The sequence below is a fragment of the Cryptomeria japonica genome, chromosome 2, assembly GCF_030272615.1.
Source record: "Cryptomeria japonica chromosome 2, Sugi_1.0, whole genome shotgun sequence".
In the NCBI taxonomy this organism is placed as follows: domain Eukaryota; kingdom Viridiplantae; phylum Streptophyta; class Pinopsida; order Cupressales; family Cupressaceae; genus Cryptomeria; species Cryptomeria japonica.
In genome coordinates, this window is record NC_081406.1 from 18,611,253 (window position 1) to 18,683,341 (window position 72,089).

Sequence of the window (72,089 nt, forward strand, 5' to 3'; positions counted from 1 at the left end):
TTAGTTCAAAAAGAGCTTCATTTTGTTGTTGTCCTAGTGTGAGAAATAGTATTTCAGCCTTCAAGAAAGAAAATTTTCACACCTGGTGACTCTAAGTCTTTGGTTTCAATAGTTCCATTCTGACTAGTTGATGCAGAAGCATCCCTGATTCTTGGCAATCTTGCATCAACCAAAAAAATATTTCCTTTCTATTTTGCTTTCTGTTTTGCAGTTTCAACATTTCATTATGCATTTTCTGGCATTGGCTCACTAGATCTTGAGGAGTTGGATTTTTTCTTGAGGACTTGATCATCTACCTTATTCCCAAACTGCGGAGAATTTGGATAATTTTCTGGCAAGTTATCTCTACCAGTTTCCGAAACAGTTTTCTGGTACCAGTTGCCTAAACCTAATTGCATTTGTAATCTACCTAAATCTACCAGATCCCTTCCATAGCTTGCAGAGCCCTGAGATTTGGTTCCGATGTTCCTTGGCATGTGACCGACCTTCCCTTTGATTTACACTTCATCCTTTGGATTTTTCGGAGGAATTTCTTTGGCGGAGGCCGACCTTGTTGTTTTTACACGTTAGGTCTTGTTCTTCGACATTTGATCTTTTTTGGGGGCAATCAGATCCCCTTGGATCGTATAAATAATTTTAATTGAGCATTAGAATAGAAAGAAATGAAGAAATAGAACATATAAGATAGATCTAAAGATTTGAGGTCCCGATTGTGACCTGTTATGTAATTAAGCATGTTTTAGCAGGCCAATGAGCCAGTTTCTCTAACCTGGCTGTTACCAGTTGATTGTAATCAGTTTTCAGGATATAATACATCCTTTTCTGCATTGCCTCCACCATATCCTTGTGTTTCCATTCTATTTACTCTTGCTAACTGGTTCGGATTGATCTCTTTGAGATCCCTCCTAACCAGTGACTGCACCACTAGCATATGAGGAAAATTTAAACCAGACAAAGTGCAATTCTTGTTGAGCATTCTCAGATACCACCACCAAGAAGGAATGGTAAGGTAGTAAAGAAAGTAACAAATCGATCAAGAGGGGTTTTTCCTAATCCTCCCAAGTCACATATTATAGTTACAACTTATAGCAATCCTCTATTTTCAAGCTTTTCAGTTCAAATACCAGCAAATTATATGGTTCCTAGTAGTTCTAATCCTCTGAGAAATACTATGGCTCATAATCAACCTCCTAGGAATTATCCCTTCATCCCTTTTAATCAAGGAAGTCCCTTGAATCTAGCCCAACATGATGACATTCCAACAACGACCCTTAAGAGTTTACCTTTCTTCACTAGAGAAGATCAAACAACAACCATAAAACACATTAGAGATGTGGCCTCCTTGTGTAGAGTTCATCACATCACTAAAGAGAATGTTGCAGTGAGGCTCTTAGCAACCTCTTTAAAGGGTGAAGCCCTCCAATGGTTCAAAGGCCTGGCTATCAATTCAATTTCTACATGGGAGCAACTAGGAGATTGGTTGAACAAGTAGTTTGAAGATAAATTATATTACCTTTCATTATTGGAGCAGCTCACTATCATCAAAAGAGCTCCACATGAACATTGTTGGCAAGAGACACTGTATCGGTTGAGTTAAGTGCACAAGGATTGTTTTAGAGTTGTCATTGATGGCAAATCAAATCAGAGATCATATCTGTTATATGCAAAATTGTTCTACCGAAAGTTTTGATATTCATTTTGCTTAAGTCTGAAAGGTGGAATACAGTATGCGGCAAAGTCTGAGTACATTGAGTAGAAATCAATTTTGGTTGTATAGTTTTGGTTGTGGTGGAAGATTTAGGTGATTGGATGTTCGAGACAACTTAATTTGCAATCCTAGCCTCTGGTATTGATTCTAGTGCAAGATAGAAGATCTGGTATCTGGTATTTCATGAAGAACAGGGTTATTTTGGTGTAGCGTGTTATGTAGAATCTTTGGGATGATTTTGGTGATTTGTTTTAAGTTCGAGGTGGTCAAGCTGACACATGTGAAGGATTTTATCAATCTTCTTAGGTCCGCATATGGATTTGTAATCAAATTAAGCCGACCTATTGTCACGCGTTTCATGTTGTGTGTTATGCGGTTTTTAGGTTGACATGGAATTCATTTAATTTGATGGTGCAGATATATAAGACTGATTCATTTGAGCATTTTGGATATAGATGTGAGTGTGCGAATATTGTATGAGTGTTGGAGCACAGTTTCATGTGTGCTATCTTTGATTTAGTACTCTGGTATATGACAGAGCAACAAAAAAGAGCGGTTTGTCAGAATAGTGAAGACAGTCACCTTGTGCTTAACTCGAACTGCATTTTGGCATTTCTAGATGCTACTCATCAGTTTAGATATTCTAGTTGTCATTGTAAATAATTTGTAGGATAGTGAGTCCTCCAGGTTGTAGCCCTCTTTTGTAATTGAGTAGTGATCTCTAGGAACTGTTCCTGAATGCATGTTCATTCCCTTTCCGAGTTTCCACATAAAAATTCTGGTGTTATGGTTTTGTTCTTGTTTGCATTTAGTTTCTGCAATTTACTCTTATTCATTTGCATCTGGTGGTTTAAGAATCTGATTAAGTTGTTAATTTCACAACACTGATTCACCCCCCTCTTAGTATTCATTGATTCCAACAATTGGTATCAGAGCTTAATTCCTCTGAGGAAGCCTAACAGTTTGAGGAAGATCTGGGATATTGAATCAATGGCCTCTGGTTTATAGAGACAACTTATTGTGGCACTTGAAGACCTAGATGCAGTAAGGAAAGAAGCAAGTAGCCTGAGAAGAAATTTGAGTGATGATGAAAATTTCATTGAGTCATTAAAAGAACAAGTGAACAAATCCAAAGAAAAGAGAAAGAAGTTGATGGAAAAAATCAAGGAGAAAGAAGAGCGAAGCATTGATAATCAAGTTCTAAAAGCCAAGACAGATGAATGTGAAAACTTGCTAGAGATAATGCAATCCTAAAGAATGAAATGCAATCCATTGTGATGAAGATGACAAAAGAGATTGAAGACAGGAAGAAGAATGAATAAATGTTGACTCAGTCATTGAAGGATATATTTGATGAATGTTGCAGATTGAAACATGAAAATGACCCACTGAAGCTTGAATTGATACAGTCCAAGAGTAATGAGCAGGAACTTGAGAGACATATTATAATTCTAAGAGATCATGAACTTACTACTGCTAATGAGTACAAAGAAAAATTCAATGCTAGCTCAGCCAGGCTAGATGAGATGCTACAAAGTTAGAAGAATAAAGGTGATATGGAAGGACTTGGATTTGAGAAAGGAGAAAACTCTAGATTTGGTCAAAGAAATCATTAGAATAACAATAAATCTACAGTAAGATAGCCTAATTCTTATAAATTTACTGATAAATGTTTTGTTTGCAATAAATTTGGTCACATGGCAAGTCAATGTAGAAATAGAGCTAATCAGAATAATTCATCATTCTCTGGACAATGTTTCAATTGCAATAAATATGGTCAAAAGTCAGTTGAATGCAGAAGTATGGTAAATAGGAGAAATTTAAGATGCTATGGTTGTGGAAGATTTGAAAATATTGCTAACCAATGCAGATCTAGAGGAAATCAAGGTAATTTCAGGCCTAATCATAGAAACAACATTATTTGTTATGCTTGCAATAAATCTAGTCATATTGCAAAATATTGTAGAAGCAAGAATATGAGCAAGAATGCTCTAGCAGATAAGAACAAAGCAGATGAAAAGGGAAAAGTGAAGGTTGAAGAGATCAAAGAGAAGCACAAGACGATGTGGGTAAAGAAAGATGATTCAAATATAGAGAATGGGTCCACACCTGATTCCGGTGTTGGATCTTCATCCGGTAACTAAGGCATTTGGCCTTAGGGGGAATATTTTCATGCAGATCCTTAAAACCCCATTCCTGAGATCTATAACCAGTTGCAAAAGGTTTCAAATAATCTTGAGAGATATCTGGAAGATTTCATGTTAATTTGATGCTCTAGCACAATATTCATGAGATTCAAGGTATCTGGGAGAACTTTAGGATTGAGTATTTATTGCACCTTAAAGTTAGGTATTCGAAGGATAAAAAGGCATTTTAACTTTCATTTCTCACATTGCGATTGAAGTGAAAGAGCAGAAAAGTGTGGCAAAGAATATTGTGCAGCTAAACCTAAGCTTGTGAGGATTCGGCGAAGATTTCTTGCATCCGGTTGAAAAGGTATTTTCTGAGTTCGAGGTATTTGTTCAAAACCTAGAATTTGATAATAGAATCATCTAGTTCTAGTGTGGCAACTCCACTGGTTGTCAAGATAACTAATAGGGAAAGGCCAAAATTCAAAAAACATCCATACAAATCGATGAAAGATGATCTAAATGGAGCATTTTCATCTGTTTCGTATGGGGTTTTGCACGTTGAAGATATTAGGGCATACATCCATGACAATGTCGAGGACCTTGGGAACGCTAAAATGATATATGTACACCAATCACATGATAGATGGTATGGGAAACCTTAAACCCGATTTCAAATCTCTTGAGGATAAGGGTTTCATTCAATTTGTGAACTTTCCAGTTTTCAACAAACTTGAATGGGTTAGGTATATTTTGAGAAGGGTTCATGATGAATTTATATAGCTTGATAAACCATACAAGATCACAAAGAATACAATCTAAGTGGTGACATGTGTGAATGCAACCAGTGAAGTTCCTAGTCTTAAAAATATAAAGAAAACGATAGTGACAGAGGTACCAGTTCCCAACAAGATAGTAGATTGATGACAATCAGTGACATTGTTGAGTATGATGTCAGATTTACCTTCATGGTGACAGGGTAGAAGGTATATCAATCTAGCAGAGAAAAATCAGTCTCTGATATGATAATTTATGCAGCCTATCAAATTGTTAAGGAGAATAAATTGTATGACCTGCCTGGAGTACTTCTGAGTGAGCTAATGAGAAATCTGAAGAAGATAAAGTAGGATAAGAAGCATGTCTTTAAGTTTGGTACTTTGATTATCTGTTTATCCTTCTACTTCATGAAAGAGATCCCCGATATAGGCAAAATTCAATGGGCATATGATAAACTAGTGATGGTATAGATCAAGGAAGCCTTACAAGGATTAGGAGATGCTCAAACACAGAAAGCTATCCTATGGGGTTACTTCAAATCCTTCCAAGGCATGATGCAGAGTAACGAAAGGATCTCCAAGGAGATTGTAGAGAAATATGAGGACACCATATGCTTCATAGTGGAAATTAACCAATACCAAATGGAAGTCGTTGAACCAAGAACAGTGTAGATCATGCCCATGGGGTATAAAGTTGATAAAAATACTCTTGATATGTATGGTCAACACCTTTTGAGTAAGTCAGTAGATAAAAAGGAAGAAATATTTGGGATGTATAAGGAGAAAATTTTAAGTTGACACTCCCAATTCACTAAACCCGAAATGCAGAAGAGAGTGAGGAAAGAAGTAGAGTAGCTTGCTGAAGATATGGGCATTACAAAGGAAGCAATTTGCAGAGCCCAACAGTATAACATCTTGAAAGAGGAGGACATTGTCCAACCCAAGAAGACCAAACCGGCCTCTACTCCTCCTAAGCCAAGGAAAACCAAGTTAGCAACTTAGCACCTTCCTCCAGTGCTCAAAATCCTACCCCTCCACTAAAGCCTCAAACCAAATCATCCGGTGGAGTAGAGAAGAGAAAGAAAGGGAAACCAAAGAGAGTCTATGTGGCAGCCACTGTTGAAGAAGAGACAAAATATGATGAAGCAGTGAGGGAAGTTAAGAAGACTGCTACCTCTATTAGGGTAGTCAAGAAGCCACCACTCGTGAAGGTTAGCCAAGCAAAAAGCCAAGAGTTGGAGCTGAGCAATCTAGAAGACCTTGACTTAGAAAGAAGCCCAAGTTTGAGCTTGATGAAGAGTTGAAATTTGGGAAAATTGAAGGTAAATACACTATTGTGCCATCCATGCCATTAAGTCAGATAGTTGATGCAGTAGTAAAGGAAGGGAATTTGAAGCTTATATCGGAATATTATCAAAATTGTGATGAGAATGATCAAAGAGAAATAGAAGAATCCATTGTAGAGTACATGAATTCATATAGCAAAGCCCTCATAGAATTATCATAAATGATTTCGAAGGGATTATATGAAATTTTGGATGCTAGAAGGAATAAGACTAGTCTAGAAGATGAGAGAATTAAAGAATATGTATTAGTTAATTTGTGGTCTGTAATTTTCAAGAGTGAAGTAGATAGACTTCTTAACCTTGCAAAGAGTATATTTAGAAGTAAAACCAGAGTTAAACAAGATCATGTTTGGAAAATTTGCTGAAGTAGCCAAGGAAATAGAAGTAATTTTGAAACAAGTTTTGGAAGAGCATAAGTGTAGCGTCCTAAAATTATGACACTTGCAATTTTGACTGTATTTGGGTCTTCACGATGGTGGTGCAACTTTGAACCTGAATGGAGACCCCAAAACCTATTTGCGACATCAAAAACTGCATATTTCTACACCTTGGCCTGATCCTCCTTGCACCCTGCTATCCTGGGAGGTGGGACCATGGTGCCCAGCACCCTGGTCCTTCAGGACCATGGCGCCTAGCACCCTGGTCCCCCAGGACCATGGCGCCCAGCGCCCTGGTCCCTGGCCCTATTTTGGGCCCGGTCTCTCGTTGGGCATCGGGTCTTTAAGTTTGCAATTCGGAAAATAATGTTCCTATGTCGGCCTAAGGTCGAAAAAATCAATCTCCTAACCCTAATTGACAAGTATATAAACTACATTTCTCCTCCCAGAAAAGTGGTAGTAGCAAGAGGCGAAAGCGATATTCAAACATTCAAACATTCAAGCATTCAAGCATTCCTTCAAGCAATTGAGCATTCTAAGTCTCCATTCAAGGCTAGGTGTTGCATTCAAGACAAGGATTCAACCATTGAAGAGGAGATCACCTACAACATACAACATACAACATCATTACACCTTCGCATGTAAGAATACAAACATTCTTACAACAAGGTATCAGTACTTGTTTACATTACAAACATTTACATTTACAGCATTCTCATTTCTTGGTTAATTCCAAAACCGGGGTTTGACTTGAAGGAAAACCCCTAATCCCTAACCCCCCAATTGTCCTCTCTTTTCTGTGTGTAGGTTGCAGGTACGCGGCTGTAATTGAAGATCTGGAATCCTTGTGCAGAGACGAACAGATCCCCCTTCGTTTCGCAGATTTTTCGGAGGACCGTGTGCACTCCGGGCGCCATCGTCTCATCAACTTTCGCTCAAATTTGTAGAACAACATCATCTTGACATTTTACTACTAATTTCAAGTCCGCAGCTTCATCCCGTATCCCTATCTCCATCTACAAATGAATCTTTCCTACTTCACATGTACTCCTAGTTCAATCCTTCTATCTACATTCTTTACAAAAGAGGGTATCCTTGATGTCTCAACCCTTGAAACTCATTTAGAATTTAGTCTTGCATTGTGTGGGATTGGATCTTGTGGGTTTCAACCCCTCTTTTGAATGTAAAGTCTCTCCTAAGTGAGAACCGTCAACCCTAGTGACCTCCTTTCTCTCTCCTTGGAGTGGGGGAACACCTAGGGTTCGATTTTCCACTTTACATTTTGGTGAACCCAACGTGAAACATCCTAATTCTGATTATTCATGGTTAGATCTGAAAAATTTTCTTCCTTAATTACATTTCCATGTTTGATCTTTTTGCAAATTTTAGAGGTTAATTGCATAAAAAAACCCTAAATTTTCTTTTTAGTAATTGAGTTTGTGAAATGTTTAATTGTTAATGCTTGTTTCAGATCTACCCTTTTATTGCAAATTGTCAATTCATGTTTGTGCTCTAATTCTGAAAATTAAGTGGTTAAGTGTTAAAACCCTAATTTTTAAAACCCTCTTGATTTAGCCTTTGATTGATGATTTCACTGATCAAAACACCTCCAAATCGGCTGTAACTTTGGATTCCGCAACAAAATCATAATATCTCTCATCCCTGAAAATTTTGAAAAAAGTTGCGAGGACTGTGTGCACCCCAAGCGCCATCATCCCCAACATTTTTTCTGAAATTTCGGGAGCTAGATCTTACTGTATTTTTCTGCTAAAATCCAGAATCTTGGTTGACTTCATCAATTCTAACACTTTCAAAATTAAAGTCAAAGTTGGTCTAGTGATTGCTTGGATTAAGGCTTTTAATCATTCAAAAAAATTTGAAATTGAAATTCATATCAAAATTGTGTTTCTTACTGTCCTAAATCTGAAAAGTGTGTTGGCATTCATTCGAAATTTCAGTGCTGTATTCAAATTTTTGCAGTTTATGACTTTTGAAATTAAATGTTTAATTGCAACAACTTTGATTTCTGCTTTCAAAATTGAATTTTGCGTGAAATTGAGTCAACTTTTAAATTTCAAAGCTTGCATTGCTTTTAGTATTCCCTCTAAAATCATAAAATTCAAAATTTCAGTTTCCCTCTCTTTTTCAAAATTCAAATTTTGCATTTTTCAACAATCTTGGTAGGGTTCAATTTTGAGATTGCAACTTTAATTTGGCCTATCTATAGATCTTAAAATCACTCAATTTTTTCAAATTAGCTTTAAAATCATCATAATTTTCATCCCTGAAAATTTTGAAAAAAGTTGCGAGGACCGTGTGCACTCTGTTCGCCACGGTCCCTGACATTTTTTCTGAAATTCCGGGAGATTGTCCTGATTGTATTTAACAGCTTAAATCTAGGAGATTGGCTGATTTCATTGAAATTTGCCACCTCTAAATTCAAAATCTTCTCTCTCTCTCTAGTGCATGAGTTTTACAACAATAAGCCTTACTTACACTATTCCCGTTAGATGAAGCCTTAGAATTAAGTCTTTCCAAGGTTTAATTACTGAGGAGATGGAACCTAATTTGAATGGCCTTTTTAACGAGGACATGGGTAATTCCCCTAATCCTCTTAATGATGAAGAAGCTCCCCATAAGGTTTCTGTAGAACAACTTTCGAAACTGGATAACCAATTTGATGATTTTCAGCAATGGATGTCTCAAGAATACCCCGATAGTCAAGCTCTTCACTTAATTGAGGGTCTAAAACGTATGGTTCAAAGTGATAAGAATGGAGTTGATATTTTGCGTAGTATTGCACACATTGTGGATTCGAATGTGATGCCTATGAAAAGTTGTGCCGAAACTTTAGGTTATACACAACCTCCTACTCAAGTCAATCATTCTATTCCTTTGACAACTTCTATTGCTAGTATACCTACTTTTACATCAAACATAAGGACTACTTCAATACAAGACATTCCACCTATGATCACCAGTCATGGGGGCAATCCTTCTTCTTCAATCCACTCTCTTCCTTCATTCAAACCGACTTCTTCATTCATTCCTTCAATGAGTGTCCCTATTACATCTCCACAAATGAACATGACTCAAGGGGGCAATTCATTTAATCATTCCATTCCTCCTTGTAGTGTTCCGTCTTTCCAATCATCTCCTATGACTAACTATCATAGTATCCCGCCACCTTACTCTCAATCAATACCTGCTTTCAATAACATAATACCTCCATCACAATCTAACACGTCTAATATGAACTCTTCGACTGAAGCGACCATTAACAATCTTGCACAAACTGTCTCTTCTTTATAGCAACAAATTGCCTCTATGAATCAATCTAAGTTTAGTGTGCCCACATTTGATGTTGCAAGCCCACTTTCTCTTGACATTGTTCGAGCTATCCCCCCTAAGCATGTTGAAATCCCGCAGTTGGAGCTTTACAATGGTAAAGGTGATCCTCTAACACATGTTAAGACCTTTCAAACAATATGTACTGATTTCGCTCATGACCAAAGGTTGCTTGCAAAACTGTTTACTAGAACATTAAGAGATAAGGCTCTACAATGGTATTGCTCGTTGCCTTCCTATTCTATTACTTCTTTCCAACAACTTGCAAATGCTTTTATTCAACAATTTTAAAACAATATAAGTCCTAAAGTTACTTTGATTGATTTAATGCATTGTAAACAAGGTGTTAAAGAAAAAGTGACTGATTTCATTGGTAGATATAAGCATTTATGTGCTCAAATTTCTTTTCCAGTACCTGACAATGATATTCAAAGAATCTTTATTTCTAATTTACAAAAAAGATATTAGAGAAAAACTTTTGTTTTCTGAGTTTACTTCTTTCCAACAGTTGTGTGCAACTCTTCACAATTATCAACTGACTGTGAGTCAAATGGAACAAGCAAATCCTATGGCTCTGAGTGATAAGGGTGATAGTAGTCAACAACCATTTGGGAAGTTTAAACCGAACAGAGAGTTCATTAAATTCAATGAAAACATCATCAACAACAATGTGAATGTAGCATCAGGTGTGCCTCCTATTTCTAAGTTTTTCAAGAAAGAAAGAAAGTTTACTCCTTTGAACGAATCATTGCATAGTATTATGAATAAGTTATTGGAACAAAATGTGCTTACTCTCCCTCCTATAAGGCAAATAGATCCTGCAAAGATTAATTCACCCTATTTTGATAACAAATCTTTTTGTCAATTTCATCGTCAACCTGGGCATGATACTGAAAAATGTTTTGCTTTAAAGGGCAAAATTCAAGATTTGATTGATAATAATACTATCTCTATTTCAAGTGTGAATGATAAAGGCAACACATCTGTAGCTCCTCCTAACCAAAATCTTAAGATTTTTACTGATCCATTACCTTCTCATACCTCTAATGTGATTGAGACTAATGATTCCTCTTTCTCACCTGATAGTCTTGTGTCTATGACTCCGAATGTGATTAACTTTGTAGAGCAACAGAAAATCCCTAAAGAACCTTCCATCACATTTGATTCCAGTGAAACTATCAGGGCACCTGATGGTCCTCTATATATAGTTGCAAAAGTCAAGAATACACCTTGTCGTGGAGTGCTTATTGATCCTTCTTGCATGGTTAATGTCATTACTGAAGAATTTCCCCGTGGAGTGCTTATTGATCCTTCTTGCATGGTTAATGTCATTACTGAAGAATTTCTTTTTACTTTGCAATTGAATCAAGTGATCTATGACAAAACAAATGTGGTTGTGAAATTATTTGATGCATTTTCTTCTCCTGCAATTGGTTCTATTACATTACCTATTGAGGTCCATAACAAAGCCCTTGATGTGAGCTTTGCTATTATTCCATCGTCCGAACAATTTCGTGTGAAGCTAGGCTATCCTTAGCTATCTTCCATGAAAGCTATTGCTTCTCCTATTCACAAGTGTTTGAAATTTCCCCATAATGGTGAAGTTGTTACTGTCAATCATAGTCTCTTTAAACCAGCTGAAAGAACTTCTAGCGTTCCTATTGATTATTTTTGGCCTAAACAATTCCAATCTCTTCCACCGCGAAGTGATCATCTTTTCAAATCTTATCAAAAGTGGAAAAAAGATATGATCCTATCTCTAAGTGAACCTAGAACACCCAAACTTGATATTCCTATCGTTCTTGAGAAGGAAGTTCCTCCTTTGAAAGATAAAACTAATGTCTTTCCTCAAGAAGATTCCCAACCCATCCCTATGGATGTGACTATGTCTATGTTTAATAAACTTTCTAAAGGTAGACCTATACCTCCTTGTCATGATGGACTTGGTCTCCTTCCCAAACAAGATATTCCTCCTTTATATGGAGCAGTTCCTCCTCCTTCCTCTTATACAGAGAAGAGACCTTCTTCTTCTCCTATTGTCCAACCTAAGAGACCACAACCTAAACACCCAAGTGATAAGGATGAGAACATTCCTCCTCCTCAATCTTCTCAACTTCCTACTAAGACTAGATGAAATCGTTTTGCGCGTGAACGCCGATGAAAGCGTCATCTTAGAGCTCGTGCATCTGCTTCTCAAATTTTGCAATCCCCAAAAACACCTTCAGCTAGTATTATTCCATTTTCTCCTCAGCCGAAAATTGAGCCAAAATCTCCTAAACATAAGATGCATGATGGTCTTGATCCTGTGCAAGTTAAAGATCCTATTTTTATAAATCTTGATGATGATATAGATGAAAATGTTATTCATGATGAAAATGTTACTTCTCTTTCTTCTGATAGTGAATATGAATATGTTGATGTCGATAACCATTTATCTAACGAATTTTCTAAAGCACTTATCCTAGTTCCTAGACAAGAACAACGTGGCTTGGAACATGAACATAGCCCTTGTTTGGATCTTGTGATAGCTCCATCTGCTGTGTTGGATGTTCCTCCTCTAGCATGTTTCCTGCCTTCCCGAAATATTGATTAGCAAGATCGGGGGGTGGATGACGTGCTAGACTAGTTCATTAGCATAGAAGACTCTCTCCTCCTCTCTTGATCTCTTTTGTTACTTCTTCTATGTGTTATTCACATTCTTCTATTTGTTGTCCTTAGTGTTGTCTACTTGAGGACGATGCAAAGCATTGAGATCTCTTTTGGTCTCTCTCATGTTGACTCAAAAGACACATGTGTTCCCTTCTTCTAGGTGACCTTCCTTGATTGGGGAATGAAGAACAATTATGCATACATACATATGATATACATGAATTATCATACATCATACTGACCCCAAGGAAAGTGAAGTCACCTCGTGATTTGTGTTTTGTGTCTATTATCCTTGGGTTTATCTCACACTTGGGGGCTAAATCCTTGTGATAACGTGCTCCTTTCCCTTCTCATTTCTTATATGTATCACTACCTTAAAGCAATCACCCCCAATGAGGCGTGTGCGATCGCTTTAATGTAGGGGGGCATACACCCCATTCATATCTCTTCAAGATACTTGAAAATTTCTTGGCAAATTTAGCTTTGCCTTGAAAATTTTTGGTATTTTTCTTACATGACTCATAGTGAGGGAACCTTACTACTGACAATCATGGTTCTCCCTCGTAATCTTCCCTTTTACTTTATCAATCAAAGTCATAAGATCCTTAGTCCACTGGGGGCTTGGTGTATCTTGCCTCCTTGACGTGGTGAAAGTCTTTCAATGTTGTTTCCTTGTACTTTACCGGAAGTATGGCCGTATGCTTATACTCCCGCTAAAGTGGGGGCTAAATGTAGCGTCCTAAAATTGTGACACTTGCAATTTCAACTGCATTTGGGTCTTCACGATGGCGGCGCAACGTTGAACCTGAATGGAGACCCCGAAACCTATTTGCGACATCAAAAACTACATATTTTTGCACCTTGGCCTGATCCTCCTTGCACCCTGCTGTCCCGGGAGGTGGGACCATGGCGCCCAGCGCCCTGGTCCCTAGCCCTATTTTGGGCCCGGTCTCTCGTTGGGCATTGGGTCTTTAAGTTTGCAATTCAGAAAATAATGTTCCTATGTCAGCCTAAGGTCGGAAAAATCAGTCTCCTAACCCTAATTGACAAGTATATAAACTACATTTCTCCTCCCAGAAAAGTGGTAGTAGCAAGAGGCGGAAGCGATATTCAAACATTCAAACATTCAAGCATTCAAGCATTCCTTCAAGCAATTGAGCATTCTAAGTCTCCATTCAAGGCTAGGTGTTGCATTCAAGACAAGGATTCAACCATTGAAGAGGAGATCACCTACAACATACAACATACAACATCATTACACCTTCGCATGTAAGAATACAAACATTCTTACAACAAGGTATCAGTACTTGTTTACATTACAAACATTTACATTTACAACATTCTCATTTCTTGGTTAATTCCAAAACCGGGGTTTGACCTAAAGGCAAACCCCTAATCCCTAACCCCCCAATCATCCTCTCTTTTCTATGTGTAGGTTGCAGGTACGCAGCTGTAATTGAAGATCTGGAATCCTTGTGCAGAGATGAACAGATCCCCCTTCGTTTTGCGGATTTTTCGAAGGACCGTGTGCACTCCGGGCGCCATCGTCCCGTCAATTTTCGCTCAAATTTGCAGAACAACATCGTCTTGACATTTTACTACTAATTTCAGGTCTGCAGCTTCATCCCGTATGCCTATCTTCGTCTACAAACGAATCTTTCCTACTTCACATGTACTCCTAGTTCAATCCTTCTATCTACATTCTTTACAAAAGAGGGTATCCTTGATGTCTCAACCCTTGAAACTCATTGAGAATTCAGTCTTGCATTGTGTGGGATTGGATCTTGTGGGTTTCAACCCCTCTTTTGAATGTAAAGTCTCTCCTAAGTGAGAACCGTCAACCCTAGTGACCTCCTTTCTCTCTCCTTGGAGTGGGGGAACACCTAGGGTTCGATTTTCCACTTTACAATAAGTATGAGATAAATCCGGTGAAAGTTGACACCCATCTGAAAGTACATACACACCTGAAGACTATGTTTCGGATGAGAAGTAAAATGTACAAACTGTAGTTGGAGATGATTCTGTTGATAATTACAAGGTTACAAACTCTGATGGAGCTTAACAAAATCCCCTGGTAACAAATGTTGAATCATAGAAGGTAGTTGAGGAGGTTGGTAACAAGAAGGGTGAAGAGGCAGAGAAGGAGAAGGGTGGAGATAAGATTGAATAGGTTCTAGCAACAAGAGACACTATGGACAAGGGAAAGCAAATTATCAGTGATACAGATCTCACCAAAGGGTCTATAGATCTTAATTCTCTATCTCTTGTCCAAGCACTCAAGCTTGCAGCACTTGCACAGGCCAAAGTGAGTGAAGACTTATTAAAGTATCACTCTGAAGATAAAGAGCTCATGTCTATGGCTACAAGTGTGCTTGAGAAAATTTTGCCATCTTTCAAGAAAGATACTGTAGACTCACCCTCCGGTAAGCTGAGGATCATGCTTAAATTTGTGGATTCTCATTTTGTATCTTTAGAGAAATTTGTCAAAGGAAAAGTTCTAAGCCATTTAATGCCATGCAGTTAAGAATAATTTTGAAGATGGTTGAAGGTAATAGGGTTAAATTGACTGCTAGTTTGAAGGCCATTCAAGAAGCACTAGATGAAGGTGGTAAGATTTACAAGTCATGTATTCTTTTGCCTAAGTTCACAATTGAGATTGATAAGAAGATTAAGGAATGCAAAGGGCAATTAGTCAGTATTTCTCAATCCTTTGCCCCCTAATTAGTTTTTGCTAGTAATCTTGAAGCTCAAGTGATGGCTCTACTTAACAAAATCAAGAGCCTTAATCGGGAAAAAGACATTGTTCGTGGTAGAGTGGGAGAACTCAAGAACTTAATTACTCCCCAGTTGGATACCTTGTTGAGAAGTCAGCAGGATGCTATTAATGCTCTGAATAAGAGTGGTCCATCTTATTTTAGAGGAGTTGAGATACATTCCTAGTTATTTAATGCTCTTATCAACATTTTAGAGAACCTTAAGAAAGGTTGGGATGATCACCTACAATCCTTGAAGACCATTTTTGCCAACATCTTTAAATTTATGTAAGTTATTGAGTATACCCTTGTACATAAATTTTGGTGGATCGCTACCTTTGCCATTGATGTCAAAGGGAGAGAGAGAGGAATGAAAAATGATGTATATTCTCATGGGGAGCTTGTTGAGCTGTTGAGTAGTTACATTTTTACAATGTATGTCAATTTTGATCTTACAGTGTCATTTTTCATCAAGTGTTGCCATCAATGCCAAAGGGGAAGATTGTTGGCAAGAGACACTATAGTGGTTGAGTTAAGTGCATGAGTATTGTTTCAGGGCTATCATTGATGGAAAATCAAATCAGAGATCACATCCGGTATATGCATAATTGTTCTATCGGAAGTTTTGATATTCATTTTGCTTAAATCTGGAAGGTGAAATACAGTATGCGACAAAGTATGAGTACATTGAGAAGAAATAAATTTTGGTTTTATAGTTTTGGTTGTGGTGGAAGATTTAGGTGATTTGATGTTCGAGACAACTTAATTCGCAATCCTAGCCTCCGGTATTGAATCTCGTGCAAGATAAAAGATTTGGTATCTGGTATTTTAGGAAGAACAAGGTTATTTTGATGTAGCGTATTATGCAGAATCTTTGGGATGATTTCGGTGATTGGTTTTGAGTTCAAGGTGGTTGAGCCAACATGTGTGAAGTATTTTATCAATTTTCTTAGGGCCACATATGGATTTGTAATCGGATTGAGCCAACCTATTATCACACATTTCATATTGTGTTATGCGGTTTTTAGGCTAACATGGAATTGATTTAATCTGATGGTATAGATATATAAGACTGGTTCATTTGAGCATTTTGGATATAGATGTGAGTGTGAAAACATTGTATGAGAGTTGGAGCACAATTCCACATGTGCTATCTTTGATTTAGTGCTCTGGTATATGATAGAGCAACAAAATAGAGTAGTTTGTCAGAACAGTGAAGACAATCACTTTGTGCTTAATCAAAACTGCATTTTAGCATTTGTAGATCCTACTCATCATTTTAGATATTCTTGTTGTCATTGTAAATCATTTGTAGGACAATGATTCCTCTGGGGTTGTAGCCCTCTTTTGTAATTGAGCAGTGAGCTCTAGGCAGTGTGCCTGAATGCATGCACATTCCCCTCTGGTAATATTATTATACTCCTGATAACAGGTATTATAATATTGTGGGTCTCAATCCCACTGTGGTTTTCCCCTTTCCAAGTTTCCACGTAAAATTTCTAGTGTTATGGTTTTGTGCTTGTTTGCATTTAGTTTCTTCTCTTTACTCTTATTCATTTACATCTGGTGGTTTAATAATATGATTAAGAAAGTTGTTAATTGCACAACACTGATTCACCCCCCCCTCTCAGTGTTCATTGATTCCAACAAACATATGATGGACTTCAATTTCTACTTTCAAAAGACTTGGAATAGGATTCTAGCCTCGGTAAGGCCCTCAAATGACTATGATTTTTTGTAGTATCCCAAAGCTTTGAATAGTTATATCTCGGCCATGATACAATCCATGGGTGTAAATTAACTACCAGCACCATTTGATGTTTCTATTTTTAGAGTCATTGGACTCAATCTCCTAGGATCACCTACAAAACCAAGACCAACCTTCTACACGAGGAACAAAGATGATGAAATGCTGAAATATGTTGCAATAATAGAATAATGATATTATCATACTCCAATGGATACAATATGGATCAACACTCCTTTGCACTAACTGAGCTGATATGTGCTCATTTGAATTAACTTATAGGAAAATATGAGCATATAATTCCAAGAGGAACATTAACTCCCAAATACCCAAAATAGGAGGAAGTTTTACCTACTTGGTAAATGCCAAATGCATGGTTATGAAAACTCATGTAAAGACAAACAAATGGTTATGGGGAGGTGGCTAATAAATCCAAAAGAGGGCATGTCATTCAACTACCCAAATGAGGGTGTGAATGACATATGTGATTGTAGGATTATGCCATGTGTTCTCATACTAATAATCCTAATATAACCTAAGTATATTTAATAATGTGTTGAAAAAATAAATATAAAAAACCAACACTAACACACCTTCTTAAGCATAGCTTAGGTGGGTGAAAACACACAAAGATGGGTCCTGGATACTAGGCCATGTTACGTACCCATGTAGAAAACAATCTCAATCAAACAGAGAAAAGGAGAAACCCAACGAGACAAAACTCCCCCCCAAAAGGGAAGAAGAGAGACCGTGTAGTTCCCCAATGTAGAATCTCCTGAATTTTTGGTTATAACTCGACACAAGAAATCGTAGATGGTCCATTCCTCCCCTTAGGAAGAAATAAAACCAAGGAAGAATGTAGGACATCATCCCATTCCTGAGAAAAATATGTGGGAAGAATGATGAAGATGTAAGATGTCTCTGAACTCTGCTCAGCTATCCCCATGTTGGTGTTGAAAGTTGTCACCATCAAGTCAAGTGTTCTAGGCCACACTGCATAAGATGACAATCCAAAACCTAGTGGAGATGGATGCAGAAAAAAATCCAGAAACAAAGGTATCTCCTCCGAAGACAAAGCTACCTCCTCCAAATGTTGGTCACGAGTATCAAAACTTATACCAAACTGTGATGAATGATCATGTGGAGAATGAACAAGAGGATCCAAAGGTTCCTCCACAATAACTGAAAAAGAATCAACTTCATCAAAGAGAAGATGAATGTCATAAATTTAGTGTCTCCCAAGTCTAAAATATGAGACTCCACGAATAAACCTACAATGTCTATCAAGTAGTCATCCCATGTAGTTGTATCTGGAAGACGATGTATATTCTGCTGTAGCAAATCATAAGTATCCATGGATGTAGCAACACAAGTATCCTCAAAAGCAATAGTAGATGGATGAGAAGGAATGCAAGGTTCAAGAACTGGATTTGATGTCAGAATACTTCTAGATTCAAGTAACCAAAGTTCTCCTCAAAATCAAGATTCATACTAGGAGTGTGATCAACAACCAAAGGATCAAAACCATCATCAGGTGCAAAGTTTAAAAAGCTATATAACCGAGATGCATGATCAACTATCCTAGTAGCAATTATCTCTCTACTTTCCAAGTCTCAAATGATAACTCAATCAGGTGTATTTATTTTTCTTACACATTTTATTTAAGGCTTTTTAGGTTATTAGGAGTGGTTAATATGAGGACACAACAAAATACATGAGCTACATGTGTCACTCTCACCCACACATGGGTAGTTGGGTTATACACCCTCTTTTTGGCTTGTTGTGCCACCTCTCATAACTACTAGTTTTCTATTTGTTAAGTGGGTTATGTGGTTGTTAGGATTTTCACCCTTTTTTGTTTTATGTGCCAGCTTTAACAACTCCTTTCATGTCTTCATGTAAGGAGGTTATGCCACATGTTTTTGGCATTTTACTAAGTAGGTAAAACCTCCTGCTTTTTATTGGGAATATGATTTAATGCACCCCTTGGATGTATATACTATTATTTTTCTATATAATTAGCACTCTACTCTCATAATCACTAGTTATGTGTAGCTCAATGAGAGTATTGTGATTCTAAATTCTCTTTCTTTGTTTTATTTTTCTCCCATTTCAAATTTATTTTCATTTAACTATTTTGATCTTTGATCATCTATTTCTTGGAGTTGTATGTTCAAGCTACGATTGACATCAAATCTTGTCTCAATTTTCACTTCTCGAAGAATCTAACACTACTAATGATTTGTTTTCATTTTAATATAGTTTATGTTAGTAGATAAAAATAATAATAATATCATTGCTATGTTAAAACACAAAAATCATAGAAAGTGGCCTTGATTTTTACTCTTTTGAGTTGAATACATGTAACTAGTATGGTTAAGAAAAGTACTAGGTGGTTTGCATTTACTTCAAAATGAAGTTTTACTATTATATAGTGCTACTAAAAATGAATAGCTAACAAAGAATTTGATCTATATGCACAAATAAACATATGTAGGGATTCATTAACATTAAATCAAGTAATTGATGCAAAATTATGTAACTCAACTTATTTTGCTAGAATGTTCAAGGTCGAAATGTTTAACATTTTTACCAAAGTATTAAATAAAACAAATTATTAAAACCCAAAATAAATTATCAATTAAAATACCTACTAAAGTATAAGACATAACATAGCATGTATGATCCATATATTACAAAATTATGGAGGACTATAAATTCTCATATAATCAAATCCATAAATTAACTGATTCAAATAAACATATGCAAAGATTCATCAACATTATACCAAAAAGTTAATTTAGTAATTCAACACTATGGGCTTCTTCCAATAGTGTGTTGGTTAAGTGGTGGTGTTGTTGTTGTTGTGACCACCAAGGTTCAAACCCCCACTAGACTATTGTGATTGCAAGACTTGTGTCTTTGTCATTGATGACATTAAAATTTTTATCTGACACTTATTTATAAAATTAATAAAAATAAATTATCTCTTGGCCCCGCTGATGTATGGGGCAAAAAAATGGTCTTTGGCTGCTTGAGGAAGTTTTTTGATGAATATGTACTTTAATATTTTAATCTAATAGAGAAGGCCTATTCATCAAAAAAATTATCTATAAAACTACTAATAGACCATAATATATAAAATGACAAATAAGCTTTATATTATAAGAAATTATAAATCACCCTTTAATTTCTTAAGTCGTCAAATTTTTTAGCTATAGAAATCAAATTTATAAAAATATTAAAAATACACAAACTTTCTATTACTATAGCACGCTAGACTCCATTTACGACATACCATCCCTCCCATCACAATCTAGCACCACCCACCACAACCCATCATTTCGCACATATGTTTTCCATCATTACTTATTATTTGTATCCTATCAATATAAATACAATTCCTTCATATGAGTTCAATTCAATTAATCTGATCTTCTTGTTTCGAATCGATATAATGATAGCATCTCTTGATTTCAGCATGCTCTCAGGTTATTCCATTTCAGACTGAATCGCTCCGTGCAAAAATAGATTACCCGAATCCGTTTTGTACGTGCACTCCAAGCTCTCTGAAACGCTCTCCAAACATTCGTTGTGGGTGTTAAATTACCCGTTTATTTTGTGGCTGTTAACCATTTTAGTTCGTGTTGCTTCTTTTGAACTGTGATAAACAACTGTTGTAAGGCAAGAAGAGTGTGCAATACTAAAAATAAGTATTCACAGAGAGTTCAGGCAGAGGACTTTAACAGATGGTATATTCACACACAGTTTTCTGAAATGCTTATTACACATTTGGGAATGAGTCAGATTACATGATTTTGTGGGTGTTAACCATTTTACTCAACTTATAATCTTTGGTGCTTCTAATGGACTGTGATAAACAGCTATTGTAAGGCGAGATCAGTGTGCAATACTAAAAATAAGTATTCACAGAGAGTTCAGGAACAGGCTTCTGGCAGATGATATATTCACAGAGTTCTTGTGTGTCTCTATAATAAGTACTGTTTGAATTGGTCTCTTGGCAATTTCAATGCGAGCCATACAATAGTGGATGAAAGCTGCGTATATCATCACGCAGCTTTCATCCAGAAGATTTTTTCAATTTTCTAAGTCCGATTTTAGGAGATCTTTATGTGTCATAGTGTCTGATTTTAGGAGATCTTTATGTGTCATAGTGTGAGTTTTAGCTGCTATTTTTGAAGGATGCGATCTGTTATTATTAGTGTTCAATTCAATGGTTTAAACCACACATTAAGTTTATATTTCTAAACTTAAAAGTGTTAAAAATTCAGTGTTTACTGACAATCTCTAAGCTTAATATGTTGCTGTGTGATATTTAAGAATGACTATGCCCAATATGAATGATTTTATGATTGTAAAATCTATACAATAATAATCTTTATGACAGTTTTGTAATACGTCAAATTTCATCCATTAAAAACTGTAAAATGGTCTGCAATTAGTCAAGTTCAGAATTAATTCACACTAGTTGCACAACCTTATTAAATTTCAGCTGGTTTAAGGATTTTTATAATTTTTCTTAAATTTATTTTTACAATTGATTATATTGAAAGCTAATTTTTAATTTATTTTAAGATTTAATGAAAATAATTATGAAAATCCTTAAACCATATTTAATTCACACTAGTTGCACAATCTTAATTTTTTTTTGAAAATTTTGTAAGCTTTTTTATTTATTTTAAGATATATTTTAACAGTTCTACATCATAGTTTGTTTTCAATAATTACACATGTAAATACCATTGTAGAAATCTAGAAGATTCTACAAGAAGCTTACAAAGGCAATGATCATGTCTTAGTGGTCAAAATGAACAATTTGAAAAGAGAATTTCATAATTTCAAAATACAAAAACCTTATAGTGTGAGTGATGCATTTGTAAGAGTCAATAATGTGCTCAATACAATGACTACTCATGGAGAATTTGTTAGGATAAGAGGTGTTATTAATCTTGCACTCTTAAATCTTATTTATTTCTTTGCACCCACATATTTGGGACATCCCACTTGAAGTGACACATGCCACCTATAGTTTTTATTTCGTGAAGTATAAGATTTGGTGCCATCTTGATGTCACTTGAACTATAATATTTCATAAAGTGACACTTGATGTCATTTGATGCATTGTTATGTATATTTAGCTCTCATCTTCAAGGGTTCCTTGGTAGGGGACTATAGTTGACATTGTCATATAAGACTTTTTTAGCATAAAATTTGATTTAAGTTGGGTTTTGAGCCTTTTCTGAGAAAGCAAAGTCCAATAAATCCTACTCTGGCTCCTAAACTACAAGAGCTTGTGAAACTTAGAGAGAATGGGATAATAAATCCTATAAGGCATTCATATTGGGTTTAAAATATATTAGATTATATGTGGACTTTGGGAGTTCATCAACATGTATTCTCAAAAGGACAAGTACCCTTTTCAAAAAATGGAAGCAATATTGTAAAATATTATAGGGTGTGAACTATTATTAATGATGGATGGATTCTCAAGTTATAACCACGTCAAGGTAAATGCTTCTAAGTAGCCACCCATGGGGTATATATGTATATGTACAAATAACTTTTGATTTGAAATATGCATGAGCTACATTTCAATAAGCAATGGGCATAGCTTTTACAAACTTGATCAACATCATTATGGTTGTTTATTAAGGTGACTTAATAGCATCTTCAAAGAAGGTTGAAGATCACTATGATCATCTATGAAAGATATTTTAGAGGTGCCTAGACTATGGTATATCTCTCAACCTAAGTAAATGTATGTTTGGGGCTACTTTGGCCAAATTGTTAGGGCATATGATCAAATTCATTAAATTTTCAGGCATGCATTTGATTTCAATATTTTTCTAGATTAGACCATATAGAGTTTGTGTTCCCAACATTTTTGGATCAAACTATATGATCCATTAGGCCATATGATGTTTAGAGATGGAATCAAATTGTAAAAGGCAATACAAAAATCTTAAAGATGGGACAAGTAATAGTATGAGAAGGTGAGTTAATATAAATTTTTCAAGGTATAAAATAGCCAATCATATATGCACCTATTTTGGCCTCATTAATCAGAAAATTGCCTAAAGGGAATGGTGAATAATCAAAGGATGTCTCTTAATCTTCATGCTTTAATATACATTCTGATTGAAGGGTCTCATGTGGTTAAATAGGCATGGTGTCCCCCTGAGATGCATAAATGAAGAAAAATCCAATAAGGTATTATCTAAGATGCACAATGGTCAATGTGAAGTTCATTTCATAGAAAATAACTACTCACCAAAATTGCAGAGTTAGTTGTCAGTGGCCATCCTTGTTTTATAATGTGCATAGGATGGAAAATAAAATGATACTAGCTAGCATTTTGTAGGTAAATTAAAAGAATTCAATACCATTGATACCTTTTTAATAGTTGTATCACCCTTCAAGAAATGGGGTATAAGTTCCATTTGTGAAATCAAAGAGAAGTTTAGTGGAGATTTCAAGTAGATCCTTATAGCCATAAATTATTTCACAAAGTGGGTTGAATCAATCCCAACTAGGTGAGTTACATATAAAATTGTGAATGATTTCACTTTAGACCATATAATAGCATAGTTTAGTGTTCCATAGAGGATTATAGTTGACAATATAATGTGTTTCAAGTCAACTAAATTTAATAACCTTTATTTTAAAAATAGTTTCATACTCATCCCCTTACAATCTCCATAAGGGAATGGACAAAGTTAGTCCACCACCAATAATTTAATGAAGATAATCAAAAGATTGTGAGGTCAAAATAAAAAGTTGTGCAACTTAAAATGTAGATTAATTGTGTGGGTTGGTTGAGTGGCACTAAAGAGGGCTATAGGTAGTTTATTTTTTGAATTGGTGCAAGGAATTGATGCAGGGCTATCAATAAATAACTTGATCACTATTTATAAGTTTGTGCAAGAAAATAATGAGTTTGTCATGTTGTAACTAGAACAATACACCAACTCCTTGAGATCGATGAGAGCAAGAGAAGGGTCTAAATAGTTAATAGGAAGAAGAAAACATGGAAAGTTAAAAATAATCACCTTTCATTTACAACAATATAGAGAAGTGAAGTGAAGAAATTTCTTAACAATTGAATTGGACATTGTACAAACTATTATTGTGCATTTGAAGATTATAATCATCATAAAAACAAAAATATAAAATAGGCCTACATTACATGAATTAAAAATATACAAAAGAAAAAAATAGAGATAAAACAATATATGATAACCTCATCTTCCATTCATAGCCATCTAGAGGAGTAAAGTGAAGAATTGTATTAAGTATTGAATTGGACATTCTACTAGCCATTAATGTGCCTTTGAAGATTATAATAGTTACAAAGAATCAAAATAAAATAGGCCTATAGTAGATGAATAATAAATATAGAGAAGCTAAAAAATGAAGATGAAGCAATGTATGATAACCTCACCTTCCATTTACAACCATATAGAAGAATGAAGTGAAGAAATACCATCCCCAAAACAAAAATTAATGATACAGAACTAAAAAAATGTTGGTTCATTGCCTTAGGTTTAAAAACTTCACCTCAAAATGTAGACCCATTCCTTTTACACCAACGTATGGAAATCCATTGGAAGCCATGGTTGAGGGAAAAAATAAGTGAACCAATTCTAGTGCCAAGCCAAACAATATTTTAGGAAGAAGAGGCTTTGGAGTGAAATGGCAATGGATGAGTAATGATGTATATTGTAGCATTGAAGGCACTATCATTTCAAGACCTAGCACCTTCCCAAACTTTGAAATGTGGAAGGGTGTAAATTAGGGCAATGGGCTGGTAGTGGAGTGTAATGTGACATGAGATAAATGTTACCATATTAGAATTCCATATGTCTATCTAGTTTCTAATCCATGGCATGTATGGAAAACATGTACTTGGACAATTGTGAATTGCCACTAGTGATGCTTGTGATTCACCTTTGATCGACATTTGAAATGGTAAAAAAATTTAGAGTATCATCTTCTCATCCTCCTCCACATGATCACTAATTTGAATACTTTGAAGAAGAATTTTTTAAATTTTGCTAGGTAACGATTTCTGTATCATGAGTTGTGGATGAATGGCTCGTGATAGATCACAACGACATTATCGGACAATAGTTGTATATCCTTGTTAGCCGTGTGTGGCGAAGAACGATTTGGAAAGAAGAAGAATATAATTTTAATGTTCACAAAGTTAAAGATAGTAAATGAGATAGTCAATCTAATCAAAACCAATTTCTACATATCAATTTTTTACCTATACAAATTGATGATGAGCTCTCTCAACTTCTCAATATACTCTTGTTGAATAAATTATACCCTAAACTAACAATTAAGATACTAATAAACTTATCTATATCACAAACTTATCCGGTGTCTTTGGAGAAGAAAAATGGCCACATTGATATTTTCACTCTATAAATACTAGGCACTGCTGTTCTCAACGCAACGGACTTGGTGAGTAGAGAGGCAGCATGGACGCTTTGTTGGTTCTGTTCCTTATTGTGGGGTTGGCTCTGAAGGGAGGAGGAGTTGATAATAATGTTGCTAATTCGCAGGCTCTTCCGTTTCCGTGCAATGGAGGAATGAACTCTTTTGGTTTCTGTAACATGCGATTGAGTATAGAAAAGAGAGTGATGGACCTTGTTGGGCGTCTGACCTTGGACGAGAAAGTGTCACAGCTGGGCACCGGAGCAGGCGCCATTCCAAGGCTTGGCATTCCGGCCTACCAGTGGGGGTCCGAAGCATTGCATGGAGTTGGCCCAGGCACTCGTTTTAAGCCTCCCGTTCCATCTGCCACCAGTTTCCCCACTGTCATTCTTTCTGCCGCTTCCTTCAATGTATCCCTCTGGGAAGCCATTGGCCAGGCTTGTCTCTCTTTCTTTCTTTCCTTCTTCCCATTTATTATTGCATTCACGTTGTATGGAACTCAGTAGTGTGATGTTTTCATGCATGGAACTCAGTAGTGTGATGTTTTCATGCATTGAATTCACGCCGTATGTAACTCAGTAGTGTGATGTATGGCACTGAAAGGAGAACGGTTTTGTTGCAGGCTGTCTCAACGGAAGCACGCGCCATGTATAATGTGGGATTAGCCGGTCTGACCTACTGGAGCCCTAACGTGAACATATTTCGTGACCCCAGATGGGGAAGAGGCCATGAGACCCCTGGCGAAGACCCTTTCTTAACCAGTGCTTACGCTTCGAGCTATGTAAAAGGGTTGCAGCAAGCCGACCCTTCGGACCCCAACAGACTCAAGGTGGCTGCTTGCTGTAAGCATTACACTGCCTATGACTTGGACAACTGGAATGGAATCCAGCGCTTCACCTTCGACGCCCTGGTCTCTCAACAAGATCTGGCTGATACATACAATCCTCCCTTCAAAAGTTGCGTCTTGGATGGCAATGTTGCCAGTGTGATGTGCTCTTACAACAAAATAAATGGCGTCCCCTCGTGCGCAGATTCAAACCTGCTCAAAGGCACTGTCAGAGGCCAATGGAATTTAAAGGGGTATAAAACCTTGAAATCTTTAGCTTTTTCTGCGTTTCCGTTAAATCGATCACTTTTGAGAGAGTTGAGATTTAGGGATTCATGTTAATCAAATACATTAGTTTTTTATAATTTATGAAATTATCTGGATTTTATTGTGTGTTAGTTTTTACATTAATGTTTTGTATCATCTTATGTGATCACCGCGATTGCATTCATTCATCTTGACAATAGATCCTGGGAAAGGTGATGAAAAACATTAATGCAAAAAATAACATACAGTTAATCGGATTGATTATTTTTGAGACAGTTTAGGTTTAGGGATTTTTTCTTGTTTTCAGGTATATAGTCTCCGACTGTGATTCGGTCGATGTATTATACAATACACAACACTACACAGCCACTCCTGAGGATGCAGTCTGCGACGTCCTAAAAGCTGGTAACCAACCATTCTCGTCATGCAAAACTGAAATTTCGGGCTACTCAAATGATTGTTTAATTTACATCTTCTTTTCTGCACTTGTGGGGATATGAATGCAGGGTTGGATCTAGACTGTGGAGGATTCCTCGGGCAGCACACAAAATCAGCTGTGATGGCAGGAAAGGTGAACGAGTCTTACATTGATCAAGCTCTGATGAACAACTTCAGAACGTTGATGAGGCTTGGCTGGTTTGATGGGAATCCCGCCAAACAGCAATTTGGCAACCTGGGACCAAGTGATGTTTGTACAGACGAGCATCGAGAATTGGCTACGGAGGCTGCCAGGCAAGGAATAGTGCTGCTCAAGAATGACAAGGGCACTTTACCTTTTGCTGCAGATAAAATCTCTTCTTTAGCTGTCGTTGGGCCCAATGCAGATGCCACTGAAACCATGATTGGCAACTATGCAGGTACCTGCTCACATCTAGCGGCTGTTTGTATTATGTTTTTATCAATTCTAGATGGTATTTTTTTTATTATATTTTTTAATCCGAATTCTAGATATTATGTTTTTCAATCTTAATTTTGTATGAATTATTGAGATATGATTTTATATCCATCCATTTTTTTATATACATCTTATTGTTGGTCATTGTTTACAGGAGTTCCTTGTAGATATACATCGCCCCTTGAAGGGCTTACAGAATATGTTCCACCCCTTTATGCCCCAGGCTGTGCAAATGTGTTATGTGCTAAAAGTGATTTAGTGGATGAAGCAGTTCAACAAGCAAGGCGAGCAGATGCAACAGTTTTAGTAATAGGCGGGAACCTGTCATTAGAAGCCGAGGGACTTGACAGACAAAGTTTGTTATTGCCTGGATACCAAGAGGAGCTAGTGTCCCAAGTTGCCAAAGCATCAAAGGGACCTGTAGTGCTCGTCATCATGTCAGGGGGACCTTTTGATATAACCTTTGCAAAGCACGATGAAAATATTAAGGGCATTCTCTGGGTAGGCTATCCAGGAGAGGCTGGAGGCACAGCTATCGCTGATATACTTTTTGGGAAGCACAATCCAAGTTTGTATAAATTAGCCCCTTCATTTGTTTTTCAATTACATTCTATATGGACCCTAATCTTGTGAGCATGCAAGGTTGGCAACTAATGCATATGTCTTTCGTATTGGTTTGTCTTAGGTGGGAAACTGCCAGTGACATGGTATCCTCAAGAATTTGTTGACAAGGTCCCCATGACTAACATGAACATGAGGCCAGATCCGTCCACTGGATATCCTGGAAGAACTCATAGATTCTACACTGGTGAAACTGTTTATGATTTTGGTGAAGGTCTGAGTTACATACAATTCAACACCACACTGGATAAGGGACCTAAGCTGGTGATTGTTCCAATCATGAATGATACCAAGCATCCATGTACTGCTTCTTCGTGTGATACCATCCCAGTAAGACACACTACCTGTGATGATTTGTCAATGGATATTCACGTTGATGTACAAAACACTGGTTCTAAAGATGGAAGCCACGTAGTATTCCTATTTTCTACACCCCCATCCAAGCATCAAAGTGATGGTGCTCCAAAGAGGCAGTTGGTAGGATTCAAAAAGGTCCATGTTAATGCAGGAGGCAAGGAAAGAGTGTTGTTTAACGTTGATGTATGCAAGTACCTTAGTATTGTAGATAAAACTGGCAATAGCCATATACCCCTTGGTTCACATTTACTTCATATAGGGGATCTGCAACACTTTGTATCGTTGCAAGTAGGAACTTAATTTCTTGGCATGGGAGTCATGCTACTCTCTCTATAACAACCACCCTAAAACAGCTCGGTTTCTTTATAAATATTAGTTGTTCTCAGAGAGAAACTAATAATTGAATGCATTGGTGCAAAAATGTCTCTTGTGAGGTTTTGATATTAATAGAATGATATATCTTTTCAGACTTTTCCATTGCTGAACATTCATAGGAGGGGAACGGTACGATAAAATAGAAGACTAAGAAACTAAGGAAATGAAGGAAACAGGGGAGTAGCAAAATAAAGACAAACAGATTTATATCCAACAAAATGAAGTATTACATTGATTGACAGAGCTTCTGCTCTTACATTTAGACTTTCTTCAGACAAACACCTTACATCCATCAGCCCTGTGGAGCTGGACTCTCAGAAGAGAGAATAGAACAAATACACACCATACAATATATAGAAGACTAAAGACAGATACATAAGTAAAATATTATTTATTGAGCTACCACAATCTGAATGAATCTGCAGATGGGACAGTAGCTAGGTTGTAGAAGATAATGCGAGTCTGCTGATATGACAGAGAGCATGCTGATGCAGGGATAGAAAATCCATTCGAATCCAAGGAAAATCTGCTTTGAGTGCTTTCATTTAATGATGCAGATTATTAACTGCAGATCTAGACAATCATACGGAGGATATGACATGATAAGTTCGGTGGAAGTAGTTGGGTTTATATCTACAACACTCCCCCTTAATCACAACTACCAATTTTCATAATTCCAATTTTCTTCTTCACTTTTTTCACTGATGCTTTTTTGGCATCTAAAACTTTCATATTCTAGAGATCAAACCTAGGAAATCCCATGATCCTATTGGGATGCTCTAACCATGAGCTCTGGCCCTCTTGGTAACCAGTCCATCGTAGGTTCAGGTGTGTTTCACTTTTACTATCAACACCTCTCGTAGAGTCACACTGTGGGTGCTCGAGGATCTCAATTCTAATGGGCTCTGTTGGCCTCAGACATGTTTAGACAAATTGCTGCTGCTGCATTCAACAATATTACTTTTTCATCAATTGACAACTTCACTTACATTTTCACATTTTCACAGCTTAAAACATTTGATATCCTCCTCTCAACTTTTGATTGCTCTCATCAACTCTTCTTTCTTTGACAACTTGAGCAACTTGAATGGATTCCATTGAATTTTTTTCAACAACCTCGTTTGGCAGCGTCATAATTTTTACCTTCACCTTCGCACAGGCAATTCTTCTTTGGTTGTGATCTCCCACGATCTCTGACTCTCCTTTGTAGCTGAGCTTCAACGATTGCATCAAACTCCACGATCTTGTAACTGCAGCGATCCAACATACAACATGTAGATCGAGTTTCACCAACAAACTCATACGCTCAGCAGTCAACACATCTAATAGCTGAGAGTTTAGACAGCTCCCCCACTCCTATTTGCAGTGACTATCTCTGGTACACTTGACATCCAAGATCTTCACCATTGGCTCTGATACCACTTGAAGGAAACAGGGGAGAGCAAAATAAAGACAAACAGATTTATATCCAACAAAATGAAGTATTACATTGATTGACAGAGCTTCTGCTCTTACATTTAGACTTTCTTCAGACAAACACCTTACATTCATCAGCCCTGTGAAGCTGTACTCTCAGAAGAGAGTATAGAACAAATACACACCATACAATATATAGAAGACTAAAGACAGATACATACGTAAAATATTATTTATTGAGCTACCACAATCTGAATGAATCTGCAAATGGGACATTAGCTAGGTTGTAGAAGATAATGCGAGTCTGCTGATATGACAGAGAGCATGCTGATGCAGGGATAGAAAATCTATTAGAAAATCCATTCGAATCCAAGGAAAATCTGCTTTGAGTGCTTTCATTTAATGATGCAGATTAACTGCAAATCTAGACAATCATACGGAGGATATGACATGATAAGTTAGGTGGAAGTAGTTGGGATTATATCTCCAACAGGAAATGGAGAGTGGGAAAGAGACCGCTAGGATTTTTGGAGGTGGGGAGCTTGCAGGAGATGCAGAGCAAGGCAACGGGGATGGAGATGGGTGTAGTGAAGATGATGGCTCTCAACTTCTCAATATAGCCCTTGCTGAATAAATTATACCTGAACTACCAATTAAGATATTAATAAACTTATCTATCTCACGAACTAACAATTAAGTTATTAATAAACTTATCCTGCTATCTTTTTTGAAAAGAAAAATAACCACATGGATATCTCCACTTTATAAATACAACGCAACGGATTTGGTGAGTAGAGAGGCAGCATGGACATTTTGTTGGTTCTGTTCCTTATTGTGGGGTTGGCCCTGAACGGAGGAGGAGTTGATAATAGTTTTGTTAATTTGCAGGCTCCTCCGTTTTCGTGCAATGGGGAATGAACTCTTTTGATTTCTGTAACATGCGATTGAGTGGAGAAGAGAGAGTGATGGACCTTGTTGGGTATCTGACCTTGGACGAGAAAGTGTCACAGTTGGGCACAATGTCCCGTGCGAATGCTTTGCTGTGGGCTATGGCCCCTGCTCTCTGTGGTGTTCAGTTTGGGACCGCTCTGCTCCGTTTTGTTGTCCATTTGGTGGGGGGTTTCTCTGCTATAATGAGTGATGTTCGCTGGGGTTTTGGCTCTCTTCAGCGTGAGTATTTTTCCTCTCACGATGGATTGGACAGTTTAATGAAAGTGATCTCAGCATTAAAAAAAACATGAAATATCCACCAAGGCGCTATCAAATGGAGTGTCGACCTAATAAGAAGAGCATGACCTACAATAGCTTTTCTGGCTTCAACAAAACATAAATCACGTGGTTGCAAGACTATATCAATGCATTGAGATTGGAAAGATGAATGCCGATTAGATCCACACTCAAATCATCTGGTCAAAAGATACATTGTAAGCCTTGTTAGAAACATCTCCACAACCAATGTTGATCAGAATTGTTGATGACCACTGCTATGTGAGGAAGCAAAGGTGTGTGGAAACGCTTCCTACGCTAATCTTGAGAGGACGGTTATGCAACTTTCAACTTAAATATTACTAAGATATCAAGAAATGCACAATAGAGCATAAACAAAATAGCAATGAACATATAACACAGTGATTACCATGGGGAAACCCTTCTGGGAGAAAAACCCCACCCTCCAAAACTCGCACAATGTATTATCAAATCAAGTTGATTACAATACACTTGCAATGCAAGTTCTTACAGAAGCGCATCACCACAACTCGAACTCAGAGAGACTCCTTCTAGCATCCAGTCTTGCAAAAAACTCAATTATCAAACTCCTCCCCAAGCCCTCCTTTTATAGTGATTTTACAACCTGGAAACCACTTGTGGTTTTACAAAACCATGGGCTTAACCACCATGCCACATGGTGCCCATTTTTGACATTTACATTTCCAAAATGAAAAAAACAACCAGGTTAAAATAGTAATCCCGTCCATAATTTTGTCCCCTAGCTTAGACCCTCTTAAAAGTCACAAAATGAGTCATTAAGGCTCTAAAAATGGTCCACCTATATTCTACTATGGACAAGACTCATTTTTAACAACTCACTAACCATTTTCCAATGCATAAACATGTGGAAAACTACCTCAAACAAATTCTGGAATTTTCCAAAAAAAGACTGCAAGGTTGAGACACATGTTTCTCAACATTCTCCCACTTGTCGAACACCTTGCAAGAGTCAGGGGATCCAAAATATCATGGACTTAATTGCTAGGGGCCGAGAGGCCCATAGACTCTGAACACCATCTGAATTTCTCTGTGCTCACGGGCTTAGTTAATGCATCAGCAACATTCACCAAAGTTTCTACCTTTTTCAGCTTCACCTTGCCATCCTCAATCATATCTCTCACAAAATGATATTGTACATCAATGTGCTTGGTCCTGGCATGAAAAGTAGGGTTCTTTGCTAAGCAGATTGCACTTTGACTGTCACTATAAATTGTCACTGCACCCTGTTTAAACTCTATATCTGAACATAATCTCTTAAGCCAAATGGCTTCTTTGCAGGCATGAGTAGCTGCCATATACTCTGCCTCTGTAGTGGACAAAGCGACCATAGCCTGTTGCTTGCTCATCCAACTAATTGCACCACCAAATAATGTAAACACATATGCACTGGTGGATCTTCTTCTATCAACATCACCGGCCCAGTCTGAATCCACATAGCCTCGAATATCTAAGGAATGCCCATTTCCTGTTCCATGAAAACATATTGAGTACTCTGAAGTACCCCTCAAGTATTTGAAAACTCTTTTTACTGCATCCCAATGTGCTCTTCCTGGATTAGACATATAACGAGAAAGAACTCCCACTGCTTGGGCAATGTCTAGTCTTGTACAGACCATAGCATACATCAAACTTCCAACAGCACTCTGATATGGTACTCGACTCATCTTTTCCATCTCCAATGGGGATGTAGGACACTGTGAACTAGAAAGCTTTGTTCCCCATTGTAATAGGAACACTCAATGGTCTTGAATCCTGCATATTGAATCTTTTCAAAATAGTACCAACATACTTGCTCTGGCCTAGCCAAAACTTTATGTTTTGTCTATCTCTTACAATCTCCATTCCCAGAATGTGCCTAGCTGCACCAAAATCTTTCATTTCAAACTTTATCGAGAGCTGAGATTTTAACTCTGCAATCAAACCTTTTACTTTGCCAATAAACAACATGTCATTGACATACAAGGCAATGACCAAGAAACAATCACCATCAGATTTAAAATATATACAGTGATCAAATTTAGATCGCACAAATCCCAAACTCAACACATGTATCAAACTTCTGGTACCACATCCTAGGACTCTGTTTTAAACCATACAAGGATTTCTTCAACTTACAGACCAAATGACTTTTACCTTTCATCACATAGTGCTCTGGCTGTGTCATGTAAATTTCTTCCTCCAAATCTCCATAAAGGAAAGTTGTTTTCACATCCATTTGCTCGATCTCTAGATCATAGGCTGCTGCAATAGAAAGTAAAAATCTAATGGATGTCATTTTGGCTACTGGAGAAAAAATCTCACCATAATCTACTCCCTCAACCCGAGAGTAACCTTTTGCAACCAAACGTGCTTTATACTTCTCAATGCTTCCATCTGAACCCATCTTCTTCTTGAACACCCATTTACAACCAACAGGCTTTCGTCCTTCAGGCAATGGTACAAGGTCCCATGTTTCATTCCTCTTAAGAGCTACCATTTCTTCATCCATGGCTATTTTCCAGGACTCTTAATCATTCATACCAAGAGCCTCTTCTACAGATCTTGGTTCATCAATGTTAGCATTCAATGCAAATATGCATCTCCAATCATTAGGAGAATACCCATACCTTTCAAGTGGTTTCCTTTATCTAGTAGACCTTCAAGCAAGATCTGGTTTAGGTTCAGCTTCAGGTACCTCTTCTTCCTCTGATGATTCAGAACTCATAGAGCTCTCCTCAACTTCTTGTCTTTCTAAGGGCCTCAATTCAACTTTCTCCGGTGTAGCAGGTAGTTGAATCACATCTTTCTTTTGTTCTGTTTGTTCTGGCTGCACTGTAATAGAAGAAGGCTTAGTTTCTTTAAAAATAACACTTCTTGAATAAAATACCTTTTGTTCAATAGGATTCCAAAGCTTGTATCCTTTTACACCATAATTGTATCCGATGAAAATACATTTAACAGCTTTGTTGTCCAATTTTGTCCACTTCTCCTTTGACACATGAGCATATGCTTCGCAACCGAACACTCTCAGATGTCTAAGTGAAGGCTTGTGGCCCAACCACGCTTCCATTGGCGTCTTATCAACAAGAGCTGATGTAGGAGACCTGTTTATCAGGTAGCAGGCAGTGGCTACAGCTTCAGCCCAAAACTTTTGTTCTAGTCCAGCTCCACTCAGCATACTCCTAGCCTTCTTCATCAAGGTCTTGTTCATTCTTTCTGCAACTCCATTCTGTTGTGGAGAATACGGAGTTGTCTTCTCTCTTTTAATACCACAATCTTTACAAAATGTGTCAAAATCATTGGAGCAAAATTCACCATCATTATCAGTTCTCAAACATTTTATTTTCTTTCCAGTCTGCAACTCAACCATTGCTTTAAATTCTTTGAAATGACTGAAAACTTCAGTTTTACTCCTAAGAAAATAAACTCATGTTCTTCTACTGAAATCATCAATGAAAGAAACATAATAAACTGATCTACCAATAGAAGGAACATCAACTGGACCAAATACATCCGAATGGATTAGATCCAAAATACATGAAGACTTATGAGAACTCGAGTAAAACTGAATGCGGTTTTGTTTACCATAGATACAATGCTCACAAAAATCAAATTCAAGATTGCAATCATTCAACCCATCAACAAGGTTCTTATTTTTCAAGGTCCGTAGACCCTTCTCACCTATGTGGCCAAGTTTCTGGTGCCATAACATGGTCTTCTCTGCAGGCAACTTTGATTCGGTAGACAGAGCACCCTTGGGTACCCAAAAACCACGACCATCTGTTGAAAGAGAAACCCTCTCCTTTTCCAACTAAGTAGTCTTTTTCACAATCTTATCAGAAGTACTATTGCACTCAACTGTGCATGCATCAAGCTGGTACAGTGTACCCAATCTGCTTCCTCTTGCTATCACCATAGCACCTCTTACCATTTTCACACCTGCTTCAGAAAACTGTACATGCACACCCGCATCTATTAGCTTGCTAATAGATAACAAATTCCTTGCTAGTGCCGGGATATGCAAGACACCATCAAATCTTCTAATTCTACCATCAGAAAATTTCACACGAATACTTCCACGACCAACAATATCAAGTACTGAGTTATCACCCAAATACACCTTACCACCATCAAAATTTTCATACTTACTAAACCAGTTTTTATTAGGAGTCATGTGGAAAGATGCACCTGAGTCTATTAACCATGCATTGTCACTTGCACGAGTGGCCAAGGCTGCGATGAAAGCATCTCCATCTTCCTTCTCGGACTCAGAATCAGAATCTTGCTTCTTCTTCTTTTTCTTCTTTTCTTCTTTATAGTCCTTTTGGAAATGTCCGGGCTTTCCACAATTCCAGCAAATTACCTTGGACTTACCAGGAGATTTTGAACTCCCCTTATTCTTGGACTTAGAACGGCCATTCTTCTTTTCATTCTTGCCTCTTTCTTTTGGTCTTCCTCGAACACTCAGAGCTTCTTTGGCATTCAGAGAAACCTTCCTTCTCATCTCCTCAGAAAGTAGAGAACCAACAACATCCTCCATCTTCAAGACGACTGCAGTGCTCCCTATGGCCATCACAAGGTTGTCCCATGAGTCTGGCAATGAACATAGCAGGATTTGGCATCTTTCTTCTTCATCCATTGGCACTCCAACAGAGGTCAACTGAGTTACCAACATATTAAAGCTTTCCAGATGCTCAGAAATTCGTCCACCTTCTTCCATTCTCAAAGAATACAATTTCTTCCTTAAGAAGATCTTGTTCACAAGTGATTTCGCTTGGTAGATCTCACTTAGCTTCTTCCAAAGCTTCTTTGCAGTAGATTCTTCATGGACATTTATCAGAATAGAGTCTGCAAGACACAATCTGATGAGACCTTTAGCTTTTCTATCAGTCACATCATATTGTGCGGCTAAAGTCAGATCTGCGGGCCTATGCTTATTCTCATCAATCGCATCCCATAGATCTCAATCAATCAACAGATCTTCCATCTTTAGTTTCCACATCTCAAAGTTTGTGCTAGAAAACTTCTCTACATCAATCCTCCCTGAAATGTTTGCCATCTTTTCAATCCTGCAACACAGAAATGAAATACTCTGCACAAGCTTCCACTCAAACCTTGATTAGCTCAAAAAACCCTGTACCCAACAAATAGAACCAAAATTGGTCAGGCTCTGATACCACTTGTGAGGAAGCAAAGGTGTGTGGAAACACTTCCTACACTAATCTTGAGAGGACGGTTATGCAACTTTCAACTTAAATATTACTAAGATATCAAGAAATGCACAATAAAGCATAAACAAAATAGCAATGAACACATAACACAGTGATTACCGTGGGGAAACCCTTCTGGGAGAAAAACCCCACCCTCCAAAACTCGCACAATGTATTATCAAATCAAGCTGATTACAATACACTTGCAATGCAAGTTCTTACAGGAGCGCATCACCACAACTCAAACTCAGAGAGACTCCTTCTAGCATCCAATCTTGCAAAAAACTCAATTATCAAACTCCTCCCCAAGCCCTCCTTTTATAGTGATTTTACAACCTGGAAACCACTTGTGGTTTTACAAAACCATGGGCTTAACCACCATGCCACATGGTGCCCATTTTTGACATTTACATTTCCAAAATGAAAAAAACAACCAGGTTAAAATAGTAATCTCATCCATAATTTTGTCCCCTAGCTTAGACCCTTTTAAAAGTCACAAAATGAGTCATTAAGGTTCTAAAAATGGCCCACCTATATTCTACTATGGACAAGACTCATTTTTAACAATTCACTAACCATTTTCCAATGCATAAACATGTGGAGAACTACCTCAAACAAATTCTGGAATTTTCCAGAAAAAGACTGCAAGGTTGAGACACATGTTTCTCAACATGCTATGGATCATAAAGAATAGTTAAATGGAGCCTATGAAGAAGGCCGACATAACAAGGTGACCAAGCATCAATACAAATCGCGAGATCAAGCACTAAAAATGAAATCAACCACAAAAATGAGCCGATGAAAAAAATGTGAAACCGAGTTGCCAACCAATTAGGCCTCGCATATGAATGTTTCATTGGTCACTAAATGCGCTGATCTCAAAAAATGTAGAGGCCGACCATCATATGAATGCCAAGTGAGAAAGAGCATCGGCCAGATATGAATGATGCGTCTACGCAAAGAATATCAAACCACAATAGAGAATGATGGGTCGATTCTTAAATGCACTTGCGTCTAAGTACGAAGACAACCTGAGTTGACAATGGCGATAAAGCCAACCGGGCCGATGGATCTAAGCAAACTGTCGGTGTTGTAAATATTCTCCAAGTGCCTATTAACCAACAATAACCTCGACTGTGATCAAAACTGAGATCACAAATAGCACTGAACAAAGAAACTCGGCCTTCAATTGCATATCATAAAGGATGATGAACTCTCATATACATGGATGACTTGCAACATAAATGTATCAAACACCAAATCAAGGTTCATATGCATAATAGTTGGAGGCCTATCAAAGATCGAGCATGAATGTGCCAAATATCCAACTGATATGAGGACCTGCACTAACTAGGAGAAAACACCATGCCTCGAAACAATCAAATGCCAATGTCGAATAGTCGGCACTGTTAGGAAGCAAAGTACTGCTAATAAAAAATAAAGAGAAACAAACATGCTCCAACACTGGCAATACGAGGCCCAAGCAATAGTGGAACTGCTTGAGCTGATCCAAAACAAAATAGAAGCTGCCAAGTATGTAAAGAACCAAACTCTCATAGATAGTCGACTAACTCGGGCTATGACGATTTGTTCAATGAGTGCAAATCACACAATAAACAAAATCGACAAAATTTTCCAAATCTGATAACTTTGCTAGAGCAACAACAATTTTCCCAAAATAAGGAAGTTGTCCAAAACAATGGTAATAAATTAGCTTTAAATTTTTTTTTCACAAAAATAAAATATGACAGAAAACTTTCTGTAATCTGCTCTTCGAGAGGGGCCAAATGGTTATTCGACTAAAAAAATTTTGTTACAATTTTTTTTTACCTCGACATAAGCATATTTGTAGTCAAAATTCATCGAAATGACTTCTTAAATGCAATGTTGATGTCCAATACACTTCAAATTGCACTCAACAACAACTTCAAGCCAAAATCACAACTCCAAAGGAGTCTTCACACCTAGTGAGTTCTGATACCATGTTAGAGTATTAGGTGAGTCTACAACACCCCCAAGATCAAATAAAGGCTAAAATAACTTCCACAAGAGAATGACAAGAATTTTGCATCATAATGCAAGATGATGATATTGCTAATGGTCATATCAATATACATGATGAACCTTGCATATAACGACAAGGTGACAATGGAGGGTTAGACAAGATGTTGCCAAGTGTCTTAATCGTATGCAATGCACAACCCATCACCCACATACGGCAGAAAAGTGATAGTGTGATAAGTTTTTGAAAGGTGGAAGATCCACTTAAGGTGGATAAGTGATAACATGATAAAACCACCTAAAGTGGAGATGTTCCTAAAATGTAAAGTGATTACTAAGTAAACCTCAGTGATATGTGTAATAAGGACCTAGGTGAGGTTATTGCTAGGTACAACACCTTAATTACACCAATAGCCTTATATAGCTCTTTTTTTTCTTTTTTTCTTTTATTTTTTTTTCTGATTTTTAGAGAGATCTGAGACTATTAGGTAGCTAATATTTTCCATAAAAATCAAGTATGCTCTTCTCCTGCATTCTCGTGTGACCTAGAGAATCATAATAGTTTAAAAGAAAATAAAGTGATAACATGATAAAACCACCTAAAGTGGAGATGTTCCTAAAATGTAAAGTGATCACTAAGTAAACCTAAGTGATATGTGTAATAAGGGCCCAGGGGAGGTTTGTTGGTATTTTGGTATGGTTTTGTCATTGATGTCAACACCTACTGAATACACCTACTTTGGAGATCCAACAACATTCACCGGCAAGCAGTAATCTGTGCAATAGTTACTGGTATATGATTCACCGGCAGGATATATTGTTCACCGGTACCTGGAATGACATGGAAGACACTTGGTAATGTTGAAGACATCGTGTGGACACTTTATTTTGAAGTAATAATCATTGGTATATTCATATTTACATATTTGCTTTTACCAGCAAATAGGTTCAGGTTATCTAGGGTTACACCGACAGGTTTATCTTTTCCAGATCAACATGGCACGCTATGGAGATGATTTATTATTGTTGTAAATGCATTAAGCCGACATGTTTAATCAGTTATTGCATCAGATATTATATTATTTGTAAAATGTTTTTATTGTAATATCTTGTAGAGCCGACCTACTAAAATTGGTCTTAGGGTATGGTATAAATGTAAGATCTTATTTGTAAGATCAAGTGTGGAATGCGAAAAAAAGAATTAAGTGAAGGTATATGTGAGATCAAGTAGAGGCATATACGAAGACATCATTTGAAGGTGAAGTTAGGTTTTTGTAGAAGCATATCAGCATTACACTGGTACTGAATCCAACATATGAAGATGCTATTGTGTGCAGTACATTCTTATTGGATTTAACCATTCAACTGTAGTCAGTGTGACTCCCATTTGTGATTGAGCACTGAGCTCTAGGTTGTTGGCCTTTCTACATGTGCAGACCCCTTTTGTACACTTACTATCTGCAGTAGGATCATCTGATTGTGGGTAAGGTTTCCCACCGTAGTTTTTCCCCTTACAGGGTTTCAAGGTACAAAAATTGGTGTCATGTGTTGTGGATGACTTTATGTTTATGTTTCATGCATTAATCCTTACCGGTATAGCGATTTACTGTTAGCACTATCTACCTGTAGCGTCGTAAATTGTACGCACTTGCTAGGATGGTACAATTTCACACCTAGTTTAGCACCCGCCTTGGCGCATTTTTGCATTTTGCACTGCATTCCCCTTTAGCACTTAATTAATCAAATTAATTAGGTCTAAGGTCATATTTCATCATCTTCCAATTGGGCCCTTTCATTAAAGTGTGCCCCTTTCATTTTATTCCTCTAATACATCATTTAATCAAAAACCCTAATTAGGTCCTATTTTGAACTTGGGGGCTTGATTTCGGGGGTCAAAACATCTCGAAATCACCTGTAACTTTGGGATTCTCTCTAAAATCATCATGTCCGACGACCCTGAAAATTTGGTGAAAAGTTGTCGGGACCATGGCGCCCGGAGTGCACATGGTCTCGGACATTTTTCCCGAAATTTTAGGAGCGCAATCCAATCATGAAATAAAGCTTAACCCCAAGATATTGGCGGGAGATTCAATATCTAGGTTGGCCAAAAGTTGAAATTAAGACGTAGGGTTTCATATATAAAAGCTCTCTTTCTTCATTTGAAAGGATCGGAATTTTTTGGTTTAAGGAACCTTCTATGCAGCGAAAGAGTAGATCTTTGAAGACTTCAACAACATTCAACATCCATCCATCAAGCATTCATCAATTTCATTCATCCATTTAGGGCTTTGAAGGCATTAAAGAGCAATAAGGGATCACCGACTGAAGATTGGCTTGTACCCCTCCCTTGGGGTTGGGTATGATTTCATGTTGTTTTCATGTCTTTGCATAAGCTTCATTACATCATTTGTATTCATGCTTTAGATCACTTTGCATCTTGATTTGGAGCATTTACATTATCATTTACAAGCAATTAGGGTTTACTTTCTAGGTTGCTCTAGTTTGCTTACTTGCATTTTAGGATCTTGCACACACACAAGGTCTGCACACACACTACTTTTACAATACAACTTGGCTATTCATGGAGGTGGAAATCACCAAAGCGGGGGTTTGACTAAGGCAAAACCCTATATAGCCACCCACCATACCTTTTCAGATATAAGTGCAGGTTTCGGGATTCAGATGACGCCACAAGTTGTAGATCTGACGGAAGCGGACCGAGACAGAACTTCACACCAAATTTCAAAGCAAAAGACCAGGACAGGGGCATGGGGTGCCCTAGTCCTGCCAGGACAGGGGCGCTAGGCGCCCTGGTCCCTGGGACAGGGGCGATGGGCGCCCTGGTCCTTCTGTCAGATAGCAAGTTTCAGACAGCTTTTCAGGTTACCAAATAGCAGTTTCAGGTGCAGTTTCAGGAGTAGAATCAGGATAGTGGCGCCCGTGCCCCCGTCCCGAACATTTTCACTCAGATTTTAACTATGGGTACACATCTGCATTCTTGTCTTGTCCTTGTGTTTACAGCTTTCCATTGTTTAACTTCAATTTTTCAATTTTGTTATTAGTTCATACTTGCACTTTGAGGTTAGGAATTGAACTTGCATCATTTTATCTTTCAATTACAACAAAGGAATAGAAACCCTAATAGGTAGCCCATGGCTCTCTCTTTCACAAAAAGAAGTAGCCAATTGTGTGATACCTCTAGGCTCTTTCGTATTCCACAATGTGTGTCAAAAGGTAGGATTAGGACACGTTAGCCTAGTCTCGCTTTTTTTCCCCTACACATTTTGGTGAACCCGACGTGAATCTTATTATTGCTTTCTCTTGCATTGCATTTGTTAGATCTAGATCTAGATTTAGTGTGTTTCATTTAAGTTCATTTTCAAAAAAAAAAAAAAAAGTGTGTTTCTTTGTTTCTTTGCATGGTGTGTTTAAGTTTTATGCAACTTTTATTTCAAAATGTCGGATTTTTATTTGCAAGATGTTCATATTTATGATGATGTATGCAATTATGTCGATAATGAGTATAGCCAAGATGAATTAGATGAAGCTTTAAATGAGTTTTTGAATCCTAAAGATGTCAAACCTTCATTTTACCAAAGACTCATGAATATTGTTACTATGCCATTTCATTGTGATGAGAAAGATAAGTCGAATGATTCCTCTCAAGGGTACATTCCTATCAACTCTTCCACTGAATCTAGTAACATGGTTGTTTTCAATGATCCCCTCTATGAAGAGATGTCTCCTTTTGAATCAAAAGGTAAACCTTTTAATAGATATGATCATGCTTTGTTGGATGATGCTCTTGATGACTTTGTGGCTTTATCGAAACCTTTAAACAAGAACAGAACTTCTAAATTAGTTAACATGATAAACCTAAAAGAGCATAATAAGCCTCTCTTTGAAGTCCAAGGTGCTTATCCTTCTCCCACCTTTAAAGTTCCTAAATCACCTCTCCTTACTGTCCAAGGAAAGTATGGTCATGATTCCTTTCTTACTCCGAATAAACCTATCATCACTGTGCAAGGAAGAAAACCTATGAGTCCTTATAGTTACGCCAAGCAATTAACTAGAGAGAGTTATCATGCGGTTGCCCATACTTATCATACTAGAAATAATAGGTAGCCGAATCCTCCTCCTGTTACTCCAGTTTCTCTTCCTAATCCTCAACCAATTCTTCCGCAAGCTCCACATATTTCATAGGTCCTTGGTAAGGAATATGATCTCATAGAACAACTTAAGGCTACCCCTGCTAAGATATCCCTTTGAGATTTGATCCAAACTTCTTCTGCTCATCATGAAATGTTACAAGATGCCTTGAAAGATTTGAATGTTCCTCCACCTAATGCATCTAGTAATATAGTGTCTTTGGTTAACTCTGTGATGAATCCTAAAGCTCAAATTGTGTTTACTCAAGATGAATTGCCTACTAGTGAAATTCAACATCAATATGATCCCTTGATGATTGTGGTTATCATAAATGACACTGCTATAAGACGAACACTGGTAGATAATGGCTCTAGCCTTAATGTGTGTAGCATTAATCTATTGCATAAGATGAATGTAGATACATCCCTTATTGAGCCTGACTCTCGTCCCATTCGAGGCTTCGATAATGTGGCTAAGTCTTCATTAGGTATTATCACCTTACCTCTCACAGTGGGACCTGTTACTTTGCCTACTCCTATTCATGTTATGTCGGGAAATCTAACATACAACTTGTTATTAGGGAGACCTTGGATTCACATTATGCAAGCCGTCCCCTCGACATTGCATAGACAAGTTAAATTTATTTATAACAATAAGACATATACCTTGATAGGTGATACTAATTTTCAAGCTTGTTTGCAAACATCTACTTCCAAAGGGGGTTCTTCTAAATGATGACTCTTTACCTATGGATGAATCATCACCCTCTGATACTCAAAGTTCTTTGGATAATCCTGAAGTTCCTGAAGAAGATTCTTCTAAGCTTGAATCTACACATGAAAAGGCTTTTGATCCTGAAGAAGTTCTCGCAGAAGACGATTGGGGATCTCTTGATTTTAATCCCACCTTTGTAGGTGAGTATAGGGTTCCTCCTAGAGAGCTTAAAGTTGAAAAGAAGGAAGAAGCTAAAAATCAATCAATCTTACCTGAACCTATGAGCAATAATTTTGTGGCCGCTTCTCAAACTTCTTCTCCTCACACCTCTAATTCCGAAGGATTTGATTCTTTGTCTTATGAAAAACCACCTTCTCTTTCTAAAATGGCTGATCGTTATGGTCGTGGTTTTCATATTTTAGCTAAGCATGGGTATAATAGAAATGGTTGTGGCACTCACGAACAAGGGATAAAGGTTCCTCTAGGGAATAATCTTTATGATGAGACCTTTGGAGTTGGTTATAATCCCTACAAATGCACTAAAGCTTCTAAGAGACCATGTATTAGTGTTAATGTTATTTCTACATCTCTACCAATGAGACACCCTGAGTATATTGATGGGGATCCTTCGTGTGCCTATGCTTTGGATGTCTTTCCTACTGATGATGCTTTAGCTGAGTTTTTGGGAGCATATGACACTCTTCCTCGTTATCATCACAATAGGGGATTTCCTTATTGTTTGAACACTGAAGCTTATTTTGGAAGAGAGACTGATAGTGATGAGATTGTGGAAGAATTCCCTCAATTAAAGGATACTCCTCAACAAAGTAATCTTCTCATAAGTTACACCATTGATGTTAAGATGGATCCTTGCAATGAAGAAAAAGTTATTAAAATTGGAAAGTGTTTGGATGAAGAAGAACAAAAACAATATGCAGATTTATTGCATGAATTCCTTGAGATCTTTGCTTGGACATATTCTGACATGCCTGGTATAGATCCTAAGATTGTTACTCATAATATTATCTTAGTCCCCGATGCTAAGCCTGTAAAACAAAAGATTCAAAAAATGAATCCTAAGGTAGCTTTGCTTGTTAGGGCTGAGATTGAAAAATTATTGGAGACTGGATTTATCCGCCCTATTGATTATTCCCCGTGGATTTCAAATATTGTTGTTGTGGCTAAATCAGATAATAAAATAAGAATGTGTACTAACTTTCGGGATTTAAATAAGGCTTCTTTAAAAGATGATTTCCCTCTCCCAAACATTGACATGATAGTTGATTCTATAGCAGGACATGCTTTGTTATCCTTCATGGATGGTTTTTCAGCATACAATCAAATTTTCATTAATCCTCAAGATCAATTCAAAACTACTTTCACCAATCCTTGGGGTACGTTTTGTTGGGTGATGATGCCTTTTGGACTTAAAAATGTCGGCACCACTTATCAACGAGGGATGACCCTTATCTTTCATGATTATATGCATAAGATTTTAGAAGATTATGTTGATGATATTTTAGCCAAATCCATTCTCCGTATAGATCATATTAAGATCCTTCGTCAAATCTTTGAAAGAATTCGTAAATATCACATGCACTTGAATCCCCGAAAATGTGTTTTTGGTGTGGATAGTGGAAAACTATTAGGATTCATAGTTTCTCATCGTGGGATTGAGGTGGACACTAAGAAAATAGATGCTATTGTCAACATGCCACCTCCTAGAAATGTGTCTCAACTCAAAAGCTTACAAGGAAAGATTCAAGCTATTCGTAGGTTCGTATCTCAACTTGTGGATCGTACTTTTCCTTTTACTCAACTTCTCAAAAAGAATATCACTTTTCAATGGAACGAAGATTGTCAGCAAGCATTTGAATATTTAAAAGTATATTTGGCTAATCCTCCTATCCTTCAACCTGTCGAACCTTCTAAACCCTTTCTTCTTTATACAACTGCTTCCTCTCATGCTCTCGCAGCATTATTGGCACAACATGATAAAGATGGTAAGGAGTGTCCGGTTTATTACATAAGTCGTACCTTACTCGACTATGAGACCCGATATTCTGCGATAGAAAGACAATGCTTGGCCTTGGTGTTTGCGACTCAGAAATTGAGACATTATCTTTTAAATTCAGAAGTCCAGGTCATGGTAAAGTTTGATCCTTTGAAGCATCTTTTCTCTAAAACTGATTTATCAGGGCGCCTAGCTAAGTGGGTTATGATGTTAACTGAATTTGACCTTAAATTTGTTTCACAAAGAGCAATTAAAGGGCAAGCGTTGACCGATCACTTAGTTGAGGCCCCTTCACCTTTCTCCTTCCCTAACCCTGAGTCTTTTCTTGATGACTTCATTCTTTGTACAGAGAAAGATGAAACTTGGGAGTTGTAATTTGATGGCTCTAAGTGTCGTACGGGATCAGGGGCAGGTGTTGTTCTGATTTCTCCTACAAAGAAATCCATTCCCTTATCTTATCGTCTCAATTTCCTATGTACCAATAACATTGCTGAGTATGAGGCTCTTATAGCAGGAATAAAGGCAGCCTTGGCTTTGAATGTAAAGCACATACATATTTATGGAGATTCTCAATTGATTATAAGACAAGTAACAGGACTGTATCAAGCAAAACAAGATAAATTATCACAATATAAAGACCTTGCTATCTCTTTGTTACAAAAATTCGATTCTTATACCATGGAACCTGTTCCTTGAAAAGATAATTGACATGTGGACGCAATGGCATGTGTGGCTTCTCTTGTATCTTTAGAGGACCCTGTGGTTGATCTTAAATTTGTTATTCACAACCTTATTTCTCCAGCCATTGTAGATGATTCTAGCTTGGTGACATGTTGTGACTTTATAGACTCAGATGAATGGTATTCACATATCGTAAGATACTTGATCGATGGTACCTTTCTTGATTCTGCCAATAGGAACACTAGGGCTAGAATTCACAAGCTGTCCGCTAGATATATCATTCTTTCTAATGTTCTTTACCAAAGGGGTTATAATGGTCTTCTCCTTCGTTGTCTTAACAAATAAGAAATCTCTATTTCTCTTGAAGAGGCACATTCAGGTGCCTGTGGGGGGCATTTTGGAGGCAAATCCTTGGTTCAAAGTTTGCTTTGTATGGGATATTATTGGCAAACTATGCAGAAGGATTCTTTTTCATTTGTTAAGAAATGTCATCAATGTCAACAACACAATAATCTGATTCATGCTCCTGCCCAAGAACTTCGTTCTCATGTAGCTTCTTGGCCTTTCTCTGCATGGGGGTTGGATCTCATCGGTAAAATCTCTCCTCCTTCATCTCAAGGACACACTTTCATTATAACCGCAACAAATTACTTTACAAAGTGGGTAAAAGTTGTTCCCCTTCGCTCTACTATTGCTGAAGTAATTTGTTGATTTCTTCTAGAAAACATTATTTCTCGATTCGGGATACCTTCCACTATAATCTCAGATAATGGGACATCATTTAAGAACAAGGACGTGAAGAAATTCCTCGAGAAATATCATATCAAACATCGATTTTCTACACCATACTACCCTCAATCAAATGGTCAAGCCGAATCATCCAATAAGATAATTGAACAAATTCTTCACAAAACCGTGAATAAGCATGGTAAGGATTGGAGTACTCAGCTAATTTATGCTCTTTGGGCCTTTAGAGTTAGAGATTCCATCACTTAGAGTTTCTCTCAAAGGTATAGTAGATGATGACTCTTATAGAGAACAAAGACTTCAATAGCTTGAGATGCTTGATGAACAACGTATAAATGCTCTTGAGCATATTCAAGTGTATCACAAAACTCTACAACGAAGCTATAATGATAAGGTTATTCAACGTTCCCTCTCAGTAGGTGACTTAGTTCTCTATGAGAATCAGCGCAATGTGAATGCCTTACCTGAAGAAAAGGGAAAATTTAGTCCTAATTGGCTTGGACCGTATATTGTTATTGAAGATTATGGATCGGGTGCTTACAAAATAGCGGATGTAGACGGTACGCCTCTTAAAGAACCTATAAATTCTATACACTTGCGTAGATACTATGCTTAATTCCTCATTCCTTATCTTTCATTTCATTTATCTTCTTTTCACTTCTTCAAAATTGGATAATATGTTAGCATATCTTTGTTAGAGCAAATAGAATTAAATGATGTTTTGTTTAATCTATATTGCTTTGTTCCTAACAAGCGTGTTTCTTTACTCTATGGTTTGTCTTGAATTCATCTATGTAAATTGCAAAAGATTTACATTTTCATTATGCTGGCATATTATACAATGTCTTTATGTGTTAAGTAGAATTGTATCATGTTGTGTTTAAATTAAATCACATTACTTATATGATTCTTAGGCTTAACACATATTTCTTCTCTATCATCAATGTAGTACTTGATCAAATAATTTATTTTAATTAAGTCACACATGTATCAATTTAATCGTGGAGCATTGAAAAATCAATCACATGGAAATTAAAATTCAGAACATACATGTACATCTACCAAATGTATTAACTTTAATCAAAATATACATTGTTTTAGGCATTAAAGATAACACGTTTGAGACAAAGAGAAGCATGTATATATATATATATATATATATATATATATATATATATATATATATATATATATATATGTGGATCACGTTTTCATATACAAAAGTAGGTCACTATACATCCCAAAATGTGACCTATCCTACATCATGAGATCATCTCCTATCCCTAGGGCTAGTGGCTGGAGAGTGACGACTAGACGCTCCCTCCTGATCCGGCCGTGAAGGTGGACCCATAGGTGTATAGCATGATATAGATCGTGAATGACTCCAAGAGGAACTCCTACGATCCCTATCCATAAGGATCGCACGATACGAGGTAGCCTCAGCCTGAGCTACTGCTAGGTCACGTTGTGCCCGCTGAAGGTCCTCTGATAGAACTCTCTCTCTCTCCCTCCATATTTCCACCTGTATTCGAAATGGGGAAAACAAGTCATCATGCCGACCCGCGTTCCCTTGAGGCCTATAAGCAACCTGTGAGGAACTAGGGATCTGTGCCGTCATGGAAATATCTGTCACTGCTTGCTGGATCAAGGAACGCCACTCCTGCACATTAGCTGTAGCAGTAGAACAGGTTTTGTATTAGTACCATTCTATGTCATCAAAACATTAATCAATCAATATAAACCTACTATACCTGGATCTCCCTTGCGCCAGTAGGGATTGTGATATGGTAGCATCTGTGACTGGGAACTACTAGGCTCCCCATGCTCAAATGATCTGTGCACGATGGGTACTGGTCTCCGTATCGCCTCATGTTCCCCCTTTTGGGGAATGAGAGGGGGATCCAAGGCTATGGTATCATCTCCTGAATGGTGGGGAGTTGCATCTGACTCCTCCTCATCATCTCTATCCTCCTCCTCCTCATCATCCTTGTCCTCATCCGCATCCTCATTCTCCTCATCATCATCTCTATCTGTGTCATCCTCCTCTCCTTCCTCCTCCTCCTTGGCACTAGGCTGATCTCCTATGGGTGGATCAGGATCTCCTGCCTCCTCATGACCCTCTCCCTCCTCTGGCTCCTCCGATCTAGATCCCTGATCCTCATCTCAGTCTCCATGTCTCCATGGACCTGGATGGCCTGTCAGGTAATCTGGTGGAAAGATAGGCCCTGGGTATGTCCTCACAAACCATGAGAGATACCTGCGCTGTGCTCCAGGATCTGCGGCGTAATCAGTGACCACATCCTGATCGGACCCCTCTATATCTGTAATCTCGATATCATCTGTCGTAGGTTTCGCTACTGCTTTGGGTCTGGGAAGGACTCGTGAGTGTTGAGTATAGATGGGTACATCGGCTGGAACATACTGCTCTAGCCCAAACTGCCTCCGTACTCGGTCAAAGTAGAATGGGACTATGATATGTGAGTATCGTCCTCTCAGTAGGTGGTTCCTCTGTAAGCATGCTAGCTGCCTCTCCATTCCATCCCATCTGTGCATCCGCAGATATGGTCTCCATACTGTCACCTCAGCAGTCAATTATCGAATGTCACTCTCCAATATAGTAGATCCCCAAATCTCCACTCGCTGGTAAGTGGATAGGAAAACACCCTAGGTCGCTCGCTAGCCGCACTCATCGGATAGCCGACAGGCCTGGTGCATGTGAAGTGCTCAAATATCCACACCTACAGCAGTGTGCATGTCATCAAGCTACAACCCTGTCCAAAAACATACTCCTCGAGGTCGTGATAGAGATGTGCAAGCATACTCCGACCCCAGGCATATACTCTCCTATGTCTCTCCATAGCCCTAATGCACCATGTGAGACTCCCATGCATGTGCGTACCTCGCCCATTAGGGCAGACAACTAGTGCAATGATGGCAATCATAAGACGTCTCATGAGGGGCACCTCTACTGTAGGGTGTAAGAGCCAACTGACCATGATGCGACCTCTCATCTCACTCGACATGACTCTCCCTATGCAGTATATTTGCTCCCTCTGATGGTCCTTCGCTGACCGGTCAGTCACGTATGTCACGGTAGCTCCTTTGATAGGTAGGCGAAGTGTGCGGTACACATCCTCAAGTGTAACCGTCATCTCTCCTACTAGGAGATGGAATGTACATGTGTCAGGATCCCATCGCTCCATAAGTGCCATCAACATCGCAAGATGGAATCGAATGGCCGGCATAAGGATCGTATACCACAAACCTACTATTGATAATGTATCTCTCTTTGCCTGAGTCAGCCGAGGAATCTGATCTCGCAGACTACGAAGAATCTGCCCCGCAGTGTGCTCTCTCATGTATGGGAGACCCTGCGATACAAAAACATCAGTATAATCAGTACTCAATCATCAAAATCATCTATGCAAAAAATGAAAACTGTCGAAAATCGAAAGCTAACCCTGACACCCCTTGCCAAGTCCTGATTGGGACCATGGCGCCCTCAGAGGACCATGGCGCCCTTCAGGGACCATGGCACCTTGAGAGGACCATGGCGCCCTTCAGGGACCATGGCGCCCTAAGAGGACCATGGCACCCTTCAGGGACCATGGCGCCCTGATAGGACCATGGTGCCCTGGGTGGGACCCAGGGTCAGATTCTAGGACCCGCATTCGATCACAAAAACTCAAAGTCAACAGAAATGCAGAAAGTCAAAGTTCAGTCAACTCACCTCATCCAGTGGCTCGTCACCGATCACGGCCTGTCGCATGATCTCCATCCTCATGGGATGCTCCGGTCATCGTGAAGGCATGATGATGGCTATGTGGGCTCCGCTACAATAAACAATACTCAGAAATCAACAAAGTGACAAATGCAATAGTCACTTTCGAGGTATATACTTTCATTCCTTTACCTTTGATTTCAAAACCCTAATTTTCCTCTATCACTCATTTCATCATAACTTGAGTTTGGGAGATGCGATTTTCGAACCGTTTGTTGTGTAGGAATCGTATTTTTGTTCCCTTACTCCTTAGATGTTCCAAAACATGCTCTGATGAAGCCTTTTCAGTGAACATCTCTCACCAATAATCTCTCACACAATTTGTCGTAAGTAAACATGCTACCCTGTTTCACCTCCCTAATAAGCAAGCCGAAACAGGGGGGGCATATAGCTACTCACAAATTTCATCACTTTCCTTAGTAAGCATTAGGTGATTTTTTGATCTAACGTGTGTTTTGTAGGGTGCGGTTCCTAACTGTGTACTACAGATCCCGCTGGGGGCTTCGTTCGACGGACTTATGGATATATCCTTTTTCAAATAATGTTTACTTTCCTGTACTTTAGCTTGCATATGCACGTAGTACTCATATGAACGCTAAAGTGGGGGCTAAATGTAGCGTCGTAAATTGTACGCACTTGCTAGGATGGTACAATTTCACACCTAGTTTAGCACCCACCTTGGCACATTTTTCATTTTGCACTGCATTTCCCCTTTGGCACTTAATTAATCAAATTAATTAGGTCTAAGGTCATATTTCATCATCTTCCAGTTGGGCCCTTTCATTAAAGTGTGCCCCTTTCATTTTATTCCTCTAATACATCATTTAATCAAAAACCCTAATTAGGTCCTATTTTGAACTTGGGGGCTTGATTTCGGGGGTCAAAACATCTCGAAATCACCTGTAACTTCGGGATTCTCTCTAAAATCATCATATCCGACGGCCCTAAAAATTTGGTGAAAAGTTGTCAGGACCATGGCGCCCGGAGTGCACACGGTCCCGGACATTTTTCCTAAAATTTTAGGAGCGCAATCCAATCATAAAATAAAGCTTAACCCCAAGATATTGGCGGGAGATTCAATCTCTAGGTTGGCCAAAAGTTGAAATTAAGACCTAGGGTTTCATATATAAAAGCTCTCTTTCTTCATTTGAAAGGATTGGAATTTTTTGGTTTAAGGAACCTTCTATGCAGCGAAAGAGTAGATCTTTGAAGACTTCAACAAAATTCAACATCCATCCATCAAGCATTCATCAATTTCATTAATCCATTTAGGGCTTTGAAGGCATTGAAGAGCAATAAGGGATCACCGACTGAAGATTGGCTTGTACCCCTCCCTTGGGGTTGGGTATGATTTCATGTTGTTTTCATGTCTTTGCATAAGCTTCATTACATCATTTGTATTCATGTTTTAGACCACTTTGCATCTTGATTTGGAGCATTTACATTATCATTTACAAGCAATTAGGGTTTACTTTCTAGGTTGCTCTAGTTTGCTTACTTGCATTTTAGGATCTTGCACACACACAAGGTCTGCACACACACTACTTTTACAATACAACTTGGCTATTCGTGGAGGTGGAAATCACCAAAGCAGGGGTTTGACTAAGGCAAAACCCTATATAGCCGCCCACCATACCTTTTCAGATATAAGTGCAGGTTTCGGGATTCGGACGACGCCACAAGTTGCAGATCCGACGGAAGCAGACCGAGATAGAACTTCACACCAAATTTCAGAGCAAAAGACTAGGACAGGGGCGTGGGGTGCCCTGGTCCTGCCAGGATAGGGGTGCTAGGCACCTTGGTCCCTAGGACAGGGGCGCTGGGTACCCTAGTCCTTCTGTCAGACAGCAAGTTTCAGACAACTTTTCAGGTTACCAAACAACAGTTTCAGGTGCAGTTTCAAGAGCAGAATCAAGACAGTGGCGCCCGCGCCCCCGTCCAGAAACATTTTCACTCAGATTTTAACTCCGGGTACGCATCTGCATTCTTGTCTTGTCCTTGTGTTTACAGCTTTCCATTGTTTAACTTCAATTCTGCAATTTTTTTATTAGTTCATACTTGCACTTTGAGATTAAGAATTGAACTTGCATCATTTTATCTTTCAATTACAACAAAGGAATAGAAACCCTAATAGGTAGCCCGTGGCTCTCTCTTTCACAAAAAGAAGTAGCCAATTGTGTGATACCTCTAGGCTCTTTCGTATTCCACAATGTGTGTCAAAAGGTAGGATTAGGACACGTTAGCCTAGTCTCGCTTTTTTTCCCCTACACACTACCGACATACTTAACTGGTTTACCGGTATTAAGCATTAAGTTGGTTAATAAGTTTTTGGTTTGAATTTATTAGACAACTGATTCACCCCCCCCTCTCAGTTGTCTCCGGGACCTAACAAGGTTATCACTAGGTACAACACCTTAATTACACAAACAACCTAATATAGCTCTTTTTTTCTCTTCTGATTTTTAGAGAGATTCGAGACTATTAGATAGCTAATATTTTTCATAAAAATCGTGTATGCTCTTCTCCTGCATTCTCGTGTGACTTGAAGAATCATAATAGTTTAAAAGAAAATAAAGTGATAACATGATAAAACCACCTAAAGTGGAGATGTTCCTAAAATGTAAAGTGATCACTAAGTAAACCTAAGTGATATGTGTAATAAGGGCCCAAGGAAGGTTATCACTAGGTACGACACCTTAATTACACCAACAACCTAATATAGCTCTTTTTTTCTCTTCTGATTTTTAGAGAGATTTGAGATAATTAGATAGCTAATATTTTCCATAAAATTCAAGTATACTCTTCTCCTGCATTCTCGTGTGACATGGAGAATCATAATAGTTTATAAAAGATTATAAGCTTCTAGCTTATCTAGATTATATATACATACATAGGTTCCTATGAGATCTAGGTGATTGCAACTAATATTAGAGGCCTTTTTAGCATTTTCAATGTCCAAAAGGATTGAGAAAGTAAAATATGGCTTTTACTGGCATTTGATGTTCTAGTGATACTCCAGTGAAGATTGATGCTTACAGATTCTTAGGAGTTGTTATTGATGGCAACTCAGCCTTCTGATCTAATCCGGTATGCAGCTTTGGCTAACCAGATGTCTTGGATACAGTATTCTTGGATTAAGATTATCGGTCCCGTTTAGTATACAGTTTTGTGATCATTCTCATTTGTGGTGAAGCTTGGTTTTGGTGATCAGTGATTAGTTGGCTGAGTATATGAAGCAGATTATCATGACAATCCACCCTCCAGTGTTAATTCATATGCCTGTTTGAAGATCCAGTATCTGGTAGAGTAGTAGAGAAGAGTATTCTTCATGTTCGATGGTGTATCATGTGTCTAGATTCCTTAAGTTGATTCCGGTGATGGGAAATGTGTTTGGGGTGATATGTGAGATCTTTAGGAAGCATGTGATCTTGTATTTTGGGTCTGAAATATGGTTTGGTAATAGATCTAAGTTGACTTGTTGCTACACGTTTCACATTTTGATAATTGGTGAAGCTGACTTATGGAAGATTAATTTTTGTATGTGCGGATATATAAGACCGATTTGGATGATGCATTTGGTGTGTGATATATGGTGTGGTAGACTGTTTTGAAGTGATTGAGCACAGTTTCAGGTGCGCGTCTTGATCTTGGTTGATCTGGTAAGTAGTTGTAGAGCAGGACAGAGTAGATAAGCAGATCGATTACAGCGGATCATTTTGCACTTAATCGGAACTGATTTTTGGCATAATCAGATTCTATTTTCCAGTTCACTACTTATTGTAATTAGTTTGTAATCTCTTGTAAGGCACTGAAACTTCCTCCAAGGTTGTTGCCCTATTTTTGTAACTTGAGCAGTGAGCTCAAGGCAGTGTGCCTGAATGCAAGTGCATTCCCCTTATGTAATATTGTTTTGCTACTGGCCATAGTGGAATAATATTGTGGGTTTAAATCCCACCATGGTTTTTCCCTTTTGGGTTTCCACATTAAAATATTGGTGTTATGGTTGCATGGTTATTTGTTTTGTGTTGTTGTAATTTAATTTCTTTCTTATGCATTTGGTGGTTAAAGAATCAGAATAACAATTTTAAAATTTGCAGAACACTAATTCACCTCCCCCCTCTCAGTGTTCATTGATTCCAACAATTGGTATCATAACCTAGTTCCTCTGAGGAAGCCTAACTGCTTGAGAAAGGTCTGGGAGATTGAATCAATGGATTCTGGTTTGCAGAGACAACTTTGTGTGACACTGGAAGATCTTGATGCAACAAGAAATGAAATAAGTTCCTTAAACAGAACCTTGAATGCAACTGAAGACTTCATTAAGGATTTGAGAGAACAAGTCAACAGTTCAAGACAAGAAGAAAGAGTTGATGGACAAGTTGAAGGAGAAACATGAGCAAAGCATTGAAGACCAAAGCAAAACTGATGAATGTGAAAATCTTGCTAGAGAGAATGTTGTATTGAAGAATGAGATGCAATCCATTATGATGAAGTTGACTAAGGATATTGAAGACCAGAAGAATAATGAAGAAAGTTTGACTCAATCATTAAAAGACAGATCAGATGAATGCTACACTTACCTATGAGACTGATCAATTGAAGCTTGAGTTGATGAAACCAAGGAATGATGGACAATAACTTGAAAGATATATTGTTGCCTTGAGTGACAAACTTGCTACTGCAAATGAATACAAAGACAAATTTAATGCTAGCTCAGCAAGGCTTGATGAGATGCTGAAAAATCAGAGACATGAAAAGGACACAAGAGGACTTAGATATGAGAAAGGAGAATCCTCTAGTTCTGGACAGATCAATGCAAAGCCTAATCTTTAGAAGAGCAAGAATCCTTCGGTAAGAAGACCTAATGCTTATAAATTCAATGGTAGATGTTTTACTTGTAATAAATTTGGTCATATGGCAAATCAATGCAGAAGTAGGATAAATAATGGAATGATGAATAATGTGAACAATGGTCCTACCTTTACCGGTCAATATTTCATATGCAACAATTTTGGTCATAAGTCAAACATGTGCAAAGCAGTAATGAATAATTTTCAGAATAAGAGATATTATGCTTGTGGGATGTTTGGACATATCTCTAACCAATGCAGGATGCGATCAAATCACATGAATTTCAAACCTATACAGAGAAATGTTGTTTTCCATGCATGCAACAAGCCTTGGGTCACATTGCAAGGTATTGCAGAAGTAGGAATAATGATTTAGTATACAAAGGAAAAGCAAAAGTAGATGAAATCATAGATCAATACAAGAAAATATGGGTTAAGAAAGAAGATTCCAATGTGTAGAATGACTCCACACCTAAATCTAGTGATGGAACCTCATCTGGTAACTATGGCTTTTTGGCCTTAGGAAGAGTTTTACATGCATATTCATACAACACCCTCTTCAATGATCTATAACCAATTTTGGAGGGTTGCAGAACATTTTAATCATGTATGCAGATATTATCCAAAATATCTGATGGAGATTTGAGGCTTCGGCAAGCGATTTCATGAAAATCAAGGTAACCGGTTGAAGCATTTATTACAACACAAAATTAGGTTTTCAGAGGTTGAAAAAGGCATTTCAAAGGTTTATTTTTTACAATGCGATCAAGAGAAAAGATCAGTGCAGTGAAGAGAGGAGATTTGGCAATCTAAATCAAGCTTGTAGCGATCCGAAATCAATTTCTTGCGCCTGGTTGAATCAAGAGGTATTTATCTGTTTCGTGAAGCTATTCGTTTTCAAACCCTAGATTCAAAATGGCATCAACATCTGGAATTGCTACCCCATTGGTTGTTCAGATTAAGGATAGCGCTAGACCTATTTTCAATAAACACCCCTTCAAGTCTATCGAAGATGATCCATAAGGATCATTTTCTTTGGTACCCTATGACATTATTCACAACGACGATATCATGGCATACATCCATTGTGATCTTGAGGAGCTTGGCAATGCTGATATGTTGTCTCTGTACAACAAACATTTGGTGGACAGCTTGGGGAACCTTAAGATGGAATATCAAAATCTTCAAGACAAGGGTTTTGTGCAGTTCATATATTTCTTGTTATTGGATGAAGTAGAATGAATCCAATACATCCTCAGTCGATTCCATGATGAGTTCATGTGGCTAGATAGGCCCTATAAGTTTACTAAGCAGACAAATCAAGTTGTGACATGCTTGAGTGCGACCTGTGAAGTACCTGGTCCGAGAAAGGTATCAAATAACATTGTAATAGCCATTACCAATTTGAAGTTTGACAACAAAGAAATGACTATCAGTGACATCTTGGAGAACGATGTTAGATTTGCATCAATGGTAGTTGGTTACAAGTTCTATCAATCAAGTAGGTAGAAATTGGTCTATGAGTGTAATTTATTCAGCATATCAAATTCAGAAGGAAGATAAGAGGTATGATCTGTGCATAGTCCTTCTAAATGAACTGATAAGTAACTTGAAGAAAATTCAACTGGGCAAGAAACACACTTTCAAGTATGGGTCTCTTCTTATTTGTTTGGCATTATATTTCTTGAATGAGATCCCCGATATAAAAGGAAAGTTCCAATGGGCCTATGATAGACCGGTGGCAATGAAAATCAAGGAAGGGTTATGGGGCATATATGATGCTACAATGAGAATATATGTATTATGGGGCTATTTCAAGACCTTTCAATCTTCTATGAAAGCCCGAGAAAGAATCCCTAAGGAGATTGTAGAGAAGTATGAGAAGTTAATTTGTTTCATGGTTGATAAAGATCAATGCCATATGGAAGCGGTTGAGCCAAGGATAGTTTGGATCATGCCCATGGGGTATGAAGTTGATTCTATCACACTTGAAGAATATGCTTAACATCTATTGAGCCAGCTAGTAGATCCTAAGGAAGAAAGATTTGGTACCTTCAAGGAGAAGGACTTAAGCTTGCACAAGAAATTCACTGATGCCGAAAGAAAGAGAAAGATTAGAAAGGAAGCAAAGGCTGTTGCAAAATAGATGGGACTAACAAAGGAGGTTGTACAAAGGGTAAGAGATCATAATATACTAAGAGAAGAGGATGTAATCAAACCATAGCCCAAACGAGAAAACCCTCCTAAGCAATCCAAGGCAAAGCCTAGTAGATCTACGCATCTCTCCAAAGTAAAGAAACCGGTACCTCCACCCAAGCCCAAGCCAACAATATCAATTAGTGGAGTTGAGAAAAGGAAAAAGGAGAAGCCTTCAAGGGAGTATGTGGCAACTGAGGAGGAGACAAAGTCATATGAGGAAGTCTGGAAAGTTAAGAAGACTACTACCTATGTTCGAATAGTCAGAAAGCCATCTGGTGATGCTCCACCCTCCAAGACTCAAGGTGATCCATTCAGAAGATCTAGAGGAACTAAGAAGCATAAATCTAAGATAGATGAAGCCTTGGAGTTTGGTAAGGTTAAGATTATTCCTCCTAAGTCCTTAGAAGATATAAAGAATGAAATCATTAAGGATGGAAATTTGAATAATTTTGCTATATATTATGAGAATGCGGATGATAAGGAGCAAAAAGAAATTGAGGAAGTTGTTGTTCAATATATGAACACCTTCAGTAGAGCTCTAATTGAATTATCATCTGAGTTACCTAAAGAGTTGTATGATATTCTTGATATCCTAAGAAATACTGCCTGCCGAAAAGATGAAGAAATGTAGGAATATGTATTGGTTAATACTTGTTCAGTTATATCCAGGGATGAAGTTGGAAAAATAAAAATTCAGAGGCAAGAGGAGAACTAATAGAATTATGCTAGGTAAAATTAATGAAGTTTCAAAAGAGACAGAACAAATAATAAAATACTTTTTGTTAGAGCTGAGATATAAGGTAAATCAACCTCAAGATGCCACCCATTCGGAAGGACAAAATCTTGAAGACACTTCCATTCCGGAAGTACATGCAGAAGTCTTTGATGGTCTAGAGAAGCAGCCATCTATTGATCCGATTGAGCAAGAAACAACACAATACTCACCTTCTAAGAATCTAACAATAGATATCTCTAGTGAAGCTACTCAAGGCCCTCCTGAGACAGAAGTAATTGCAAAAATGATAGCTAAGGAGATAAGAAAAGTTGAAAAGAGTGTGTGCAGAGGAGAAGAGTGATGAGCCAATAGAGAAATCTTTGGTAACCATGACTGTAGCCAATGTCTCTGACAAAGGTAAGAAGATTGATGTTGAGGATGACTTTTCTCATGGTTCGATTGATTTAACCACTCTTTCCCCCTTTCAAGTATTGAAACTTTCCACCTAAGCTCAGATTAAGGCAAGTGAAGACCTGTTGAAATCTCAGTCTGAAGATAAAGAGATCATCTCTTTTGCAATTGAGATTTTGGAAAATCTTTTACCTAGTTTTAGTCAAGATTCCAGTGCTTCTCCCTCCGGAAAGCTTAAGAACTTGTTTAATGCTATTAACACTCATTGTGTATCATCAAAAAAGGCTACAGATGAATCTGTACAAAAAAGATTTAATGAGATGAGATTGAAAAATAAGTTGAAAGAAGTTGAGAGAGATAGAGCGAGCCTGAGATTGCAATGAAGAGTGTAGAAGAGGCATTGGATGAAGGCAGGAAATTTTTTAAATCGTGTCTTTTTTTGCCCAAGTTTACTACAAACATTGATCGACAGATAAGAGATCTTGAGGGTAAGTTAGCTAGCATCGATCATTATTTTGCACCTCAATCAGTCTTCCTGAGTACCCTTGAAGCGCAAATTTTGGAACTCACTGATAAAATAAAGGTCTTGAAGCAACACAAGGAGAAAATGGTGAGCAGAGTAGGAAAACTAAGGAGTTTGATAACTACTTGGATGGATACCTTGCTGGGAGCACAACAAGATGCAATAAGTGCCTTAGGTAAACCAGTGTCATCTGATCTACAAAGTCTTGAGGTTCATGCATTCATGTACAGTGCCCTAATAAGTGTTTTGGAGTGTGTCCTAAGAGGATGGAACCAATATTTGGAATACTTGAAGGTGACCTACTCTAACATCTTCAAGTTCAAGTAAACAATTGCATTCATTCATTCTTTTGTAAATAAGTTTTGGTGGATTCCTACCCTTTTCCATTGATGAAAAATGGACAAAGTATTTTAGGGGGAGGTCAGAGAAGAGTGTACAAAATTCAGATTTTTGGTATTTTGCAGATTTTGGGACACTTATTATTTTTCACTAGTGTTGCCATCAATGCCAAAGGGGGAGATTATTGGCATTTGATGTTTCGGTGATGCTCTGGTAAAGAATGGTGTTTCGTAATGCCTACAAATTCTTAGGATTTGTCATTGATTGAAACTCAACCTTCTGATTTGATCCGGTATGGAGTTTTGGCTAACCGGATATCTTGGATAAAGTATTCTTGGATTAAGACTATTGGTGCAGTTTAGTATACAGTTTTGTGATCATTCTCATTTCTGGTGAAGCGGGTTTTGGTTTTGGTGATCAGTGATTAGTTGGCTGGGTATATGAATTATATTATCATGACAATCCACCCTTCGGTGTTAATTCCTATTCTTATTTGAAGATCTGGTACCCAGTAGAGTAGTAGAGAAGAGCATTCTTCTTGTTTTGTGGTCTTTCATGTGTCTGGATTCTTTAAGTTGATTCCGATGATTGGAAATGTGTTTGGGGCAATATATGAGACCTACATATTTTCGGTCCGGAATATGGTTCGGTCATAGATCTAAGCCGACTTGCAGCTACACGTTTCACATTTTGATAATTGGTGAAGCCAACTTGTGGAAGATTAATTTTTGTATGTGTAGATATATAAAACCGATTTGGATGATGCATGGTGTAGTAAATTGTTTTGAAGTGATAGAGCACAGTTTCACATGCGCATCTTGATCTTGGTTGATCTGGTAAGTAGTTGCAAAGCAGGACAAAGCATATAAGAAGATCAGTTACAACGAATCATTTTGTTAGAGTATTCAGGTATTTACTTGATTAATTAAACAATATTTGTTTAATTATTTAAGTTTCCTTTATCTCTTTTACACTTAAGCTAACTTTAGGTGCATATAATTAATTATTTTAATTAATTATTATGTGCAAACCTAGGTTTTCCCTTTTAGGGTTTCTTGACCTATTAAAGGTTGAGTTCTTTCTTTTCATTGTATGAAGAAGGATCATTATTGACAATACATTTTGGAGATTATTGAGCTCTCATCTTTTGGAGCATATTTTTCCTGTGTATTCTTTCCTTTTGTGATTTGCTTCATTGCTTCTCCTTGTAACAGGTTTTTCAGCTTGCAGAGATTATTTGGGCTCATGTGGTGTTGTATTTTCTCAACTCTTTTATGGTATCAGAGCTTCAAATATGCAGCTACCTGTTCTTGTTTTGAGAATTTTTGCTTTGGAAGCAGATTTGGGGTTTCAGGAATTTTTTTATGTACCTAGGGCTTGACTTTTTTTGAGCACTTTGGGCCTAAACAGACCTCACCATCATGCTCAGAAGGCCCAAAAACCCCTATGGTCATATAAAATTTGACCTATTTTGGTTCCTGAGCCTTTGGGAGTATTTTTTCTCAGATCCAGGCCGTACAGCCCTGGCACGCAAATCAAGAAAAAAAATTCAATTTTTTTTTATTTGCCTTTTTACGACATGCAGGCTGATTTGTTGATTTTTTGAAAAAAATATATAAAAAAAAATCATCAAAAAAAAGCACAGGCGAATAGGGTTTAAAAAAAAAGTTTTTTTTGGCATTTTTTCATGGGGGGGTTCCCGCGGTACGCAGGGTACCGTGGGGCCCTTGCCATCTTTGTAGGCCCGTACAACTCCATTGCCCCCAGCCACCGGCCCTCTGGTCCCTCCGTCGATTTCCGGCCCTGCGCTGCCGACTCCCGGCTCCCGGCTCGGCCCCCTGTCGACCTCCCTGCATTCCTCGGCGGCCACCCAACAGCCCCTCCGGTGGCCCTGCTCCGCTCGTCGCTACCGCCTGCAGCCCCCGACCCCCTGCTCGCCTGCAGCCCACACTACCTTGCTTGCCACAGCTTCGCTCCTAGCCGCCACTCCTCTCCCCGACCGCCGCCTGCAGCTCCCGACCCGGCCTCCTCCACCGCTCGACCCACTTCGCCACCTGGCCACCTGGCTCCGCCCAGCCACTGGGCCCGCTCTGCCCAGCCATCGGGGTGCCACCCGACCACCACCCGACCACCACCCACTGGCCACCGGACCACCAAAGAGCCACCAGACCTCCTTTTTTGGCCTTTTTCAGGGGGGGTTTGGTTTTTTGCTCTATCTTGGGCATATGGAGTCATTTTTTTGAAAATGAATAGGCGTCAGAAAGTTGGTTCCGAGACCGACCTCATGGTATTGGTAATTTTTTCCAATTTTGCTGTTTGACTATGTTTTTTTTCTAGTTAAAGTGAGGTCTAGTTTTTGCACTCCGGGAGCCATAGAATGAGAATTCGAACTCCGTTTTTCAAAAAATTTATATTTTTGGAAAGTGTGTGCTGCGTACTTTCCAGCCATCTAAGTTTTATTTCCAGATTCTGTTCCATGCATATTTTATTCACTTTTTTTCTTTTCAACACTCTGGTGGATATCGTGGTTGTTTCAGGTCCTGGGATCTCTTCTCTGAGTAGGATGTCTTTATTTTGGTTCACGTTTCTATTTCTAGTCTTCTTATCATTGTAGCTTGTATTTATGCAAAGCACTGAGATAAAGTGCCATCATGCATTGTTTACTTGGAATCTTGCATATCTTGTGTCTTGTTGTACATGCACTATTGATCAAGTGCCATGAGGGGGTTGATGTTTGCCATCTACCTTTGTCCAGTGAGTGTTCCTTCCACAACATTCACCTCATGATGTGTGTCAAGTGAGTGTTCCTTCCATGACACCATGTACTTTTCTCAGCACCTTTGATGTTCCTGGTTCTTCGTCATGCAGTTCTTTTTGGCTGTCCTTTTCAGTGTTCCTATCCCTCTCCCACTTCCGTATTATGGGGAGGTTTATCCTGTTGGTTCTACTGCTTCCATGGTTCAATTGATCAGCTCTTCAGGCTTTGGTTTCTCATGCCATCTGTATCTTCAATTTTAGTGTTTGCCTTGTTTGCCATCTGATTCGAGTAGTGTCATTTGAGGGCACTCATGCAGATTATAGTCTTCTCTACCTGGTCATGTTCTAGTTCAGTGGAGGTTCTTCAGATTAGCAGTTATTCTTCGACAGAGTTTGCAGGTTCTTCATGCTTTAGTGGTATTCTTTTCCATCTCTTTTTGGAGTAGAGTTTTGTTCCCATGTGGTTTTCTCTATTTCTCCAGTTCATAGAGATTTCATTGTATTTGGGTACCTGATCAAGCCTTGTTGCCAGGACCCATCTTTATTTCTTTCAGTAGCTGTTCTAGGTTTTAGCTTCTCCCTAAGTCTATCTTAAGGGGGGGTGTTAAAGTATTTGGGTATTTACTTGATTAATTAAACAATATTTGTTTAATTATTTAAGTTCTCTTTATCTCTTTTACACTTAAGCTAACTTTAGGTGCATATAATTAATTATTTTAATTAATTATTATGTGCAAACCTAGGTTTTCCCTTTTAGGGTTTCTTGACCTATTAAAGGTTGAGTTCTTTCTTTTCATTGTATGAAGAAGGATTATTATTGACAATACATTTTGGAGATTATTGAGCTCTCATCTTTTGGAGCATATTTTTCTTGTGTATTCTCTCCACCTGTGATTTGCTTCATTGCTTCTCCTTGTAATAGGTTTTTCAGCTTGCAGAGATTATTTGGGCTCCTATGGTGTTGTATTTTCTCAACTCCTTTACATTTTGCACTTAACCAAAACTGATTTTTGGCATAATCATATGCTATTTTCTAGTTCACTACTTATTGTAATCAGTTTGAAATCTCTTGTAAGGCAGTGAGCCTTCTTACGGGGTTGTTGCCCTATTTTTGTAACCTGAGTAGTGAGCTCTACGCAGTGTGCCTGAATGCAAGTGCATTCCCCTTATCTAATATTGTGGGTTCAAATCCCACCATGGTTTTTCCCTTTTGGGTTTCCACATAAAAATATTGGTGTTATGGTTGCATGGTTATTTGTTTTGTGTTACTGCACTATACTTTCTTTCTTATGCATCTGGTGGTTAAAGAATTAGAATAACAAGTTTAAAATTTTCATAACATTGATTCACCCCCCCCCCCCCTCTCAGTTTTCATTGATTCCAACAATTGCCATCAAATCCTTGTTCCTTCGAGGAAGCCTAACCGCTTGAGGAAGGTCGGGAAGATTGAATCAATGGATTCCGGTTTGCAGAGACAACTTTGTGTGGCACTTGAGGATCTTGATGCAACAAGAAATGAAATAAGTTCCTTAAAGAGAAACTTGAATGCAACCAAATACTTTCATATTTGTTTCTTGGCCCTTTATTCTCTCTATGGATCTATAGAGGAAGTCTTGCATATTTGTTTCTTAGTCCTTTATTCTCTCTCTACTCTAGGGGGTATTTTTTCTCTCTTATTGGGGGCTTATTTTTGGGGGGATCTTTATGTCATGAGGGCTTCACTTAGTGAGCTTGGGTTATATCACATGCATTCATGGAATACTAAAGAATCCCCCTATTTTCAAAAAATATTGCCCTTAACTCCTTTCTTGTCAACCCCTCCCAATATATATCCCAAATTAAAGCCCCCCCCCCCCCAACCCTTATTTTCACCAGATATTGTATATATCAATTTTTTCTTTAACATTTTCCATACCCCTTTATATTTCTATCTTATGTTATGATACATAGTTGGTTGGGTTTTAAGAATAATCTAGATTTGGTAGAAGCTACCAATATTAATTGATGGGTTGCATAAAATATTTTGGGTTAAAAATTTTAAATAGCCTTAGGCAGGCTTTTGTTTTAATTTTTCAATTGACCAACTCAATTGGTAAGATCTCCTCTTAAGTTGTCTTTAAGGGTTTTATCTCATTGCGTTAACTGGCCCCATGATTAGGCTTTTGTTATTTTACCAGTTGGTATATAATTTTCTTAGTGCTCACACACATGTTTATATTTTCCTAAGTCATGCGTTAGTGCTTGTAAGTCCCCTCATATGTCCTAGTAACTTTGTATTTAAAGCATGTTCTGTAAGTCACTCTTAAGTGATGGTCTCACTTGTAAGGAAAGCACAGTGCATAAATGCCTTCCTAATGTCAATTAATAGGGAAGAATGCAGTTAATTTTTTTTACATGATGTTAAGAATCATATAGACAAAACACATAGAATCAACACAGAGACAGAACACCAAGAGTTACGTGGGAAAACCCTTTCAGGAAAAAACCCACCACCAACAGTTAAAACACTTTATTTCCAGTAAATTAATTTACAATAAATTTTTAGTCTGCAACTACAGGTATTCATTCTTAGATTCTCATGAACTAGACACTACAATCGACTCAAGCTATCAATATCACACCATAGTTATCCAATCGCTACATATATCAGATTGTCGATAGTTCATCTGAGCAACTGCACCAAATGTTTGAAGTCTAACCATCTGTGTCGGTCTGCATTCATGAGAAACACAATATCCCACATGCACTAGGAAGTCGGGTCGGTTAGTATTCATATACACCAACAAGACCATCTTCAATGTCCAAGTGTTTATCTTTCGAACTTTGGTTCGAGCGCACACCCGTAGCCAGTCTCTACTCCACTTGCTTGACCTCTAGCTTGCATCTTTGTTAGTCTGTCATGGACTTACCGCCAGAAATCTTCTTTATCGCTGGGTTGCGATGGAAAGTCTAATGAGCAATTTCCCATCGCGACCTAGCGACCACCATCAGATCTTTTGTGATCATCATCCGATCATTTGTGATCTGCTCGACCTTTAACTCACCTTAGCCACTCTCCTGTCGGGTCCCACCACTTGGTCGCCATGTTGTGAGGGATAACATTTTGGGCACCTTACAACCTTGGTACAACGACAGCCAATGATAGTCCCAAAATTTTACTCCACCATTGATCTTCCTCAGGTCTGCCATTGGATCGTCTTAATTTGCATGACCCTTATCTCACCTAGGCCCCTCACTTGTGTCACGTGTCACTTCTTGATTGGCTCCAGAGTCCCTATCCTGCCACCTTAGCACGGCCTCACTAACCACCCAGAATGAAGCTCTTCTTTGTCACTAGATCGTGATGGATATTCTATCGAGCAGATTCCCATCACGACGTAGCGACCACCATTGGATCAACCTTGATCTGCTCGACCATTATCTCACCTGAGCTACTCTCTTGTCAGGCCCCACCACTTGGTCACCAAGCCACGATGGATAACGTTTGTGCATCTCACCATAACGATATAGCGATAGTCGTTGATGCACCTCCAACCTACACAGTCTTTAACTCGCTTCTTTTTGCACGTGCTTTGTTGCCAAGCCACGGGGAGTAACTTTCGATCATCTTCCCACCATGGTATAACAACTATCATTGGATCATCTCAGACTTTCTCACCCGATAGCCGATCACAAGAAGAGGATTCTATCGGCCCATCAGCAAGAGTCACACTGACAGTTGCTCCATCGGGATAGGTTACTCTGACCAATCTGAACAAAATTCAAATGAATTCGAGGCACATTTCCAACAAACTCCCACTTGATGAGGAATTCACTAGACCAATTACCATTCTAGACGTTACTGAGAAACATGGGTATCAAGTCCCATAGAATTAGAACACCACCTAAACTTATGAGTGATCACAGGTTTTGTCAAGGCATCTACAACATTTTCCAGAGTGTTTACCTTGTTAAGAATAACTTTTCCATCTTCCACCATGTCATGAACAAAGTGATACTAAACATCAATATGCTTCTATTTGGCATGGAAAGTAGGATTCTTCGCTAGACATATAGCACTCTGATTGTCACTCCAACTTTCAATTTGCCCTGTACCAAAACCAACATCTGAACTCAACCGTCTGATCCAAATAGCTTCTTTGCACGCATGTGTAGCTTCCATGTACTATGCCTATGTAGTGGACAAAGTGACTAAAGGTTGCTGCTTGCTCATCCAACTAAATGCTCCACCATTCATGACAAAAACATATCCACTGGTGGATCTTTTGTTGTCTATGTCTCTTGCCCAATTAGAATCCACAAAACCACATACACTGAGAGTTTTCTTTGAATCATCAGAATGACCATGATAGCACAAAGCAAAATCTGAAGTTCCCTTCAGATATCTAAACACCCTCTTTACAACATCCCAATGCGGCCTTCCTAGATTCGACATAAACCTGCTAAGTACTCCCACTAGTTGGGCAATGTCTAGTCTTGTACAGACCATAGCATACATCAAGCTGCCAATAGCACTTGCATAAGGTATACTTTTCATGTCTTCTATCTCTTTTGGAGATTTCAGACTGTCAAGCACATACAACTTAGTTCCCTGCAAGATGGGAATAACCTGTGATTTACAGTCAGACATATGAAACCTGTCAAGAACATTGGTTATATACTTTCTTTGGCTGAGCCAAATTTTCCTCTTAGATCTATTCCTTTTGATCTCCATTCCCAGAATGTATTTTGTTTCTCCTAAGTCCTTCATTTCAAATTTCATAGATAACTGAGATTTTAAATCTAAGATCATACCTTTTGTATTTCCTATGTACACCATGTCATCTATATACAAAGCTATGATAAGAATCCTATCACCTTCAGTTTTGTAGTAAACACAATGATCATCTTTTGATCTCACAAATCCCAAGGACAAAACAAATGTATCATACTTTTGATACCACATTCTGGGAGACTGTTTCAAACCATACAGAGACTTCTTGAGTCTGCAAACTAGGTGTTCTTTACCTATTTCCACAAAGTGCTCAGGCTGAGACATATAAATCTCTTCTTCAAGATCACCACGAAGAAATGTTGTCTTCACATCCATCTACTCAATCTCCCAATCATATGCTGCTACAAGTGACAAGAGAAATCTGATAGATGTCAACTTAGCCACAGGAGAAAACATCTCTCCATAGTCAATACCTTCCTTTTGAGAATACCCCTTTGCAACCAATTTTGCTTTGTACTTGTCAATGATGCCATCTAGACCATACTTCTTTTTGAACACCCACTTGTAGCCTACAGGCTTTCTGCCTTTAGGCAATGGCACCAAATCCCATGTTCCATTTTTATTCAGCCAGACCGAAGACAGATGAAACTTGAGCTTAGAAAGGCTAGAATGGATACTTTCAATGTTTTTCCATTTGTTACCAGTCTAGTAATCAGCAACCGAGGAGTTGAAAGTTTTAATACAGGAGGGAGCAAGGGGGGGCCATTCATTGAATTCAGTCAAGGGTTTATCAAAAAGCTAGGGATCCTCCTAGAATTTGACTTTCCTGCCATTTCCTACTTTCCATATCACTCCTTTAGCAATGCTTTCTTTACACTTAGAGGCATAGTTCTATATATGGGATCCATTAATACTGAGTTCCAAATTAATAAAAGAAGATAGAGAAGATGACAGAAGAGAGTACTTACTTCACCATATTTTGCACCATTCAGTATCTGCATGGAACATTTTCCAAACCTATTTAGATAGAAGGGCTTCATTTAAGGTTCAGATTTTCCTCAGGCCCAGACCACCTCTACTTTTCGGTCTACACACTTGATCCCAAGCCACCAAAGACATTCTTTTTTTGTCCTCAACCCTAGACCACAAGAATTTTCTTTGAATTTTCTCGATAGCGTCAACATACTTTACTAGAATTCTGAAGAGACTTAGTGCATAGATCAAAATACTTTGAAGAGAGGCTTTAAGAAGTTGGAGCTTTCCAGTCTGACTTAAAAGGGCTCCTTTCCAACCAGCTAGTTTTTTATGAAACTTATCCACTAGAGAACTCCAAAAAGGATTAGGAGGTGAGATGCCCATGGGGAGGCCAAGATAGGTAGTTGGAAGATCAGAAATCCTGCAATCCAGGATTCTACTGATTCTTTGTTGTCTTCTCTTGGGAGTATTAATGAAGAAAACTTTTCTTTTGACCCAATTAATAAGCTAACTAGAAGCTGGGGCAAAGTTACAAAGAGCGCTCTTCAAAATTTTAGCTTCAGAGATGCTTGAATCCCCCATGATGATAGTAGCATCAACAAACTTTTGGTGGGAGCAAATGAGGTCAGCAGAGGAGGGTTGGAGTCCCTTAAAGGAGCCTTGCAGAACCATGTTTTCCATTGACCTTCCAAAACATTATGCCATGATGATGAAGAGGATGGGAGATATGGGATCCCCTTGCCTTAATCCTCTAGAATCTTGGAAAAAGGGGGAAGGTGAACCATTGACAAGAACACCAAAAGAGGTAGAGGTGATAAGCGGGCTGAGGAGGTCAATAACTCTAGTGGAGAAACCAAAAGCCATAAGAACCTTTACTAAAAAAGGCCAATCAACCCTATCATAGGCTTTGGAAAGATCAAGCTTGAGAATGAGACCCTGCTTCTTTGCTCTAACCAAAGAGTGGATATTCTCATGGACAGTTATAATAGAGTCAAGAATTTGTCTTCCGGGGACAAAACCATTCTGCTGGTGATTAATCAAAGTAGGAAGGATAGACATAAGTCTAGTAGTAAGAACCTTGGAGATAATCTTATAAAAAGAATTGCATAAACTGATGGGTCTAAATTTGTCCATACAGTCAACACCTTGGGTTTTAGGGATGAGAGCAATGAAAGTGCCATTGATTTCTTTCAAAATCTTTCTGGCCCCAAAGGATTCCTTGACTCCATTGGAGACATCTTTCTCGACAATATCCCAGAAATCTTGAAAGAAGAACATGGGGAAACCATCTGGGCCCGACGCTTTATTACCATCAAAAGAGAAAACAACATTTTTTTATTTCCAAGGTCGAGGGGATGGAAGAGAGGGAGACATTAAATTGATCATCAATTAGACAAGGGATGTTATGACGAAAAGAGGATTGAGCTTCAGCATCTAGACTGTGATCCGTTTTGAGTAGTTCTGAGAAATACCTTTTAGCTTCGATCCTAATTCCTTCCTCCTCAAACAACTCCTCGTTGTTCACCTTAATTTTGGTTATCCTATTAGCTGCTTTGTGCTTGATCATCATCATGTGAAAGAATCTAATGTTCCTATCTCCTTCCTTAAGCCAAATGCATCTTGATCTCTGCTTCCAGAAAGTTTCCTCTTTAGTGATGATATCATGGTATTTTTTGAGATTTTCATTTTCATCAACAATGGATATTGTATTGAAACCGTCCTTCTGAATTTGGTCATGTATTGTCTTAAAGTCTTCCTAGATTTTGCCTTTGGCCTCAAAGATATTCCCAAAGATGGATTTGTTCCAGGGTCTTATGTTATCCTTTACACTTTTGAGCTTCTTAACACCTTTATACATAGTCGTTCCCTCAACTTGGATACTCCACCATTTCTAAATATTACTTTTGATATCTAGGTGTAGGGTCCACATTTTTTCAAATCTGAAAGGGAAGTGTCTTCTTTTATTAATTGAATCAATAATTAAGGTAATAGGAAAGTTATCTAACCCAACCCTAATATAGGCCATTAGAGAAAAGAAATAGTGACTGTACAAATCATCAGAGATGAGAGTCCTGTCAAGACAAACTTGGATAAGATCGTTACTAGTTCTCCTATTGGTCCAGGTGTAATTGCATCCTTGAATTTCCACATCATTGAGAGCCTAAGAATTAATGAAATCCATAAGGGCCAGCCTGCTTTCTAGCTAGGAGGGGCTTCCTCCAAATTTTTCCTCCTCTCTCAAAGGAGTATTAAAATCTCCCATAACCATCCAACTAAGATTTCTGAAGCTATCCCTTGGTTGTATGAGTTTTTTCCAGAAGGAATTTCTAGCCTTCAAAGTGTTGGGAGCATAAATGTTGGTGAGGACCCAAGAAGTGCCATCTTTTAAATGCTCAAATTTTATACAAGAGAAATTGTTTTCCTAGATAAGAACATGTCCTTTGACAGTATTAAGGTTTGAGATGGTAGCTATAACATTACCATTATTGAAAAACTTCAAAGATTCAACTTTTTCTTTACTCATTTTGGTTTCTTGGATTAGGAAAACATCAGGTTTATTGTCCCTTATCATATTCCTAATGATGTCATGTTTGTGGGGATTATTGAGTCCCCTTATATTCCAAGAGATAATCTTCATAGTTACTTACCAATTCCTAACTCCTTAAGAGTCTTCTGGGTCCCATCTGCAATGTTCTTGCTGGCCTCCTTGTCTTTGACTTTGTGGTTAGAGGGTTGCCCTGGGGAAGAGGATATATACCCAACATCAACTTGAGCTATTTTGCTGGATTTCCTTGGAAGAGAAGCCGAGAGAGTGGTTCCTTTCTTAAATCTATGTTTTGGGATTTTCCATTCAGCATCTGTTTTAGGAACCGCTTCCGGGTGACTGAGGATTTTGGAAATTTCTTCCTTGTTGTCCTAGTTAGGGGATCTGGAAGTATTTAAATCACTATTTACTATTTTTGAACTCTGGTATGAGTCCGAAAGGTTCATACCCAGTATTGCACATTTTTGGGCTTCTTAAATTTCAGATTTTGGCATGAGCAGTGAAGAGTCAGTCTTTTCTTCTTAGAGGTCAGGGATCTCCCCCTCCTCAGGTTGGTTATCTTTCTCTTGCAGTTCCTCTCCCACATAAATGTCAGCAACCACTACAGCTGTGTCTTTTGAATATTCAGTCTGATCTTTCAGTTCCTCTGTTCGAGTAGCGACCAAGGTGTTGACTTTGGTTGACTTGTTTCTTAATACATCCTGGGTTAAAGGGCTGGAGATGGAATTTGATGACACTTCCTTAACCTCCCAAAAAGGATTGAAGAGGTTGTAGTCTTCTCCCTTATTCTCTGAGTTTTTAACTTGCCATACCATTTTTTCAGTAGATTTTTGGTTTTCAGTCTGGGATTTAGACTGCTTGGATTCTACCTTCAACTTTGTTGGACATGATTTTGCCCAGTGACCTGCTTTTTTGCAATGGAAGTAGGCAAAGGGGATAGATTCATATTCAATGTGTTGTTTCCATGTTCCCAACTTTGATACCAGATCTATCTGTTCCGACATATCTATATCATGGGCTATCCCTACGCAGAACCTAGCATGAGTTAGTCTTATTTTTGAAGCTGTGTCTGGGTCTATGGAGAGGAGTTCACCAAAAGAGTTTGCAATTCTTGAGAAGATGCTTTCTGCCCAATATTCAAGAGGCAAACTTGGTAACTTTACCCAAATTGGAACTTGTGCTAAGAGAGATTCATTCATGTTCAAGTTCAAATGTCATTTTCGAAGGACTAGAGCTATCTTTCCTACCATCTAGGGACTCCCACATTGAATCCTAGATTTGTCTTCTTCACATGAGAAATTAAAAGACAAGAGGCCTTTAGGTAAAGCTGAGACTTCAATATTACCCTTGAGGGCCATTTTCATTTCAAAAAAGCCCTTACAACTTCAATATTAGGACGCGAACCCATAAATTTGCCAACTAAGGAGTTCAGTATGTTATTTATATTAAGATCCAAAACCAGA

At 38.1% G+C, this 72,089-nt stretch overlaps 1 protein-coding gene across 1 annotated transcript; it reads left to right on the forward strand.

The window, feature by feature from the left end:
• Positions 1–25,338: 25,338 nt before the first annotated feature.
• LOC131035398 (beta-xylosidase/alpha-L-arabinofuranosidase 1-like) lies at positions 25,339–28,669 on the forward strand. The gene is made up of 6 exons (XM_059216848.1): positions 25,339–25,733; positions 25,919–26,376; positions 26,697–26,794; positions 26,896–27,246; positions 27,439–27,852; positions 27,970–28,669. Exons 1-6 carry the CDS (start codon positions 25,341–25,343, stop codon positions 28,560–28,562), a joined length of 2,307 nt encoding a protein of 768 aa, XP_059072831.1. The 5' UTR covers positions 25,339–25,340; the 3' UTR covers positions 28,563–28,669.
• Positions 28,670–72,089: the final 43,420 nt, after the last annotated feature.

Bases quoted from the DNA above. Each gene is read 5' to 3' on its own strand.
- LOC131035398 (XM_059216848.1), top strand. From the start codon at position 25,341: ATGGACGCTTTGTTGGTTCTGTTCCTTATTGTGGGGTTGGCTCTGAAG. The intron at 26,377-26,696 runs GTATAAAACCTT...TCTTGTTTTCAG, and splicing joins GGCCAATGGAATTTAAAGGG to GTATATAGTCTCCGACTGTG. The intron at 26,795-26,895 runs GTAACCAACCAT...ATATGAATGCAG, and splicing joins CTGCGACGTCCTAAAAGCTG to GGTTGGATCTAGACTGTGGA.